Below are 72,089 nucleotides of genomic sequence, written 5' to 3' on the forward strand. Positions count from 1 at the left end.
TAGACATGCATTCCAGGACAGAACAAATGATACTAGAATGTAATGAAGGGTCTGTGGCCATGTTTTACTGTGTCCTCATCTACATGAGCTGCCTGGCCACTGTAAGTTTTGCTGTGGCTTTCCTTGCCAGGAAGTTACCAGACAGTTTCAACGAAGCCAAGTTTATCACTTTCAGCATGTTGGTCTTCTGCAGTGTTTGGCTGTCCTTTATTCCCTCCTACCTGAGCACCAAGGGAAAATATATGGTAGCTGTGGAGATCTTCTCCATCTTAGCCTCCGGTGGTGGGTTGCTGGGTTGCATCTTCTTCCCCAAATCTTACATTATCATTCTCAGGCCTGAGCTGAACAATAGGGAACAGCTAATAAGGAAGAAAAATTAAAGAAATGAGAAACCTGTCATCTGCTGTATTTTGTGTTTTTCTCTGTGTTTACAGTAGAATAGTTGGAAATATAAGTTCACCTGCTTCCTTTTATAATTTCTTCTAGACTCCAAATTCCCATAGTTGAAATTTCCTTTGTAAAATTGACTTATTTACTTTGAGGAAAACAATCATACATTTACACATACATTATTCTGTTGCAACATGTGTTCATAGAATCATAGAGTTGGAAGAGACCACAAGGGCCATCGAGTCCAACCCCCCTTGTTGACAAGAAGACTCAGAGCAATTCTTGTCAAAATATACAAGTAAGCAAATCTGTATCTAGCCTTAATTCTCACAGCTTTCAGCATAATGTGAAACTGTACTATGGCAGCCCTGGAATATTTGAGTATTCATTTATGGTCTATTGTTCTGTACTGCTCACCGTCAGATTTCATTCTCAACCTATCCATACTCAAGATCGCAGAAATGTAAGATGATTCTCTTGAGTCAGGCCAATGGCCCATCTTGTACGGTAGCCTGTACTCACACTGACTAACCAGATTGCTGTGGGAAATAGAAGTACTTTATTGTCACTGTACCACTTGTTTACAGTGAGATTAAACCTTCAAGCCGTATCCAAAAGCAAATGCAGTGTCTCCACCATTCTTTCCTATGGCAGCAAGTTCCATAGATTATCTATATATTGTGAAATAACATACCCCCTATTGAATTGGGTTCCCTCCCCCCAAGATTTTGTCTAAATCAGGTCTCATAGAATCATAGAGTTGGAAGAGACCACAAGGGCCATCGAGTCCTTGGTGAAATTCAGAGAACTAGATAAGAAAGTGTGAATGGTTTCTGCCCTGGTGCTTGGAAAAGATGGCAACAAAGAACCATGCACAGTTCACTGGGCAAAGCATTTGACAAAGCCACAACTGAAACGTTTTATTTTCACCAACACAAGTGATGGATCAGAACACTATATTCTTAATACAAATATGTATTGTATTTGTGGAAAGTATATTTTTCACTGACTGTTGGCATCCTTCAGCAAATGTTTGATAAGCAGATAAAATTGATTAGACCTAACCATGATGAATGGAGATTACAAGTAAACCAGAGCTTAATCAGATTGAAAGTAGAATCAAAGAGGACAAAGAGACTTCAGGTTGCATGTGTATTCCCATAACGGTGTGGAATTATTTATTACGCGTGACGCCGCTAATTGGATTTACGATCCCCAATTAGCTCTTTATGGCAGCTTCGGCAGGTCCGGCACACTTCCTCTGCGCAATCTGCTCCTTCTTCCAGTCACGCCTCAGCAGAGTGACTCACAGCGGTAAAAGCTGTCACGTAGCTTCACTTAGTTTCAGACAAACACACAGAGCACAGTAATGTCCATTTACAGCTCTTTATTTCGACATTTCTCCAGGACTTCTCGCAGCCATGGTAAACTGCGTCTCTCTCTCTCTAAACCCCGAGAGGAACAGTGAGGAAAACTCCTCCCAGCTTCCAAAGCTGACGTCAGAATGCTGAGGCATCATGGGAACAACTTAACCTGTTAAGTTCCGACCCCAACACCCCCTCTGCATCACATTCTGACAATACCTGTGGAACATCCACATAACTCTCAGGTGCACACAGTGCGAAACTTATCCACGCACCTGTGGCCTGATATCTCTCAGGTGGAATGCCCTTCGTTGTGCGACTGGACCTCCTGGGCACAAATTCAGATGCTTCCCTTGACTCACCACTACTAGCAGGTGTGTACTCAGCATCTCTGGATTCCCCCTCTGACTTAAAGCGTTTTCGAATCCTCTCCATTACACTCACAGGAGAACTAGGCTCACTCTTGGCCTCTCTTTTAACACCTTGTGGAGATACCCCACCCTGCTCCAGACCTTGGTCAGTGACCTGATCGTCATCAGCAGACTCAGCCTCTCCTTCCTCCCCCTCAGAATCTTCCTGTTCTGAATCAGAAAGACATTCTGAAAGAACATCACGCTTGACAGAAGTCTTTGACCTTCCATCCTCCTCATAGAACTCAGCGTGTTTGCTGATCAGCAACTTACTCTGATCACCTGATGGGAACGCAAACCTCCATGCACGTGCTGCTGGCTCATACCCACAGAAGATCATTTTCCGGAACTTGGATCCATCTGGCCCTTGCAAAACTTCAGGCACCGGCACAGATGCATGCGAACCAAACCTGCGCAAAAAATGAATCTGGGGTTTCCTGCCATGCAACAAACCAAACGGTGTGTCACCTACCATTGAATTGTAGGTACGATTCCAGGTGAAGCTCACATACCTGATTGCCTCCAGCCAAAACTTTGGTGGCAACTCAGAATCTTTCAGCAACACCTGTGCAGCGTTAACCAGAGCCTGACATCGGAGCTCTGCCTCCCCCCTCTGATTGGGTGAAGTCACTGTGTGACGTATCCCTTTCTTGCGAAAGAACTTCTGCAAAGCAGAACCTGTAAATTGAGCACCTCTGTCACTTGTGACAGCTTGCACTTTGGTGGCAAACCTTTGTTCCACCTCCTCAATCCATCCTTTGATCAGTTGTGCTGCATCTTCCTTGGATTTTAAACCGTGTGTCCAGGTATTCTGCGTAAAATTATCCTGCATCGTCAGCAGAAACCTTGACCCTCCCAGACTTGGTTCCTTTACGGGACCCAACATATCTATGTGAACCAGTTCAAAAGGTTTTGCTGTTACCCTCTCAACCTTTGGGTAACTGCACCCCTTTATCTTTGCATGTCTGCATGCTTCACAATCTATCGCACATTCACATTCCACAATGTGACAACCGTTAGCGACCTCAGGTAGCGTCTGTAGTTCTTCTACAGAACCATGAGCCGTTCTAGCATGCCAAATATGGGCACATAACCCATGAGCGGGAATTTTAGCACACAGGGCTTGTGCTTTCTCAACCTTCCCCTCACCCTCCAGAGACGTTTTAAGAATGAAGAGATCATTCTGCCCCTTTTTAACCTTGGCAAGCATCCTCCCTCCTTTGGAGATTGTGCAGACATCATCCTCAAAAGAAACCTTAAATCCCTTTTTTAACAAATAAGGCACAGACAAAAGACAGTGGTGCATCCCAGGAACGGTACAACACTCCAATGTCTCCTGTAAAATAGAAAAAGACACATTTACAGCATTAGTCACATTTCTTTTCTGTCCATTTGTGAAAAGTACAGTCTTCCCAGCAGGAATTGCCTTGCAATTCCACATCTCAACAGCAGGTGTCTCTGGAATCAAGTTGCGATTAGCTGCAGAGTCAATAACAAAACAAAACTCTGAGCCTGTCCCACCGCCTTGCTCAAACAAAGCAAGACTGGCCGTGAGTTGATACGTCTCTTCCTGGCACCTGGCACGTCCACCAGCCTCAGTCCCACGCCTGGCTGCTCTCCCAGGCTGGTTGCCATGGAAACACGACTGATTCCCATGGGAGTTGACCTTGACAACATCCTGTCTTGCCTCTCTGCTCCGGTGGGGGCAATTTTGACGCAGATGGTCTGTTGAATTACACACGTAGCAACGACGAACTCCAGTGGAAAAATACTGCTCGGGGCTCCTCCCAGCTGGCCTGGCCCTCCTTCTTCCGGAGAAGCGCTCCTTGCCAGATCCGCCCCCTCTGAACTTCTCTCCAGCAGGCACAGTGGAAAATTTTTCAAACTTGCCTTTGGAACTTTCCGCGCCCCCCGACATGCTCACTAGCACTCCTTGAGGCTAAATCATCAGAAACAGGGGCTCCAGCCATCTCTAGGCTCTCAGCTTTCATCTGCCCTTGGCCTTCTGCTGAGTCTTCACACAGACGTTTCAGCACTCTCCAGGCCTCACACGCAGATTCAATGTTTTTCAGGTGATGACGCAAATTAGCATGCACACCTGCCATCAACATGCAGATCTCAGCTCTCACAGCTTTCTCCCTCTGCATTTTCTCCTCCAGAGAAACAGATCCCAGCTTTCCTGCATCTCTGTCCACCAGCCCCGCACTTTCAGCAGCAGCCGGTCCGCTTGTGGACGGCTCTTTCTTGCTTACGTCCCACAAGCCAGTTGCCCAAAACCAGGCTCTCACCCTTCTGACCCAAATTTCCCACGACTGGGTGGTGAGCTCTTCAAGCTGTTCAAACGGAGCTTGAAACACCTCCTGGCCATCTGCCATGGTCTCCCGTTCTCCCCAGGACGCCCCAAGCTGTACTCACAAAATCACCAGCTCCTCTGGCGTGGAGAAACGATTCCTGCTGTTCTCAGCTCCCAGCTCCGCAGCAACACAGGCAATATCTACGTTTTTCAGCTAGCCGCTTGCCTCAGATTCCGGCCTCCGCAGCATTCAGCCCAGCGTTCTTTCAGCTTGCTTGCTTGCTTGCCTCAAAGACAGGCTTCAGCCTCCGTGCGCCAAACTGCCTCAGAACGCAGAACTTCAAAGCTCCCCGACAGCCTCCAGTGACAGCTTTACGATCGGTGATTAAGGTTACCCATAACCTGTGGAATTATTTATTATGCGTGACGCCGCTAATTGGATTTACGATCCCCAATTAGCTCTTTATGGCAGCTTCGGCAGGTCCGGCACACTTCCTCTGCGCGATCTGCTCCTTCTTCCAGTCACGCCTCAGCAGAGTGACTCACAGCGGTAAAAGCTGTCACGTAGCTTCACTTAGTTTCAGACAAACACACAGAGCACAGTAATGTCCATTTACAGCTCTTTATTTCGACATTTCTCCAGGACTTCTCGCAGCCATGGTAAACTGCGTCTCTCTCTCTCTAAACCCCGAGAGGAACAGTGAGGAAAACTCCTCCCAGCTTCCAAAGCTGACGTCAGAATGCTGAGGCATCATGGGAACAACTTAACCTGTTAAGTTCCGACCCCAACAAACGGACCTCAGCTTTCTAGAATCCAGGCTTAACCTCTGAATTATACCTCCTGTTATACAGCTCTTAAGGGCACAAAGCCACAGCTTTCTCTTGATTTCAACCATAAACCAGAGCCTGCGTTGCCAGCTTGTACTCACTTTTCTGGGAGCAAGGTGCATTAAATCTTAAAACACTTATTTCTGAGTGGACATCTGTACTGTTGTAGAGCAAGCTAACTAGGTTTGTTGATGAGTGTCTATAAGATTTTGCCCCCCTTGCAAAAGGTCCAGGTATTCAAGTGATGACAGGAATGGACAGAAGTAGGGCAAATAATGATGATAATGATAGTAATAATTTTATTATTTATAACCCACCCATCTGGCTGGGTTTCCCCAGCCACTTTGGGTGGCTTACAGCAGATATAAAAACACTGTAAAACATATTATTTCTTATCTTGCTATCTGCTTTCCGTCCCCCTAGTGCAGGGATGGGAAGCCTATAGCCCTCCAGATATTGCTAGACTACAGCCCTCATCATTGCTGACCATTTTTCATACTGACTGGGGTTGGTGGGTTTTGGAACCCATCAGCATCTGAAGTGCCACACATCCCCAACCGCTGCCCTAGCCAAAGTGAAGCAGAATACATATTTAAAAAATAAAATGCTGAAGTTTGCAGAAGAAGCCAGAGACATCAGCATCACTGAATGCATTTGGACGCAGAATTAAAATTCACCAAAAAGCTGGAAAGTCAGGCTCAGCAACGTTGGGAATCTTATCCACCCTCAGCTGCATCTGGATGAACTGTGGGGTCCTCTCCAGAGTTACAGAGGCATTTGCCCATGGGGGTGTGGGCAAACGTGTTTGCCCAGGCCATTGCGGAAGGAGGCTGAGAGGAAGGGGACACAACTGTAATCCCCAGAACAGCCAAGATTGGCCATTGCACACATACCACATGGCTGGTGTGAATCCAGGTCCACTCAGCCAAATTCCAAGATGCTGACCACACCATGCTAATTTTGGAGTCTTCTATCAGCAACAGTCTCATTTTCTCAGCCATTTTCCAGGATCACTGTCTTTCAGATTCACCCATGTTGTTTTGCTAGGTCACTTGGCTTTCCTGGACCTCTGCCTATCCTCCTTTGCCATCCCAAGATCTCTCTTGGATTTCCTTGCCCAACATCAGATCATCTCCTTCCGGAGCTGCATGGCACAAATATTCTTTCTCCATGTGTTTGTAGGCAGTGAGATGCTCCTGCTGGTAGCCATGGCAATTGACCGCTATGTGGCCATTTCCCATCTCCTCCGTTATGCTTCATGAGCCGGCCTCATTTCATGGCACTTCTCCTTGCCTCTTAGGCTGGTGGGCTCCTCCTTGGCACTGTGCAATTGGGTTTCATCATTAATGTGCCTTTCTGTGGGCAAAATCAAGTGGACAGCTTTTTCTGGGACCTCTCCATGGTCATCAAGTTGGCTTGCATGGACACAAATCCCTTGGAAGTCATGATGGTCACCAACACTGGAATTTTGTCACTAGTTTCTTTTATTGGCCTGCTCATCTCATATGGATTCATTCTCTACACAATCTGCTCCCAGGGTCCCTCTGACGGGACCATCAAGGCTGCCTTGACATGCACTTCTCACCTCATTGTGGTCACCATGTATTTGGGCCCTGTTTGTTTATTTACCTGCCTCCATCAGCCCAGTTCATGATCGATAAAGTGATTTCTGTCGTCTGTATCTGTGTCACCCCCTTGCAAAACCCAACCATATATGCTTTGAAGAAGAAGGAGAAGGAAGTCATTCTTTATATTGCACACTTTAGACTTTGCTTGGGCCAAGTTCAGGAAAGACAGGCACAGATCGTCCCATTATGGGGTGAGATACGCAGTGTGATCTGGAATTTTCAGGGTTTGAGTGGTGGGTGGAAAGAACTGTGAGGGTCTATTTCATGACCATGTTCCCTTCAGAAACTACTGCTTAACAGCTGGTTTGGGGGAGAATTTGATCCAGCTGGTTTCATGGTGCTCCTATGCAAGCAGCACCCATCGGGATTCAATTCCTGTTCCCAGTTGGGGGCAGAGGAAGGGGACAAATCATCTCCTTTTTTAATACATGAAATAACACAAAAATATAAATTAAACTTTGATTGCTGTGCACATATTGCATTTTTAGTATAGATGTGTGTTATGCTATAATAACATATTCCCTTTATTCAAAAACAATTGCCTCTCCATATCCAGGGAGAGTTTTCTGTCTAAACAGCCACAGGTTCCCTGAACCTGCAGTTGCCAGTTTGTTACAGCAGGGATATTTAATTATTAATCACCCATCCTTCACCCTATTAAAAACACTTTAAAACAACATTAGACAATCTTTCAGGTTTCTAGGTCCCAGGCTGTACAGAGCTTTAGGCACCAGTACCTGGTGAAGTCATATGGGTAATGGGTGCAGAAAATGGCACAAATATGAAGGCTTTACACAGTTCCATCACCCTCAACCTGGGGTGACCAATCAGGCAGGTCTCAAGGTAATTTTGTGTGCAGGTAGAGCTAATGGGGTACCCAGAATACATCACTCATTCGGTACTTAGTGAGGCGCTACTTCACCCAACACTTGAAGACTGGGTTTCCACCCAATGGCTTAACCATCAAAAGTTTTGACGTTTTGCTATTAGGAAGGCAAAACCTCCAGGCCAGCCAATTTGTCTATAGGCAAATTCCTTCCCAGCTCTGAATATGGCACCCGTAAGCAACCATAGTAAGGTCAGCAGGCAGAAGTGAAATAAAGTGGTTAAACGGAATGACGCTTTGGGAGAAAACCTCTGTTAGATCATGACCTGAAAAGGAAAATACATTTTATAAGCACGATAATAAATTGACATGAATTGTGAATGGAAGTAAAAAGGGAGGGTGGGAGGGTGTTGCTCTTCACCCAGCCGTGCTGTGAGAGCCTCCTGCAAACACCCTTTTAAGCCTCATTGCCAGGCCAGACGAGAAAGCAGCCAATAGCCACAGCCAGCAATGCACTGCCCTCCAAGCGGCACCAGTGAGTGCCCCGTTTATGGTGCCTTTTGGGTTGGAAAGACCCTTCCTTTTTGAGATCCACCAGCCAAGGAAAATTTCCTTCCAAAGGCCAGCAAATTTGTGTGCCTAGGCCATTGGGGAAGGAGGCTGAGAGTGAGGGAACACAACTGTCACCCCCTGGAAAAGTGGCGAGGGGTCATTGCCACATGGTTCATGTGGATCAAGGTCCACTCAGTCAAATTTCAACATGCTGACAACACCGTACTAAATTTAGGAGTCTCCATTGTTTACAAGGTCTTCTATTATGAACTTCTAACTTCACCAATACACCACTGGCCCATTATGATCCACTGAAAGGGAATAAAACACATTAGTTCTGAATATGTGACAAACACATTTTCTTCTGCAATTCCACAGGGGTTCGCAAGCATTGAATAAATAACTAAATTCCGGCTTGGTTATTAACAGGGCTATAATTGAATCTGCTGCTCCTCAAAATTCCCTCTGGACCTTCAGGGGCCATTTGCAAAAGTAATGGAAAGGATACTAAAATTAACCAGAATAATTTAAATAGGGTCTGGGATCCACAAGTCTGATCATTCATACTCCCAGATTGCATCGTCTCAAGAAACTTAACTACCGTTCAAATGAGACAATTTTTATTTTGGAGAAGCTAATTATAATATTGCCAGAGAAATCATGGGTTCCATGTAGAACAGACAGTTGCCTTTGTACTGAGAATGGTGGTTTTAGTGTTCTTGCTGCTGGAAGTGATTTCTTACAATGTACGTCTGGCTCACATAGCGAAATGCATCCTCCAAGGTCCACACCATCCACTTCACACGTATCATCAGCCAGGAGAGTTCCTCATTGGTGGCATTGTTTCACATGGTGGATTCTTCTCCTCTCCAGCAACATTCACTGAGGAACCCCCACCAGCGCAGCCTGAACAGCTTGTGTAAGCCACTCATTTATTACATCCATGTAATGATCAAACCTAGAGTTGCAGCCTCAGAATAATGACTGAGACTGCAAACTTTTACACTTTTACCTGGGGAAATCCACTTTAGATATGAATGGGACTTATGCTGGGGCAAAAAAACTGGAAGGAATCTCTTGTAAATTAAGAGAATACAGGAGAAATTGCATCATTTCTGGATAGAGAAAAGAATATAAATGTATTGAAATGTATGCACGTTTGTGTGTCTGGGAGAGGCCTTTTGAACAGCAAATTTTGATAGACTTTATCTGAACTACTAGAGTGTTAGTAAGAATGAATTCTTAAAAACCTGTTCTGAAACTGAAGGTTCTTATGCTTTCATTTTCTGAACTTAGACTAAAATTTGTTTCAGCACTGAAAGGTACTTATTATGAAGTATAGAACGACCATCACTGACTCACGAAAAGGAAGTCACTGCAGAGAGAGACCAGAGAGACCAGGGACTTTGTAAGTGTCAGAAAAAGACCTCCGACATGTAAGGGAAGACATCCCATGAGCTCCACATTAGCAACCCCTACTCTAGATACACCTTAAAATATTGGAAAACTGGGACAAAAGTAACAACATGAATTTCAGTAGAGACGAATGCACAAATCGAAGATGAGGGACACTTGGCTTGCCAGTAGTAAATGTGGAAAGGTTCAAGGGATCTACATCAACAGAAGTATAGTGTCCTGATCAAAGGAAGTAATAGTACTGCTCTATTCTGCCTTGGTCACCTGGAGTCCTGTATCCAGTTCTGACCAGCACAATTTAAGAAGGATACGTATTAGCAAGCTGAAACATGTGCAGAGGAGGGCAACAAAGATGGTCTGGAAACCAAGCCTTATGAGGAATGCTTGAGGGAGTTTGATGGGTTTAGCTATGACGAGACTGACGGGAGGAATGATAGCCATTTTCAAATATCTCAAGGGCTGTCACCAGGAAGATGGAACACACTTGTTTTCTCTTGCTCCAAATCAGGGTATTCAAGTTACAAGAAAGGAAATTTCAACTAAACATCAGGAAGAAATTTCCACTGATAAGATCTAATAAATAGTAGAACGGGCAGAGTGTAAACCCCCCTGAACTCAGTATGATTAACTATTGTGTAAAAGGAAAGATCTGTTGAAGTTTCTGCTGATACAGTTTGCAACTCTCATTCTAGGGTGGTGCCTAAGGGTTACCAGCACATCGTGGCCTTGGCATTTGCAGTCAAGGAGGTCAACGAAGACCCTCACATCCTACCCAATATCACCTTGGGCTTCCACTTATATGACAGCTATATCACTGCAAGGAGCACATATCTTGCCACACTGCTGCTTTTATCCATGGTGAAGAAATTTGTCCCAAACTATCTATGTGATGTTGAAAATAATCTGACTGGGGTCATTGGGGGACTGGATTCTGAAATCTCTTTTTATGTGGCCACTGTTTTGGATATCTATAAGATTCCACAGGTAGGACACCTATGTACAATACCTCTATTAGATTGCATAGAGGAAGAGGGAGGTTCCTCAGCATCAGTTCAGGGTGAAGATGAAATTGCAAGGAGAACCATGTATACCACCTTGAGTTCCGTGGAAAATGAAGATGGTACATAATTGTAATATACGGAAACAAACAGACAGACAGACAAACCTGAATAAAGGGGAAGGTTGCAATACCTGAAAAAATATGTAACTTTCCCTGTCTTACACACACATTTAGATCACTTACAGTATATGCCAAAGGCTGCTGATGGGAGAGTGGGCTTCTCTCTCACCAACAGTTTATCATTATGCATCATTTTCTGCTTAGTTAGGAGGGTATCTGAAATGAGTTGCTGATGGAAAGGGGGAATTGCTTACTGGATAAATGCAATAAGATTTTAGGTGCCAATGGAAAAATTAGTGAGGAGGGCATGTCAAATATGTAGCTGGGGAACTGGGGGAAAGGGTTACAGCTAAAAAAAACCTTACAAGTAGGAGCCAGTACAATAACTATTCCTTTTTAGCACACCCGCCATAATGAAAGACACAGGGAAGTTATGGGAAATTGCAGATAGAATCCAGTTACGCAGGAGAAAAGTAATAGTAGATAGCAGCTGATTCACAAGTGAAATAAATGTTCATAAATAAAGTTTGAGAAGAATCAGGACACTTTTGCTGTGTGATGGGGCATGTGCATCATGAAGAAGAAAGACAAAGCTCCAGAGAAGAAATGTGCATCTAACCCAAGTTGCAATTCTGACAAAGCCAGATAATGTCCAGGAAATCTGCTGTTTGGGGCATGGTATGTTCCCCCATCCAGTTTTATCCATTTTAGAAGACCATGCCAAATTTTGCAATGACATAAAAAAAGTTTGTTTGTTTTTAAGTGAAGTAGACACAATGCCCTGCTCCAGTCATTAATGTGTAAACAAGGTTCATAAAAATAATATAAAACAGACACATTCCCCTCTCCATTCATCAAATCAAAGGTTTAAAAATGAGAAAAGGGAGATGATCCCAGTTTTCAGCCTATTTGCATATGTGTCTTTTGTAAAACTGAGAGAGAGGCAAACAAACCTTGAAACTAACTAACAGGGTTCCCCTAATAATATATATGAATACTGTGAAAGGAATCTACTTTGTCTCTTCTCTTCCTCCACTTACTTTTTAGCTCATTTACGGCTCTGCTCCACTGATGAATGATAAAAGCCCAGGGCTTCCCTTCTACCAGATGGCAGCCTCAGAAGCCCTTCAGTATCAGGGAATTCTCTCTTTGCTTCTGCATTTCAGGTGGACATGGATTGGACTCATTGCAATGGACAATGACAATGGAGAAAGATTTGTGCAAACCATTTCCCCAATGTTTACCAAGAGTGGTGTCTGCTTTGCATTCCTGGAAAAAGTCCCCAGTTTAAGTTTTATTTCTGAAATTGATGGCATGCTACAACAGGGGACAAGTATAAACCATAAAATTTTTAGCAGCACAGCTAATGTAATAGTTACCCATGGAGAATCTTATTCCATGGCAACTTTTAGATGGCTTCCATACCTATCACAACATGATGACATGACATACAATATAAAGGGTAAAGTATGGATAACAACTTCCCAGGTTGAGTTCACTTCATTTGTCATTCAAAGGAACTGGGATGCAGGAATATTCAATGGTGCTATATCCTTTGAGATTCACTTCAGAAACCCACCAGGATTTCATCAGTATGTTGTGCACAGAAACCCTTCCAGCACAGATGGGGACGGTTTTATCAGGGACTTCTGGCAACAGGCCTTTGGATGTGTATTCCCAGATATGACTTCAGACAAGGTGGAGGGGAATATTTGCACCGGAGAAGAGAAGCTGGAGAGCCTTCCTGGATCATTTTTTGAAATGAGCATGACAGGCCACAGTTACAGTATCCACAATGCTGTCTATGCCATGGCCCATGCTTTACATGCTATGTTCACATCCAGACCCAGGCACACAGGAATGGGGTATGGACGGAGAGGGAAGAATCCGAATCCACAGCTTTGGCAGGTAATCGGCTAAGCATCCTCAACTGGAAGAGGCCTGTTATTCCCCCACAAGGTATGGGTTTCCACAGTGTTGTCACCTTGCTCATTCATCTCAGACATGAAAAAGCGCTTCTATGAGAGAACTTTTCAGACCACTGAGATGCCACTGCATTCACAGATAAGAAGCAGTGGTAAAGGTCAAGAGAGATGTTTAGCATTCTCTGTATCCCATATACACCAAATCCTCCCTCAGATCTGTGGGATGTAAACACAGGAGCAGTCAATGACAACATTCCTAGAGTGTACATGTTAGAACATGGGGAGGGATGTCTGTCCAGCAAGCAGGTAAACTTCCTGGGGACGGACTTCCTCCGCATGTGACCAGAGGTGGGTGTGGCCTCACCTGTGCAGGTAATGACAAAAGCACAGGGCAGGCAGCCATCTCTCTTTCTCTGCCATTTTCCTTCGATGAGGAAGCATCTAAAGATGCCCTCTTGGCTCTCAGCCAAGAGAGGAGATAAGGTCTATCTTGCAACAAGATAGATTCTAAATATATGTAACCTTTTTAAGCCTGTCTGCCTTCTGGAATCATGTTGTGAACAGAACGTGAGTAAACTCTTTTATACTTTTATAAAGACTGTGTTGTGTCTTGTATTTTAAGAGGGAACAAAGGGGAAATTACCAGAGTAATTATTATAGAGGTTCTAGCGAACCTGTGCTCACGTTACCGTTGCAAACTTAAAGGGGAATGTTTATAAACTCTGTTGATATTTTGGGAACTTGTTAGCACAAGTTGGATAAGGATATAATTAGTCAATATATCTCCTGCACCCCAGAACATTCCCACAAGATCACGTGATCATACACCATTGTGGTGTCTCCTGTGATGAAGAGGGAAAGAGGGAAAGAGGTGTGGGGTGGGGGAGATAAAGAAAGCTGTAAAAATGGGAGAGGGGGAGAGAGGGATGTGGAAGAGAGAATATTGGTGGTCTCTCCATGCTTGGACCTGAAGCCCCTGACACTTGACTGATTCACCCCCACCAATTGCTGTAGGTTTTTCCTACAGGAAGAAGAAAATAATGCTCTACCCTGCATTATACTGCAGCTTTTTCCAAACAATTGCCTTTTCTGTTTTCAATCTAGCTCCATCACTTTCTGAGAAGCATCTCATTTAACAATACGGCCGGAGATGTGGTCTTCATCAACCGGAATGGAGAGGTGGTATCTAGCTTAGATATTGTCAATTGGATTATATTCTCCAACCAAAGTTTGCACAGAGTGAGCGTTGGGAGGATAGATCCGCAAACTTCTGGAGACCAATCATTCATCCTTGATGAAGATGCCATAACATGGCACAGTTGGTTTAATCAGGTTGGACCACATTATCAGATAATTCCAAAGAAATTCAGTATTGCCTAAGCAATGATCATTCACCTGCATATCTACTCACTGTCCTTTAAACTGCATGTTCCTGTGTAGAACATGACCAATGCATACAGAGAGCCAGTGTGGTTTAGTGGCTAGGAGCGGTAGACTCCTAATCTGGTGAACCGTGTTCGTGTCCCTGCTCCTCCACATGCAGCTGCTGGGTGACCTTGGGCTAGTCACACTTCTCTGAAGTCTCTCAGCCTCACTCACCTCACAGAGTGTTTGTTGTGGGGGAGGAAGGGAAAGGAGAATGTTAGCCACTTTGAGACTCCTTAGGGTAGTGATAAAGTGGGATATCCAATCCAAACACTTCTTCATCCAAGTACCAGATTATGAGCAAAAAGCTTACTGCTAGAAGTCACTAATGGAATAAAGGCAAATATTTTATTTTATTATATTTATAAATATTTTATAAATATTTCTTAACAATTATAAAATACTGGTTTTTAACTGAGGAAAAGAGGATAAGCCCCAAGATTTTGCCTTTCTTGCTAAAAAGTGGGGAACTGCTATGTAATCACAACACCTACACATCCCAGAACAATAGAGGGAGTATGACATCACTTCAAACATTACTACTACAGTGGTACCTCGGGTTAAGTACTTAATTCGTTCCGGAGGTCCGTTCTTAACCTGAAACTGTTCTTAACCTGAAGCACCACTTTAGCTAATGGGGCCTCCCGCTGCTGATGCACCGCCGGAGCACGATTTCTGTTCTCATCCTGAAGCAAAGTACTTAACCTGAAGCACTATTTCTGGGTTAGCGGAGTCTTTAACCAGAAGCGTATGTAACCTGAAATGCTGACTCAGCTTAGTAACATAGAGAGGGGCCCAGGAACATGAAGATTTCCAAATTCATTGTTCTTTTGCTGATCCTTCTGCTCTTTAATTTACGGAATAGACTCGGCCTCTTTCTCTCTGTACTGAGACATGTCTTCCAGGATCCAGCAAGAAAGTGAAGGAGGGACAGCCACCTTGCTGCTACGATTGCATCCCATGTGCAGAGGGGAAGATTGCAAAACAATATGGTAGGAGAAATAAATAGATTAAATATATCCAGACTCAGCACTAATAACTGAAAGGTGTTGTAAGGACGGCTGAGTTTACTTTTCAAAAGAGATAATCTACTGTGTGTGTGATCCTGCCTCTTTCTGATCATTGCCTTTCAGATAGTTTAAATATGCTAATCAAATGAGAATGACCATGCATTCAGAGTAGTTGGATGGTATGTGGTTCAAAGCACTTCTTCTTCTTCTTCTTCTTCTTCTTCTTCTTCTTCTTCTTCTTCTTCTTCTTCTTCTTCTCCTCCTCCTCCTCCTCCTCCTCCTCCTCCTCCTCCTGTGGGAAGGCCCCCAAACCAGCCCCTTGTTAGAGTAAGATTCACACTGACACAGAATCTTAGTTTAAGGTTATTGGGCAAAATTTTGGGCCACAACTTTATTGATTACAGAAATGTTAGTGGTATTGGCTTAGGCATTGGCAAAGGACTATATGAGACTCCTGCCTCCTTTGCAGGAAGTCAGTAAGGGTAAACCACCCAAAGAGGAAGCCAAATCGGGGGAACCTGCCTGCATCTCTCCTTGGTGTCCCCAGAGGCCAGTTGAACCTTCTGTGAAGAATTAAACACTTTGGACTACAGTGGTACCTCTGGTTACAAACTTAATTCATTCCGGAGATACGATCTAAATCTGAAACTGTTCTTAACCTGAAGCAGCACTTTAGCTAATGGATCCTCCAACTGCCACTGCGCCGCCGCGTGATTTCTGTTCTCCTCCTGAAGCAAAGTTCTTAACGCGAGGTATTATTTCTGGGTTAGCGGAGTCTGTAACCTGAAGTGTATGTAACCTGAAGCGTATGTAACCCGAGGTACCACTGTACTTTTCCCCGCACGGTCTCATGTGGTTTAGTGGCATATCCATGACATAGAGAAAGCTTAGATTACACCAATACTACATTGCATAGCATAAAACAGTACTAAACATGTCCTTTGATTTAAACAGGGCTCTTTTCTTCTCAGACAGAAAGTAAACCTTTCACCAAATAGAAATGTAAGACCTAATATATTTCTTTCCCCCCCAGATATGAATGACTGTCATAAATGTCCAGACAAATACTATCCAAGCAGAAACCGTGATGCATGTCTACCCAAAGATATAAGCTTCTTGTCTTATGAAGAACCTTTGGGCATCAGTTTAGCCTCATTTTCTCTTTTCCTTTCCTTCATCACAGCTCTGGTACTAGGTACATTTATGAAACACCACGACACACCCATTGTCATTGCAAACAACCAAAACCTCACCTATACTCTCCTCATCTCTCTCCTGCTCTGCTTCCTTTGTGCATTGCTCTTCATTGGCCGACCTGACAAGGTGACGTGCCTCCTCCGACAAACAGCTTTTGGCATCATCTTCTCAACCGCTGTTTCTTGTGTCCTGGCAAAAACCTTCACGGTGGTTTTGGCCTTCATGGCTACAAAACCAGAATCCAGGATGAGGAAATGGGTAGGGAAAGGACTAGGCCACTCCATTCTCCTTTCCTGCTCCATTGTTCAAGCAGGCATATGCACTGTGTGGCTGGCAACCACTCCCCCATACCCAGATGTAGACATGCACTCAATGACAGAAGAAATTATACTAGAATGTAATGAAGGGTCTGTAACAATGTTTTACTGTGTCCTCATCTACATGAGCTGCCTGGCCACTGTAAGTTTTGCTGTGGCTTTCCTCGCCAGGAAGTTACCGGACAATTTCAACGAAGCCAAGTTTATCACTTTCAGCATGTTGGTCTTCTGCAGTGTTTGGCTGTCCTTTATTCCCTCCTACCTGAGCACCAAGGGAAAAGATATGGTAGCTGTGGAGATCTTCTCTATCTTAGCCTCCAGTGGTGGGTTGCTGGTTTGCATCTTCTTCCCCAAATGTTACATAATCATTCTGAGGCCTGAGCTGAACAATAGGGAACAGCTAATAAGGAAGAAAAATTAAAGAAATGAGAAACCTGTCATCTGCTGTATTTTGTGTTTTTCTCTGTGTTTACAGTAGAATATTTGCAAATATAAGTTCAGCTGCTCCCTTTTACAATTTTTTTCTAGACTCCAAATTCCCATAGTTGAAATTTCCTTTGTAAAATTCACTCATTTGCTTTGAGGAATACATTTCCACATACATTATTCTCTTGTAGCATGTGTTGACAAGAAGACTCAGAGCAATTCTTGTCAAAATATACAAGTAAGCAAATCTGTATCTAGCCTTAATTCTCGTATATGTGCTGCCGAAGTGAGCACAGTATCTAGCCTTAATTCTCACAGCTTTCAGCATAATGTGAAACTGTACTATTGCAGGCCATGGAATATTTGAGTATTGATTTATGGTCTCTTGTTCTGTACTGCTCACAGTCAGATTTCATCATCAACCTATCCATACTCAAGATTGTAGAAATGTAAGATGATCCTCTTGAATCAGGCCAATGGCCCATCTTGTACGGCAGCCTGTACTCACACTGACCAACCAGATTGCTGTGGGAAATAGAAATACTTTATTGTCACTGTACCACTTGTTTACAGTGAGATTAAACCTTCAAGCCATATCCAAAAGCAAATGCACTGTCTTCAACATTGTTTCCTTTGGCAGTGAGTTCTATATATTATCTATGTACTGTGAAATAATTCCCCCCCCCCATTGAATTGGGTTCCCTCCCCCCAAGATTTTGTCTGAATCAGGTCTCCTTGGTGAAATTCAGAGAACTAGATAAGAAAGTATGAATGATTTCTGCCCTGGTGCTTGGAAAAGATGGCAACAAAGAACCATGCACAGTTCACTGGGAAAAGCATTCAACAAAGCCACAACTGAAAAGTTTTATTTTCACCAACACAAGTGATGGATCAGAACACTATATACTTAATACAAATACGTATTATATTTCTGGGAAGTACATTGTTGGACTTTCCACTGACTGTTGGCATCCTTCAGCCAACGTTTGATTAGCAGATAAAATTGATTAGAACTAACCATGATGAATGGAGAATACAAGTCAACCAGAGTTTAATCAGATTGAAAGTGGAATCAAAGAGGAAAGAGAATCTTCAGATTGCATCTGTATTCCCATGATTGACCTCAGCTTTCTGGAATCCAGGCTTAACCTCTGAATTATACCTCCTGTTATACAGCTCTTAAGGGCACAAAGCCACTGCTTTCTCTTAGTTTCTAACATAAACCAGAGCGTACGTTGCCAGCTTGTACTCACTTATCTGGGAGTAAGGCCCATTAAATCTTAAAACACTTATTTCTGCATAGACATCTGCACTGTTATACAGCAAGCTAACTAGGTTTGTTAATGAGTGTCTGTAAGATTCTGCCCCCCGTGCAGAAAGCAGAAACTTCTGCTTAGCAGCTGGTTTGGGGAAAAATTTGATCCAGCTAGTTTCAGGGTGCTCCTATGCAAACAGCACCCATCAGGATTCAATTCCTGTTCTCATCTGGGGGCGGAGGAAGGGGACAAATCATCTCCTTTCTTAATATATGAAATAACACACAAAATATAAATTAAACTTTGACTGCTGTGCACGGATTGCATTTTTAGTATAGATGTGTGTGTTATGAATTGCGATTGTAATTGCGAATTGTAATTGGAAATAATAAGGGAGGGTGGGAGGGCATCGCTCTTCACCCAGCCGTGCTGCGAGAGCCTCCTGCAACCGCCCTTTTAAGCCTCACTGCCAGGCCAGATGAGACAGCAGCCAATGCCTACAGCCAGCAAGTCAGTGCCCTCCGGTAGACACCAGTGAGCGGCCCATTTATAGTGCCTTTGGGGTTGGAAAGACCCGTCCCTTTTGAGATCCACCGGCCAAGGAGAATTTCCCTTCAAAGGCCAGTTTGCCTAGGCTATTGGGGAAGGATGCTGAGAGTGAGGGAAAACAACTCTCACCCCCAGGAAAAGTGGTGAGCCCATTGTTCTCATGCCACGTGGTTGATGTGAATCCAGGTCTACTCAGTTAAATTTCAAGATGCTGACAACACCGTACTACATTTTGGAGTCTCCATTGTTTACAAGGTCTTCTATTATGAACTCCTAACTTCACCAATACACCACTGGCCCCTTATTATCCACTGAAAGGGAATTTAACACAATATTTCCATATATGTGATAAACACATTTTCTTCTGCAATACCACAGGGGTTTGCAAGCATTGAATAAATAACTACATTCCAGCTTGGTTATTAACAGGGCTATAATTAAAGCTGTGGCTTCTCAAAAAACCCTGTGGACTTTCAGTGGCCACTGGCAAAAGTAACGCAAGGGATACTAAAATTACCAGAATAATTTAAATAGGGTCTGGGAGCCTCAAGTCTGATCTTGGATACTCCCAGATTGTATCGCTTCAGGTAAATAAAGTACCATTCAAATGAGAAAGCTTTTATCTTTGAGAAGTTAATTATACTATTGCCAGAGAAATAGTGGTTTCTGTGTAGATCAAACAGTTGCCTTTGAATTGAGAATGGTGGTTTTAGTGGTCTTGCTGCTGGAACTGTTTCCTTACAAAGTATGTCAGGCTCACTTAGAGAAATGCAGACTCCAAGGTCCACACAGTCCACTTCACACGTATCATCAGCCAGGAGAGTTCCTCATTGGTGGCATTGTTTCCCATGGTGGCTTCATCGCCTCTCCATTAACATTCGCTGAAGAACCCCCACCAGTGCTGCCTGAAGAGCTTGTGTAAGTACTAAGCCACTCATTTATTACAGCAGAGGAATGATCAAACATAGAGTTGCAAACTTCTTCTAATTTACCTGGGGAAAACCACTTTAGATTTGAATGGGACATATGGTGGGGCAAAAAACTTCAGGAATCTCTTGTGAATTAAGACAATATGGGGTAAATTCCAATTTCTGGATAGGGAAATGAATAGAAATGTATTGAAAATGATGTATATTTGTGTGTCTGGGAGAGCCCCTTTGAATAGCCAATATTGATAAACTTTATCTGAACTAGAGTATTACTAAGAATGATTTTTTAAAAACCTGTTCTGATACTCAAGGTTCTTATGGTTTCATTTTTTTGATCTTACGCTACTGTTTGTTTCATCACTGAAAGGTACTTATTAAGAAGTATAGAATACAGTGAATTCCAAGGACCATCACTGCCTCATGAAAACGAGGACATTACAGGGAGAGACCAGAAAGACTAGAGATGTTGTAAGAGTCAGAAAAAGACTTCAGGTGTGTAAGGGATATTGGCAAGTTGGAACATGTACAGGGGAGGGCAGCAAAGATGATCTGGAAACCAAGCCTTATGAGGAGCGGTTGAGGGAGTTTGGTATGTTAGTTATGATGAGACTGAGGGGAAATATGATAGCCATTTTCAAATATCTCAAGGGCTGTCACCAGGCAGATGGAACACACTTGTTTTCTCTTGCTCCAAATCAGGGTATTCAAGTTACAAGATAGGAGATTTGAACTAAACATCAAAAATAACTTTCTATTCATAAGAGCTGTTCAACAGTAGAGCAGACTGAGAGTTAACCCCACTGAACTCAGTATGATTAACTACTGCGTTGATATTGAAAAGGAAATAACTCTTGATGTTCCTATTAAAACAGTTTGCAACTCTCATTCAAGGGTGGTGCCTAAGAGTTACCAGCACATCGTGGCCTTGGCATTTGCAGTCAAGGAGATCAACGAAGACCCTCACATCCTACCCAACATCACCTTGGGCTTTCGCTTATATGACAGCTATTCCAATGCAAGGAGCACATACCTTGCCACGCTGCTACTTTTATCCATGGTGAAGAAATTTGTCCCTAATTATATATGTGATGTTGAAAGTTATCTGGCAGGGGTCATTGGGGGACTGGATTCTGAAATCTCCTTTTATGCCGCTACTGTTTTGGATATCTTTAAGATTCCGCAGGTAGGACACCTATGTACAATACCTCTATTAGCTTGCATAAAGAGGCAGGTTCTTTGGCATCAGTTCAGGGTGTATCAGCAGTTCAGGGTGAAGCTGAAATTGGAAGGAGAACCACTAAAACCACCTTGAGATCCTTGGAAAATAAAGGCGGTACATAATTATAATAAATAGGAAGGAAGGAAGGAAGGAAGGAAGGAAGGAAGGAAGGAAGGAAGGAAGGAAGGAACCTGAATAAGGGGAAAGGTTGCAATACCAAAAGGTGAAATTGGAAGAAGAACCATGTACACCACCTTGAGATACTTGGAACATAAAGGCGGTCCATAATTATAATAGATGAAAGAAAGAAACAAGGAAACCTGAATAAGGGGAAAGGTTGTAATACCAGAAAAAATATATGTCACTCCCCCTGTCTGACACACACATCTACACCACTGATATCCCAAAGCCTCTGATGGGAGAGTGGGCTTCTACCTCAACAGCGGTTTTTAGTTATGTAGCAATTTCTGCTTAGTGAGGAGGGTATCCAAATTGAATTGCTGTTGGAAACGGGAAATTGCTTGCAATTTTTAGATAGCTAGATGATGTCTAGGTTATCTGCTGTTTGGGGCATGGTATGTAAGAGTAGTTAGCAGCTGATTCACTAGTGAAATAAATGTTCATAAATAAAGTGTGAGAAGAATCAGCACAGTTTTGCTGTGTGATAGGGCATGTGCATCATGAAGAAGAAAGACGAAGGTCCAGAGAAGAAATGTGCATCTAACCCAAGTTGCAATTCTGACAAAGCCAGATAATGTCTAGGAAATCTGCTGTTTGGGGCATGGTATGTTCCGCCATTTAGTTTTATCTATTGTACAAGACCCTGCCAAATTTTACAATGACATAAAAAATATCTTTGTTTTGTTTTTTAATAATAATAAAAATAATTTATTTATACCCCACTCCTCTGACTGGGTTTTCTCCAACCACTCTAGGCAGCTTCCAACAAAATATTAAAATGCAATCATCCGTCAAACATTAAAAGCTTCCCTAAACAGTAAAATAGACACAATGACAATGCCCTGCTTTAGTCATCAAAGTGTTAACAAGATTTATAAATAAAATAAAACAAAGCAAACACAGTGCCCCTCTCCAGTCATCAAATCAAAGGTTTGAAAACCAGAAATGGGAGATAATCCCAGTTTTCAGCCCATCTGCATGTTTGTCTTTTGTATATGTGAGAGAGAGCCACACAAACCCCAAAACATTGGCAAAGGCCATATTTGACTAACAGGGTTCTCCACATAATGATTATGAATACTGTGAAAGAACTCTACTTTGTCTCTTCTCTTCCTCCATTTACTTTTTAGCTCATTTATGGCTCTGCTCCAATGATGAATGATAAAAGCCCAAGGCTTCCCTTCTACCAGATGGCAGCCTCAGAAGCCCTTCAGTATGAGGGAATTCTCTCTTTGCTTCTGCATTTCAGGTGGACGTGGATTGGAGTCATTGCAACGGACAATGAGAATGGAGAAAGATTTGTGCAAACTGTTTCCCCCATGTTTACCAAGAGTGGTGTCTGCTTTGCATTCATAGAAAGAATCCCCGATTTCAGTTTTATTTCTGAAATGTATGGCTTGCTAAAACGGGCGGCCAATATACAAGACAAAATATTTAGCAGCAAAGCTAACGTAGTGGTGACCTCTGGAGAGTCTTATTCCATGGCAAATTTTAGATGGCTTCCATACCTATCAAAACATGATGACTTGATTAATAATGTAAAAAGTAAAGTATGGATAGTAACGGCCCAGGTTGAGTTCTCTTCATTTGTCTTTCAAAGGAATTGGGATTCAGGAGTATTCAATGGTGCTATAGCCTTTGAAATTCACTTTAGAAACCCACCAGGATTTCATCAGTATGTTGTGCACAGAAACCCTTCCAGCACAGATGGGGACGGTTTTATCAGGGACTTCTGGCAACAGGCCTTTGGATGTGTATTCCCAGATATGACTTCAGACAAAGTGGAGGGGAATATTTGCACCGGAGAAGAGAAGCTGGAGAACCTTGCTGGATCATTTTTTGAAATGAGCATGACAGGGCACAGTTACAGCATCCACTGTGCTGTTTATGCCATGGCCCATGCTTTACATGCCATGTCCAGATCCAGACTCAGACACAGAGGAATGGTGTATGGAGGGAGAGGGAAGAAACTGAATCCACAGTTTTGGCAGGTAAAGGTTGTATATCCTCAACAGTGAGAGCTCTGTTGCTTCCTCATAATCAGAATTGTGCCCAACAATGGGGGAGGAGGAGTGCATGACATCACAGTTGACCTATCACCCCCCCACGTCTTACCTTGATGATGCACTAGGGCAAAGATGCTTCATTCTGGATAGTTGGGGAGGTCTTGGTGTGATCAAAGCATGTGTCTGGGTAGAGCTAGGCTTGGTACGATTCTTGCCACTGGTTCCTCCTGCCCCAGAGCTCTTGGGCTTCTGGCCCTTCCTGGTTAATTTTTGGTCTGGAGGAGCTTGTGGATCTATCCTCCCAACTCTCACTCTGTGCAAACTTTGGTTGGGGAATATGATCCAGTTGACAATATCCAAGCTAGATGCTGCCTCTCCATTCTGGTTGATGAAGACCACATCTCCTGCAGTATTGTTAAATGAGATACTTCTCAGAAAGTGATGGAGCTGGATTGAAAACAGAAAAGACAGGTATTTAGAAAAGACTACAGTCTAATACAGGGCCGAGCAACCTTTTTTCCTGTGTGCAGAGCATTCAGCGAATGGTGGGTGGTGATTTAGGCAACTGTGAGTGGAGTCAGGTCCAAGCATGGAGAGAGACAACCCATTTTCTTTCACAAGTATGCCAGTCTCCTTTTCTTACCCAAATTATTGATAGTCTCTCTCTCCCTGTCTACCTCCGCTTCCACTGTTTAATGTTATGGAATGGGGAATTGGACCAAAATATTAAATTCCATGTTCAATTTCTTGAGGTTAACTGATGATATCATAACTTCACAATATACCGTGATTTTTCAAAAAGGGTGACAGAAGTTTTCAGTCCTGCCAACTTTTGCTATTTTAAACAATGTATTGGAAAACTTTGATGCTATCTAAGCCTTGTAATGCTGGATTCAGCTGATACTACTGCCGTTAATGCATGACTGACTAGGCTAAAGGCCCACAAACATTACCCCCCCAGTCACCTCAGAACAAGTTGTAGGAAAATATGAGAAGTGTGAAGGAATCATGCTTATTCTCTGATACGAGGAATAAACATCTTCACTTTTTGTGGCTTCCTGTTGGGCATATCTTAAGGACAAACCTTTCATCCCAAGTTCATTTTTTTTGTACTGAGAATATGTGACTTGTATGATCAAGTTGGCTGTGGCTTTGTGCTTCTTCACCTGGTCTTTAGGATTGCTTTATTTTGTATTACCTTTAAGACTTAGAAGAAATATCCACAGGAATTGCTCTGTTGCTAAGAAATGTCTTTGCAGTGTATAAAACAGAGGTCATTCCTAGACTGTTTGAAACTATAACAGAGGGCAACAACTTTCCTCCTCCTGCTTTCCTCAGACCCATTTTAATTAAGGAACCTAAATAATATTACAAGTTTCACTAGGAAAGGGCAAATTTTACCAAGGAAATTCAGGGTATACAGTGGTACCTCAGGTTAAGTACTTAATTCATTCTGGAGCAAACAAACTACACTATGAAGCCAAAATTTCTTCTTGGCTTACTAACTGTGGTTTGTTTGAGCACACCAAACCAAAATCACTGGCTTGGATTCATCACAAAGTCAGGGACCATGGTTTGTTTACTCATCCTGACAGAGGAGTGAGGCTGGAGCAATCTCCACATTCATTATAAACTTTATAATGACGTGCAAACTAGGCATTCAGGTTACAGACTCTGCTAACCCAGAAATAGTACCTCAGGTTAAGAACTTTGCTTCAGGATGAGAACAGAAATCTTGTGGTGGCAGCGCTGCAGCAGCAGTGGGAGGCCCCATTAGGTAAAGTGGTACCTCAGGTTAAGAACAGTTTCAGGTTAAGAACGGACCTCCAGAACAAATTAAGTTCTTAACCCAGGTACCACTGTACTGGCTTTTGCAAAGTAGCTGTAGAAATGTACGAAACGTTTTCTGGCACATTATGAGTTGAAACAAGTGTTATCAAACAAAATATTTGTAAATATGATGCAAATGATTTCTGAGAGATGTGATTTATTTGTCAATATTCCTAAAGGTAAAGGTAAAGGGACCCCTGACCATTAGGTCCAGTTATGACCGACTCTGGGGTTGCGGTGCTCATCTCGCTTTATTGGCTGAGGGAGCCGGCGTACAGCTTCCGGGTCATGTGGCCAGCATGACTAAGCCGCTTCTGGCGAACCAGAGCAGTGCACGGAAGCACTGTTTACCGTATTTTTCGCTCCATTGGACGCACCGGACCATAGGAGGGGGAGAACAGGAAAAAAATTTTTCTTGTTCTCCCCCTCTAAAACAAGGTGCGTTCAAGGTACATTCACCAGAGCTTGTGGGGCTGGCGGTGGGGGGAAGCGCTGCTTTCCCCCACCGCCAGCCTCAAAGATCCCTGAAGCCTTTGGAGCGCAGCGCCCCGCTGCCCTGCAGAGGTTTGCGCTCAGCCATCCCCAAGCTAGAACAGCGAGACGGAGCCTTTTTGTGCTGACAAGGAGACTGAGGAGACAAAGGGAGGTCAGAACCCTTTCCTTCTTTTTTTGCTTTTTACAAACACTGACAGGTTATGGGCCCAGTGTTTCTGAGCATGTGCAGAGTGCAAAACGACTAACAGCATTTCAGCAAGGAGCTGGTGAGTCCTGGTGGTGTACGGAGACAGTGGCTGTGCGTTGGAGCAGTTGGTGACAAGCTGTAACTGTCTGCAGTGACGCTGGAGCGGCTAGGATCTGAGGATCAGGAAAGCACTCAGCGTCGGCTACTGGAACAGTTTGAACTGCTAGAGGACCACAGTAGGCGACTCACAGAGCGGCTACACCAGTTGCAGAGCCAGGCGGGACCTGAGGGTCAACAGAGGCAGCAGCTAGAAGCTGGTGAGTGCCAGCCAGGACCATCTAGTTGGACTCTAAAGAGAGAGTCAGGAGAGATTGCTGGAGGCCCTACAGAAGGGGCTCAGCAAGCACCAGCAGAGATGGCAGATTTCCAGTCTTCCCAAGTTGTAAATATTGGGGGAGGCATCCCTTTTGAACTTCTCTCAGAGAGCAACTGGCTGAGTTGGTCAATTAAAATGCAGCAGTTGTTAAGGAGAGATGGACTATGGGACTGTGTTGAAACTGAGGTTTTAAGACGGGACCCTGCTGAGAAAAAACGGCTAGATGAAAGGGCCCGTGCCCAAATTATGCTGTGTTTGAGCAACTCTCAGTTATTGCATATAGCAAATGCCAGCACAGCGTTTGAGTGCTGGAATTTATTAAGGGCAATGCATGTCAGAGAAACTGCTGGAACTATAATTTCTCTGACCAGAAGGCTTTTCAGGACTGTTATGAAGGAAGGTGAGAGTTTGGCAACTCATCTTCAAACACTGAAATCTCTGTTTCTTCAACTACAACAGAGAGGTAAGCGTTATGATGAGATTGACCAAACCTACATTATCCTTTCAAGTTTGCCTGAAAGCTGGTTGCCTGTGATTAACAGCATGGAGAGTATGCGTCCCCGAGATCTGACCCTTGAGTATGTGGTTGGAAGATTGACCGAAGAAGCAGAAAGAAGGTCAGATAGACAGGCTGAACTCCAAGAGCGGAGGAGTTACAGCAAAGGGGGCCAGCAGCAGAATCTGCCAATGGAGCAACGCCAAGGTTTGGACTTGGCCATGGCGGTGAGGAGGTGCTATAGATGTAACCAACCCGGGCATCTCCAACGTCAATGCAGGGCAAGACTTCCAGGAGATGACGTGGAGCAGAGACAGCAATCGACACAGAAACGTAAGCAGAAGGGGTTCTCTTCGGGGAAGAAGAACACGCGTTCTGCTCAGTTTGTGTCTGCATTTTCTCGAGAGGAGAGAAAGATACCTCGAGGAACATGGTTGCTGGACTCTGTCAGCAGCAGGATTATCTGCAATAGTCGGGAGGACTTTAAGACCCTGGAGAAGCCAGCTGATGGAAAAGACTCAATTTATCTTGCTGATGGTCATAGAAGCAAGATTGATGGCCAGGGAACATGTTTCCTGCAGTGCTTGAACACTACTCTACCAGAGACTCTGTTTGTCAGCAGTTTGGACTATTGTTTACTGTCTGTAAGCTGTTTGATTAAAGCAGGGTATAGTGTTAAGTTCACGCAGGATGGCTGTCTGATAAAGAATGGAACTCAGGTATGTGGCCATGCAAAGTTGGGAAATGGGTTATATGTAATGCAGGACAAGCCTGTTAAAGCAGCCCAGGTGGTTCAGGATAATTTGCCAGTTCATAAGGGGTGTGTACATGAACTGCACAGAAAACTGGGTCACGCCAATTTCCGTGTGCTTTCAGAGATGCAAAAGGTGTGCAAGAACCTAAAAGTAAATAGCTGTAACTGTTTTCTAGATTGCAATGTATGTAAAATGGCCAAATCTAAGAGGAAGCCTGTGGCTTCTAAAAGCGACAGAGTATCTAAAGAGGTTTTAGAACTTGTCCATTGTGACGTGATAGGCCCTTTTCCACAGAAGACTGAAGGGGGCGCCAGATATGCTTTTCTGGTAATAGATGACAAATCACGTTTTAGTTGGCTGTTTTTGTTAAAGCAGAAATCTGAGTGTTTCCCCACATTCAGAGAATGGGTTGCCCAAGCTGAAAAGCTCTTCGCTCGGCCTGTTGTGCAGTTGCAAACAGATAGGGGCGGAGAATTTCTGAACAAACAATTTGGGGCATGGTTGCGACGTAAGGGGATCACTCACCGTTTGACTAACCCTTATAGCCCTGCTGAAAATGGTCTGTGTGAAAGACGTGGGGCTGTGATACAGTCAGTAAAGGACTGCCTGCTAGTGGATGCAGGATTGGGCCACAACCATAGGCTGTGGGGCGACGCTTTTCTGACCGCGAACTTTTTGATTAATAGAACCTGGTCTAGCTCTATAAAAGATATTCCATATCGTGTGTTGTTTGGGAAAGAACCAGAGTGGACAATGCTCCATAATTGGGGTTCTTGGGCACATGTAAACATTCCCAAAGCTCAGCGCCAGAAAGGGGGCGCTAGAGCGCAGAAACTGCGGTTTGTGGGATATCAGTCCTATGGCAAAGGGTGGCGTTTCAATTTACGCCCAGGACGCGTGGTTCTGTCACGAAGTGCAGACTTCGCTGACCAGGACAGATGGACTGCAATCCATGCCAACCCTGATTGCCTACTGCCCCTGCAAGTAAGAGAAGAGGCTTCTTCTCAGCCATTGGCAACACAGGAGCAGAATGAGGAGGAGGCACAGATTTCCCCAAAAGATGTGGCAATAGATAATACTTCTCTAGAGGAAGAGGAAGAAGAGCCAGAGATAAGGGGGGAAGAAGAAGTAGTTGTGCCTAGACGCTCCCAGCGTTCAAACAAGGGTGTACCTCCTCAGCGTTTGACCCTAGGAGGAGTGAGAGTATGCAATGTGAGTTGTGTGGAACCACAAAGTTATAATGAAGTCTTAGACTTACCCCCTGGGGAACGTGCTTTGTGGGAACAAGCTATGAAAGAAGAAATGGACTCTTTTAAACGTAACAAAGTGTTTGAGGTCATAATGCCGCCACCTGGTGGCAGAGTGGTGTCATGCAAGTGGGTTTACAAAAGGAAAACCCTTGCATCTGGGGAACCACGTTTTCGAGCCAGATTAGTAGCCAGAGGGTTCACTCAGATTAAAGGGGAGAGTTATGATGAAGTGTTTTCTCCCACTGTAAAGAGTGAAACTTTTCGTTTAATGCTTTCCATTGCTGCAGTAAGACAACTAGCAGTGCACCATTTTGATGTTGATGCTGCATATCTGCATGCAAATTTAGACCATGAAGTGTTAATGAGACAACCCCCTGGGTTTGAAGAGGAGAATGGTGCAGTCTGGCGTTTGAGAAAGGCTGTTTACGGTCTCAAACAAAGTGGAAGGTATTGGAACCAGTGCATAGGCGCCGACTCCATGGGGCTTGAGGGGGCTCGAGCCCCCTCAAAAAAAATTTTTGGGGGGCTCAGCCCCCCCAATAATCTTGGGCGGGCGCCCTTCCAGCAGAGCGCCGCCGCCGTCCCCCGCCTCCTCCCCACCTGCTCCTTCGCCAGCCAGCCAGCCGCGCGCCCTAATCGCCAAGGCACTGCCGGAAATCCCGCGAGAACAGGGGAATCCCAACTGGCCACACCTCCCAGCCAGCCAATCGGCTGGCGGGGGGGCGTGGCTTGCCCTATTTAGGGCCGGAGCCACTTTATTTGCATATTCATGAGCTTATTTATTATTCATGAGCTTTCCCGGGCCCCCCCAATATTTTTTCTAAGTCCGCGTCCCTGAACCAGTGTTTAAATGAAGCCCTTGTAAAACTTGGTTTTAAAAGGAGTGTGGCTGATCCATGTCTGTACACCAAGGGGACAGGCAACAAATATCTAATGCTCTTAGTCTTTGTTGATGACTTGCTTGTGGCAGGGAGTTCCACAGATGAGATCCAGAAGCTCACAAGTCAACTGGAAAAGAGGTTTAAGCTTAAAGCCTTAGGGCCTGTAAGCAATTACTTGGGAGTAGAAGTAAGGCAGGAAGCTGATGGAAGCTTCCTATTGAGCCAGAAAGAGAAAATTCTTCATTTAATAGAGCAGTTTGGCATGGAAAACTGCAAGCCAGTTCAGACTCCCATGACACCAGATTTCCCAAAGACACTGTGTGATGATGAATTTGATCAGCCTGAGTTGTATCACTCAAAAATAGGATCACTGTTGTATTTAAGCCAGTGGTCAAGGACAGACATTGCATGTGCTACAAATGTTCTGAGCCAACGTGTATCTAAACCCAGTACTGCCGATTGGTGTGCTTTGAAAAGGCTTATCAGATATCTAAAGGGGACATTAAATGTATGTTTAAAGATATCTAGTACACAAGATGAAAAACTAGAAGTATTTGTTGATGCGGACTGGGGAAGCTGTGTAGCTACTAGAAAATCTACAAGTGGAATGGTTATGATGTTTGCCAATTCCATAATTGGGTGGAGGTCAAAGAAACAAGGATTTGTTGCGACCTCATCCTGTGAGGCAGAATATGGGAGCCTGTCGCTAGCATGCAATGAAATCATATGGTTTATACAGATACTAAAAGATCTAGATTGTAAAGTTGATTTGCCTATCCAAGTGTATGAAGATAGCCAATCGTGCATTGCATTAGCAGGCTCGGAAAGAATGAAATCCGCATCAAAACATATTGCTATCCGTCATGCGAATGTGAGAGATTGTGTACAGAATGGGGTAATCAAACTGGAGTACTGTCAATCACAAGATAATATTGCTGATTTGTTTACCAAGCCTTTGCCAGCAACATGCCATAATAAATTGATGACAAAACTGGGTTTATGTATATAGTATATAATGTATGTATGTATTGTTTCTGTTGAGGTTTTTCGCATTTAAGAAACAGAAGGGGTGTCAGGGCTAAAATGGCCGCTGTTTCTTTAATGCGAATAAAGCTGGGTCAGCATGACTCAGCGGCCTGCAGCAAGTTGTATATATAAGTGAGAAATGTTAGTTCGGGCTGTGGCTAGTGTTTGGGTTGGTTGGTGCTGGTGTGTATAGTTATTCAGTCGTGTTTTGCACAAGGACTTTTAAGAATAAAACTCTGCAAGGATAGTCTCGTGGACTCTTTTTGTGCTGACAAGGAGACTGAGGAGACAAAGGGAGGTCAGAACCCTTTCCTTCTTTTTTTGCTTTTTACAAACACTGACAGTGGACAACATACTAAGAAGTAACGATTATAACAAGATTAACAGGGACACTAGAGTAACTTCAAAGTGTGCCTCCACAACCCAGAACAATAGAGGAGATATTACATCACGTCAAACATTACTACTACTAAAAAGAAAAGTAGCAATTGCTCTTGGGAGAGGCATTCTGTCTCAGTTTAGAAACATAGAGAGGAGCCTTAGAACCTGAAACATTCTGAACTCATTATTCTCTCGATGATTCTTCTGCTCTTCCATTTATGCATTAGACTCAGCCTCTTTCTGTCTGTACTGAGAGATGTCTTCCAGGATCCAGCAAGAAAGTGAAGGAGGGACAGCCCCCTTGCTGCTATGATTACATCCCATGTCCAGAGGGGAAGATTGCAAACCAGGATGGTAAGGGAAAAAATTTGATTAAATGGGTCCATTTGATTGAAAGGTGTCAGGATGGCTGAGGTTAAGTTTCAAAAGAAGATAGAAGTTATTGTATGTGTGTCCCTGCCTCATTGTCCTTCAGATATTGGTGGTAGTAGCAGTAGTAACAATAATTTATATTCAGTCTATGTGACTGGGTTGCCCCAACAATGCTGGACAGCTTCCAACAAATTAAAATATCAACCACACTAAAACTTCAAACATTAAGGGCTTCCCTATATAGGGCTGCCGTCAGGTGTCTTCTAAAAGTCAGATTGTTGTTTATTTCCTTGACATCTGATGGTCAGACATGCTTAGGGTGGGCGCCACTACAAAAGAGGCCCTGTGCCCGGTTCCCTGTAACCTCACATCTTGCAATGGGAGAACTGACAAAAGGCAATCAGAGCTTAATCTCAGCATACAGGCTGAACGATGCGGGTATACAGGGTCAAAATTTAGAGAGAGAGTTGGAATATGCTAATCAAATGAGAATAAAATTGCATTGAGAGTAGCTAGGTGGTATGTAGTTCTAATCGTATCCAGACTGGTCCTTGTCACTCCTTCCGACTTACATAAGCTGCACTCAAGCTAGTGTGACAATACATTCAAATATCATGAGGAGGAATGGCCTTGTCTGTGTTGATTATAGGACGACATTACTCTGAACCACATAACAGAGTACTGGACATATGTTTTATTTTCAGCTGAGCTCTTTTCTTCTCAGACAGAAAGTAAGCATTTCAGCAAGCTGGCGTTAAAGGAGCTAAGGAATATATTCTTATTTTTTCCAGATATGAACGAGTGTTATAAATGCCCAGACGATCACTATCCAAGCAAGAACCGGAATGCATGTCTACCCAAGGATATAAGCTTCTTGTCTTATGAAGAACCTTTGGGCATCAGTTTGGCCTCTTTCTCTTTTTTCCTTTCCTTGATCACAGCTCTGGTACTAGGTATATTTATGAAACACCACAACACACCCATTGTCATTGCAAACAACCAAAACCTCACCTACACTCTCCTCATCTCTCTCCTGCTCTGCTTCCTTTGTGCTTTGCTCTTCATTGGCCAACCTGAGAAGGTACATGTCTCCTCCGGCAACCAGCTTTTGGTATCATCTTCTCAACCGCTGTTTCTTGTGTCCTGGCAAAAACCTTCAGGTTAGTTTTGGCCTTCATGGCTACAAAACCAGAATCCAGGATGAGGAAATGGGTGGGGAAAGGACTAGGCCACTCTATTCTCCTTTTCTGCTCCATTGTTCAAGCAGGGATATGCACTCTGTGGCTGGCAACTTAACCCCCATACCCAGATGTGGACATGTACTCAATGACAGAAGAAATTATACTAGAATGTAATGAAGGATCTGTAACAATGTTTTACTGTGTCCTCATCTACATGAGTTGCCTGGCAACTGTAAGCTTTGCTGTGGCTTTCCTCTCCAGGAATTTACCGGACAGTTTCAACGAAGCCAAGTTTATCACTTTCAGCATGTTGGTCTTCTGCAGTGTTTGGCTGTCCTTTATTCCCTCCTACCTGAGCACCAAGGGAAAATACATGGTAGCTGTGGAGATCTTCTCCATCTTAGCCTCTGGTGGTGGGTTGCTGGGTTGCATCTTTTCCCCCAAATGTTATATAATTATTTTGAGGCCAGAGCTGAACAATAGGGAACAGCTAATAAGGAAGAAAAATTAAAGAAATAATAAACCTGCCCTTTGCTGTCTTTCATGATTTTTTCTGTGTACAGTAGAATATTTGGAAATATATGTTCAGCTGCTGCCTTTTATAATTTTTTCTAGAGTCCAAATTCCCATAGTTGAAAATTCATTTGTAAAATTGACTTATTTGCTTTGAGGAAAACAACCATATGTTTACACATACATTACTCTCTTGTAGCATGTGCTGACAAGAAGACTCAAAGCAATTCTTGTCAAAATATATGCAAGGAAATCTTTATCTGTCCTTAATTCTGAATGATCAAACTTGTCTTACAGCTTTCAGCATAATGGAATATACGAGTACTCATTTATGAATTATTGTTCTGTTCTTCTAACAGTCATATTTCACCATCAACCTTTCCATACCCAAGAACGTATAAATGTAAGATGATCCTCTTGAAGCAGGCCAATGGCCCATCTGGTCCAGCAGCCTGTACTCTCACTGACCAACCAGATACCTGTGGGAAACCTTCAAGATGTACCCAACTGCAAATGCATTGTCCCCACCATTGTTTCCTGTGTCAGTGAGTTCCATAGTTTATCAATGTACTGTAACATACTCGCCATTGAATTGGGTTTCCCTCCCCACAAGATTTTTTCTGAATCATGTCTCCTTGAAGAAATTCAGAGTCCTAGATAAGAAAATGTAAATGAATTCTGCCCTCTCATTCTTGGAAAAGATGGCAGCAAAGGACCATGCAGACCTCACTGCGCAACGCATTTGACAGATAAGTAAAGGTAAAGGGACCCCTGACCATTAGGTCCAGTCATGAACGACTCTGGGGTCGCGGCGCTCATTTCGCTTTATTGGCCGAAGAAGCTGGCGTACAGCTTCAGGGTCATGTGGCCAGCATGACTAAGCCACTTCTGGAGAACCAGAGCAGCGCATGGAAACGCCGTTTAGCTTCCCGCCAGAGCGGTACCTATTTATCTACTTGCACTTTGACATGCTTTCAAACTACTAGGTTGACAGGAGCAGGGACCGAGCAACGGGAGCTCACTCTGTTGTGGGGATTCGAACTGCCGACCTTCTGATCGGCCAATACTAGGCTCTGTGGTTTAACCCCCAGTGCCACCCGCATCCAGTTATTTGACAGATAGGGAGCTACAATTGAAAAGTTTTATTTCACCAATACTTGTGATGCATCAGAACACTCTATACTTAATACATATACGTATCATATATGTGACAAGTATATTGTTGGATATTCCACTGACTGTTGGCACCCTTCATCAAATGTTTGATGAGCAGATAAAATTGATTAGATCTAACCATGAATGGAGAATGCAAATAAACCAGAGTAAGCCCCATTAAACCTTAAAACATTTATTTCTCTGTGGACATCTGTGGACTATGCTTGTTAAGTATTGTCTGTAAGATTACGCCCTCCTTGCAGAAGGTCCAGGGTATTCAAGTGGAGACAGAAATGGAAGGAAGTAGGACTAATAATAATAATAATAATAATAATAATAATAATAATAATTTTATTGTTTATAACCCACCCAGCTGGCTTTCCCCAGCCACTTTGAGTGGCTTACAGCAGATATAAAAACACAGGCAAACATATTATTTCTTTTGTTGTTATCTGCTTTTAATCCTCTAAAGTTTTGCTGGGATGTCTGTAGCCCTCCACATATTGCTAGACTACAGCCCTCGTCATTGCTGACCATTTTCCATACTGTCTGGGGTTGGTTGGTTTTGGAAGTGCCACACATCCCCAACCCTTGCCCTAGTGGAAGTGAAGCAGAATACATATTTAAAAAATAAAATGCAGACGTTTGCAGAAGAAGCCAGAGATATCGGCATCACTGAATGAAGGTGGACACTGAATTAAATTCACCCAAAAGGCTAGAAAGTCAGGCTCAGCAACTTTGGGAATCATGACCACCCACAGCTGCACCTGGATGAACTGTGGGGTCTGGGAGATTTCAGGAATACTTTTTCTCCCTAAGTTTCTAGCTCATGGAGGCCGACAGAATCAAGAGAGATTTTACACAAGGCTCTATAAAAGGAGTCATACAGGAGGGCCTGGAGCACCAACTCAACCTCTCCAGAATCACAGGGGCATTTGCCCTTGAGGGTTTGGGCAAACATGCATTCCCAAGGCACAGGGGAAGGAGGCTGAGAGGGACACCACTGTCATCCCCCAGAATAGCCATGAACGGCCATTCCAGACATGCCAGATGCTGGTGTGACTCCAGGTCCACTCAGCCAAATTCCAAGATGTTGACTACACCATGCTACATGTTGGAGTCTTCATTGGCTACAAGATCTTCTGTTATGAGCTTCTAACTTCTAATTTCACCCATACACCACTGGTCTATTATCATCTAATGAAAGGGAAATTAAAATAACAGTTCTGAATATTTTCTTCAGCAATTTTCTTCTGCAATTCCACAGGGAGTCCTGAGCATTGGATGAACAACTACACTCCTGCTTGGTTATTAACAGGGCTATAATTAATATGCCTCTCCTCAAAAATCCCTGTATATTTTCTCTGGCCCCTGGCAACATAACACAAAGTATACTACAACTTAACCAGAATTCTTTAAATACTGTCTGGGATCAGCAAGTCTAATTTTGGATACTTCCATATTGTGTCCCCTCAGGAAATTAATCTACCATTTAAATGAGACAATTTTTATCTTGGAAAAACCTATTCTAGTATTGCCAGAAAAAAACATAGTTTCTGCATAGAACAAAGAGTTGCCTTTGTATTAAGGATGGTGTTTTTAGTGTTCTTGCTGCTGGAACTGATTTCTTACAATGTATGTGAGGCTCACATAGCAAAATGCAGGCTCCAAAGTCCACACCGTCCACTTCACACGTATCATCAGCCAGGAGAGTTCCTCATTGGTGGCATAGTTTTCCATGGTGGCTTCATCGCCTCTCCAGCAACATTCACTGAGGAACCCCCACCAGCGCTGCCTGAAGAGCTTCTGTAAGAACTAAGCCACTCATTTTATTACATCAGAGGAATGATGAAACCTAGAGTTGCAGCCTCAGAATAATGAGGGAGGCAACAAACATTTACCCTTTTACCGGGGGAATCCACTATAGATATGAATGGGACTTGTGCTGGTGCAAAAAAAAAGGAACAAATGTCTGGTGAATTAAGAGAATATAGGAGAAATTCCCATTTCTGGATTGAGAAATGAATATAAATGTTTTGAAATGTATGTATGCATGTTTGTGTGTTTGGGAGAGGCCTTATAAGCAGCCCATTTTGCTAGACTTTATCTGAACTACTAGACTATTAGTAAGAATGTCTTTTTAAAAACCTGTTCTGAGGCTGAATGTCCTTATGCTTTCATTTTCTGAACTTAGACTAAGCTTTGTTTCAGCACTGAAAGGTACTTATTATGAAGTATAGAACGACCAGCAATGACTCACAAAAAGGAAGTCACTGCAGAGAGAGACCAGAGAGACCAGAGACTTTGTAAGTGTCAGAAAAAGACCTCAGATATGTAAGGGAAGACGTCCCATGAGCCCCACATTAGCAACCCCTACTCTAGATACTACTGAGTTTAAAATATTTAAAAACTTGGACAAAAGTAAGAGTGGTACCTACAAATACACAAATCTAAGATGAGGAAAACTTGGCTTGCCAGTAGTACATGTGGAAAGGGTCAAGGGATCTGCATCAAGAGAAGTATAGTGTCCTGATGAAAGGAAATAATAGTCCTGCTCTATTCTGCCTTGGTCACCTGAAGTCTGTGTCCAGTTCTGATCACCACAATTTAAGGAGGATATTGACAAGCTGGAACATGTGCAGAGGAGGGCTACAAAGATGGTCTGGAAACCAAACCTTATGAGGAACGGATGAGGGGGTTTGGAATGTTTATCTATGATGAGACTGAGGAGAGGAATGATAGCCATTGTAAAACATCTCAAGAGCTGTCACCAGGAAGATGGAACACGCTTGTTTTCTCTTGCTCCAAACCAGGGTATTCAATTTACAAGAAAGGAGATTTCAAATAAACATCAGAGAGAACCTTCTATTGATAAGAGCTATTCAATAGTGGATCAGACTGAGAGTTAACCCCACTGAAATCGATATGATTAACTACTCTGTTGATATGTAAAAGAATACTTATTTTGAAGTTCCTGCTGATACATTTGAAACTCTTATTCTAGGGTGGTGCCTAAGGGTTACCAGCACATTGTGGCCTTGGCATTTTCAGTCAAGCAGATCAACGAAGACCCTCACATCCTACCCAATATCACCTTGGGCTTCCACTTATATGACAGCTATATCAGTGCAAGGAGCACATATCTTGCCACCCTGCTGCTTTTATCCATGGTGGAGAATATTGTCCCTAACTATATATGTGATGTTGAAAATAGTCTGACTGGGGTCATTGGGGGACTGGATTCTGAAATCTCCTTTTATGTGGCAACTATTTTGGATATCTATAAGATTCCGCAGGTAGGACACTCATGATCAATACCTCTATTAGCTTGCATAGAGGAAGAGGCACGTTCCTCAGCATCAGTTCTGGGTGAAGATTAAATTGCAAGGAGAACCATGTACACCACCTTGAGATTCTTGGAAAATAAAGATGGTACATAATTGTAATATAAGCAAACAACAGACAGACAGACAGACAGACAGACAAACCTGAATAAAGGGGAAGGTTTCAATACCTGTGGGGACGCGGGTGGCGCTGTGGGCTAAAGCACAGAGCCTAGTGCTTGCTGATCAGAAGGTCGTCGGTTGGAATCCCCATGATGGGGTGAGCTCCCTTTGCTCTGTCCCAGCTTCTGCCAACCTAGCAGTCGAAAAGCACGTCAGAGTGCAAGTAGATAAATAGGTACCGCTCCTGCGGGAAGGTAAATGACATTTCCGTGCGCTGCTCGGGTTTGCCAGAAGTGGCTTAGTCATGCTGGCCACATGACCTGGAAGCTGTATGCCGGCTCCCTCAGCTAATAAAGTGAGATGAGCGCTGCAACCCCAGAGACAGTCACGACTGGACCTAATGGTCAGGGGTCCCTTTACCTTTACTGCAATACCTGAAAAAAAAATGTAACTCTAATGTCTTACACACAAATTTAGATCACTTACAGTATATAACAAATGCCACTGATGGGAGAGTGGGCTTCTCTCTCACCAGCAGTTTTTGGTTATGCATCATTTTCTGCTTAGTTAGGAGGGTATCTGAATTGAGCTGCTGAGTAAAGGGGGGAATTGCTTACTGGATAAAAGAAATAAGATTTTAGGCGCCAGTGGAAAAAATAGTGAGGAGGGCATGTCAAATAGGCTGGGGAAGTGGGGAAAATGCTTACAGCTACAATAAAACTTACAGGTAGGAGCCAGTACAATAACTATTCCTCTTTAGCACACCCAACATAATTAAAGATACAGAGAAGTTATGGCAAACTGCAGATACAATCCAGTTCCACAGGCGAACAGTAAAAGTAGTTAGCAGCTGATTCACAAGTGAAATAAATGTTCATAAGTAAAGTCTGAGAAGAATCAGCACAGTTTTGCTGTGTGATGGGGCATGTGCGTCATGAAGAAGAAAGACGAAGCTCCAGAGAAGAAATGTGCATCTAACCCAAGTTGCAATTCTGACAAACCCAGATAATGTCCAGGAAATCTGCTGTTTGGGGCATGGTATGTTCCCCCATCCAGTTTTATCCATTGTACAAGACCCTGCCAAATTTTGCAATGACATAAAAAACTTTTGTTTGTTTTTAAGTGAAGTAGACACAATGCCCTGCTCCAGACATCAAGTGTTAACAAGATTCATAATAATAGTAAAAAACAGACACAGCGCCCCTCTCCATTCAGCAAAGCACAGGTTTCCAAACCACAAATGGGAGATGATCCCAGTTTTCAGCCCATCTGCATGTATGTCTTTTGTATAACTGAGAGAGATGCACCAAACCCTGAAATGTTGACAAAGGGCATATATGACTAACAGGGTTCACCACATAATGTATATGAATACTGTGAAAGGAATCTACTTTGTCTCTTCTCTTCCTGCACTTACTTTTTAGCTCATTTATGGCTCTGCTCCAGTGATGAATGATAAAAGCCCAGGGCTTCCCTTCTACCAGATGGCAGCCTCAGAAGCCCTTCAGTATGAGGGAATTCTCTCTTTGCTTCTGCATTTCAGGTGGACATGGATTGGAGTCCTTGCAATGGACAATGACAATGGAGAAAGATTTCTGCAAACCATCTCTCCAATATTTACCAAGAGTGGTGTCTGCTTTGCATTCCTAGAAAGAATCCCCAGTATAAGTTTTATTTCTGAAATAAATGGCATGCAACAACAGGGGGCAATTATAATTCATAAACTTTTTAGCAGCACAGCTAATATAATAATTGCCTATGGAGAATCTTATTACATGACAATTTTGAGATGGCTTCCATACCTATCAGTACATGATGACATGACATACAATATAAAAAGTAAAGTATGGATAATAACGGCCCAGGTTGAGTTTGCTTCAATAGTCATTCAAAGGAACTGGGATGCAGGAATATTCAATGGTGCTATATCCTTTGAAATTCACTTCAGAAACCCACCAGGATTTCATCAATATGTTGTGCACAGAAACCCTTCTAACACAGATGGGGACGGTTTTATCAGGGACTTCTGGCAACAGGCCTTTGAATGTGTGTTCCCGGATATGACTGCAGACAAGGTGGAGGGGAATATTTGCACCGGAGAAGAGAAGCTGGAGAGCCTTCCTGGATCATTTTTTGAAATGAGCATGACAGGCCACAGTTACAGTATCCACTGTGCTGTCTACGCCATGGCCCATGCTTTACATACCATGTCCACATCCAGACTCAGGCACAGAGAAATGGCATACAGAGGGAGAGGGAAGAATCAGAATCCACAGTTTTGGCAGGTAATAGGCTAAACATCCTCAACCGGAAGAGGCCTGTTATTCCCCCACAAGATATGGGTTTCCAAAATGTTGTCAACTTGCTCATTCGTCTCAGACAAGGAAAATCAGTTCCATGGTAGAAGTTTGCAGACAACTAATATGTTACTGCATTCACAGATAAGAAGCAGTGGTAATCATCGAGAGAGATGTTCAGCATTCTCTTTATCCCATATACACAAAATCCTCCCTCAGAGCATGTGGTTGCACACCACTGTGGCGTCTCCTGAGATGAAGAGGGACAGAGGGAAAGTGGTGTGAGGAGGGGGAGATAAAGAAAGGTTGTTAAAACGAAGTGAGGGATGTGGGAGAGAGAAAATTGGTGGTCTTTCCATCCCTGGACCTGACTCCACACACAGTTGACTGTATCACCGCCCACCACTTGCTGTAGGTCCTGCCCACAGCATAAAGATACCTTAGCCATGCATTAGAAGTGCAGCCTTTTACAAACGTGCTTTTTCTGTTTTCAATCTAGCTCCATCACTTTCTGAGAAGTATCTCATTTAACAATACAGCTGGAGATGTGGTCTTCATCAACCAGAATGGTGAGGTGGTATCTAGCTTGAATATTGTCAATTGGATTATATTCTCCAACCAAAGTTTGCAAAGAGTGAGTGTTGGGACGATAGATCCACAGGCTTCTCGAGACCCATCATTCATCCTTGATGAAGATGTCATAACATGGAACAGTTGGTTTAATCAGGTAGGACTGTATAATTAGATAATTGCAAGGAGATTCATTCTTGCATACACAATTGTCAGGGAACTGCCATCGGAAGGACGGGAGGTGGAAGGGCTCACACAGGTTGGGAGAGACTCAGCAGCGGAAGAGGGAACCAGCAGGGGGAGACGAGGTGATCCGAGGGAAAGTGAGCAGGAGGGATGGCTCAGGGACACTTCCAGCGAGGACAGTGGGGAGGTTTCAGGACCTCCTGTAGGGACACCCACCCCTCGCCGGAAACTGTCATGCAGAGAGTCCAGAAGACGTGTTTCCGTTAAGGAGCTTTTATGTTGGAAGAGATTTCGAAAGCAACCACTTTCGGAATCTGCCAGCGACTGACGGAGCCATGCTTAAGGGGCTCCGTTACAGACAGAGGTTTGCGGACTTTAGCAAACTCTGAGGGACTTGGATTTTACGCACAAGCAGCTCATCATCCCATCACAGCATTCCGAAAGTCCCTGTAAGCAGCTTGTGCAGGAAAAGGCATCATGAGCAACCCAGCCGGAACCGGAGAAGCAGGAGCTGGAGCGGGTCCAAGCCTGGAAGAAAGGTACCGGGTGTTGGAGGTCCAGCTAGCGCTGCAGACGGCGAGGCTCGAGGAGAGGAGGGCTCAAGATGCGGAGAAGGGGAAAACCACCCGGCTCGCCAGAAAGGTGCCCGGATTGGTGCAGAAGTTTGGGGGGGAGCCCAAGGACTATCATGCCTTTAGGACAGAGATGCAATATGCACTTAATCTGCAGTTTGATGACTTTCCCGACGAGGAATCGCGGGTGGCTTTTGTGATTGGGCACCTCGAAAAGGGGGTGAAAGACTGGGTGAGGCCCCTGATGGCAACGAACAATGCCATCCTTAAGGACACGATCAAGTTTTTTCGTGCCATGGACATGATGTTTTCCAGCGATATTGAGCAGGGAATAGTATGCAGACAGTTAATGGCGTGTAAACAGGGGAGCCGATCTGTTCGTGAGTACTGGACTGAGTTTACCATGTTAATCCACAAATTGGGGTGGAACCTATCGGCGGAACCCATTCAAATGCTCTTTGAAGAAGGGCTTTCTTCGGCGGTGAAGGATGAACTTTCCCGGGCGCCCAGGGCGGAGTCTATGGACCAGCTGACCAAATCAGCGCTGACCATAGGAGCGCGCCAAGAGGCGAGAGCCTTGGAAAGGCGGGAAGGGAAAGGGGAACGTTGGAGGGAGGTTCGCATTCCAGAGATTCCAGAGCCACCGTTCCTGCCAGGAGAGCCGATGGAAATTGGAACAGCGCGCGCGCAGTTTCAAAGCCCAGCGAAGAGCGGAAGAAGGAGGGAAAGGGCGCCAAGAAATGTTATCTTTGCCAACAGCCAGGCCACTTTGCCAGAGTTTGCCCCCAAAGAAAGGAATGGCAAGGAATGGTGGGAGCTGTTGGGGAAGAAGAGGAAAAGGTCCCTGAGCAAGTAAAAGCCAACGCCTGGCTGCCACTGTCGGGGCACAGCAGACAGGCCAAAGAGCAGTGAAAGTGCCCACGCCTGAACCTCCCAGACCCGCCCTAGTGATAGAGGTGTTGCTAGAGCTGCCAAACGGACACCCACTAAAGATAAAGGCGCTATTGGACTCAGGCAGCTCCTGTAATTTCATGAGCAAAGAGTTTGCTGCTGAACACCAGATACAGACTATCCCTTTAAGTAACCCCTTGCAGGTGACCACGATCGATGGAAGGGAGCTGCTGGGGGGAGAAGTCAGCCAGCAGACCGTCCCAGTGATAATGAGGGTAGCAAGACACACTGAACTGATAGCGTTTAATGTGGCTACCTTGGGAGGAGTTCCCATTATTTTGGGGATGAGCTGGCTAGCATTACACGATCCGCTAGTGGGCTGGCATCAGAGAGTGGTCTCCTTTGGGTCGGCACATTGTCTTGAACACTGCAAGGAGGGGAAGGCGCAAGGAGGAGCCAAAGCCACTCTAGCAGGGACGCAAGTAACGGAGAAGGGGAAGGTGCCCCGACAATACTCCGATCTGAGCAACGTCTTCAGCGAGAGGGAAGCAGACAAACTACCCCCGCATAGACCCTTTGACTGTCAAATCAATTTACTCCCTGGGGCGCAGCTCCCTGTAGGCAAGCTGTACGCCATGTCAGACAGAGAGATGCAGGAGTTAAGGGAGTTCATTGACAAGAACCTGAAGAGAGGGTTCATCAGAGAGTCCAGAGCGGTGGGTGGCAGCCCAGTGTTTTTTGTGGACAAAAAAAACACGGACAAACCGAGGCTGGTCGTAGACTTCCGGGCCTTAAATGCAGTGTCAGAACCAATGACTTTCCCTATGCCCAGAATTGATGACATTCTGACAAGGGTCAGGAAGGGAAAGATTTTCACCAAACTAGACCTGAGGGGAGCGTACAACCTGATACGAATAAGGAAGGGGGATGAATGGAAAACCACCATGTTCACCCCTTTAGGGGCATTTGAATATCTCGTTATGCCCTTCGGTCTACAGGCAGGCTCAGCGTGCTTTCAATCGTTTATGGAACCACGTCCTGGGGCCTTTGCTTTACAAGAATTGTGTGGCCTTCTTAGATGACATGTTAGTATATTCAGAGAATGAGGAGCAGCATGTGAAGAACGTCAGGGAAGTGTTGGGCAGGCTGCAAGCTAATCAGCTGTGGGTGAAGCTAGAGAAGTGTCAGTTTCACACCAAGGAGGTGGAATTCCTGGGGTACCGCTTGTCGGACAATGGACAGGCTATGGATCCTGGCAAGGTCCAAGCGGTACTGGAATGGAAAACACCGAAAACGAAGAAGGATGTGCAAAGATTTCTAGGATTTGGAAACTTCTATCGGAAGTTCATCAGAAATTTTGCCCACTTGACGGCTCCCATTACGGACTGTCTCAGCAGTAAGAAAAAAATCGTTTGGACGGCGGAGGCGGAGCGAGCTTTTGAGGAACTGAAAAAGGCGTTCGCCTCGGAAGAACAGCTCCTGCATGTGGATTTACAAAAACCGATGCGAGTGGAAACGGACGCATCAGACAGGGTGGTGGGGGCGGTGCTTCTGCAGCCGGGGAAGGAGAAGTCGGAATGTAGACCATGCGCCTTCTTCTCGCGAAAGCTGAACAAATCTGAGAGGAACTACACGGTGTACGACCGAGAACTACTCGCCATTCACGAAGTGTTTAGAAGATGGAGGCACCTATTAATTGGCTCACAACATAAGGTGCAAGTGTGCACTGACCACAAGAACCTAGAGTATTGGAGAACGGCATGAGTGCTCAACCAACGGCAAGTGAGATGGGCCCAGGAGTTCTCCAAATTCCATTTTGAAATTTGTTACGTGCCAGGTCCAGAGAACGTTAGGGCGGACGCTCTCACGCAAACCTGAATATTTGGAGGGGGAGGGAGCACCCGAAGAGAGACATGTCATCCCAGAGGACCGCTGGGTGTGTGGGGCGGCATTGGTGGGGCAAAGAGAACTGGTAGAGGAAACTGAGAATGATGAATACGCCCAGAATAAGCTCAGAGGTCTCAGGAGGGAGGGAGAGGAACCAGGGGGGTTTGAGGAAAGAAACGGAGCATTGTATTACAAAGGGGCACTGTATATACCCGAAGGAGAATTGAGGGGGAGGGTACTCAAGCAGTTGCACGACAGCCCCACGGCAGGGCATTTTGGACAACACAAAACCATGTGGTTGGTCACCAGGGAATTTTGGTGGCCTAAGGTGAGGGAAGATGTACGGGAGTATGTAAGAGGATGTGAACAATGCCAGCGAGCCAAAGGGGAGAGGCAGGCGCCGGCGGGGCTATTAGAACCGTTACCAACACCTGAATGACCATGGGAGGCAGTGTCGATAGATTTTATGACTGATCAGCCGAGGTCCAAGGGAAAAACGGCCATCATGGTAGTGGTAGACCTACTAACGAAGATGTGCCACTTTGTAGCCTGCTCGCATGCAGTCACGGCGGAAGAGACAGCGAAATTGTTTGTAGAACATATTTTTAGGTTGCATGGAGTACCATTGAGGATGGTCTCAGACAGAGGGAAACAATTTACTTCCAGGTTCTGGAGAAAGCTCATGAGCTTACTGAGGGTAGAGGTCAATTTTTCTACTGCCCGGCACCCTGAAACCAACGGGCAGGCGGAAAGAGCAAATGGTATCCTCCAGCAATACCTGAGGTGTTATGTCAATGATAGAGAGAATGATTGAGTAGAGAAGTTAGCGCTGGCGGAATTTGCCTACAACAATGCAGAGAATGTGTCCACAGGGATGAGTCCCTTCTTGGCTAATTATGGGTGTCATCCCAGGGCGTTTCCCGGGGGAGGAGGGGAGAGATGGAGCGTCCCGGCAGCCAAGCATTTTGTAGAAGAAATGGAAGCAATCCATCGTCAGCTTCAACTCAATGTAGAAAGGGCAAAGGAAGAATACAAGAGGCAGGCGGACAAGAACCGAATGGAAGGTGAAGCCATAAGGGTGGGAGATCAGGTGTGGCTGTCAACACAAGGTTTGCCGTTCAAAGGGGGTTGTAAGAAATTAAGACCCAGGAGATTGGGTCCCTTTGAGGTCATTCAACAGGTCAACCCAGTGGCTTTCAGACTCCGGTTACCCAACCACATGAAACTGCACCCAGTATTTCACAGGTCGTTACTGTCACCGTATGGGGGGGAAGAGAAGGGAGGTCCACACGGGGACCGGTCATAGTAGCCATGTGGCCAAAATCCTCGACTCCAGGTGGAAGGGGGATCAGGTGGAGTATTTGGTAGCGTGGGAAGGGGAACCGGAGTCAGAAAACACTTGGGTAATGGCCGAGGATATCAATGACGAGGTCTTGGTAGAAACTTTCCATCAAAGGTTCCCAGGGAAACCGCAGCCGGTGGCTCGGTTCCGGAGGGAATACTTTGGCACCACCGACGAGGAGGAGGAGTTGGAAGGATTTCCAGACTCAGAGGGGGAAGGGGAAATCGACTCTGAGGAGGAGGAGTACTTAGAGACCAGAAACCGCAACAGGTGGAGAGAAATGTTCGAGACGTCGGAAGATGAAGGAAGCTCTTTCCGGGGTTTTGCCTTCTCACCGCCCATAGAGGAGGAGGCGGGAGGGGGTGAAGGGGGCCCTGGAGGGGAGGTAGATGTCAGGGAACTGCCATCGGAAGGACGGGAGGTGGAAGGGCTCACACAGGTTGGGAGAGACTCAGCAGTGGAAGAGGGAACCAGCAGGGGGAGACGAGGTGATCCGAGGGAAAGTGAGCAGGAGGGATGGCTCAGGGACACTTCCAGCGAGGGTAGTGGGGAGGTTTCAGGACCTCCTGTAGGGACACCCACCCCTCGCCGGAAACTGTCATGCAGAGAGTCCAGAAGACGTGTTTCCGTTAAGGAGCTTTTATGTTGGAAGAGATTTCGAAAGCAACCACTTTCGGAATCTGCCAGCGACTGACGGAGCCATGCTTAAGGGGCTCCGTTACAGACAGAGGTTTGCGGACTTGAGCAAACTCTGAGGGACTTGGATTTTACGCACAAGCAGCTCATCATCCCATCACAACAATGAATATTCACCTGCATGTCTACTCATTGTCATTTAAACTACATGTTACTGTGTAGAATATGACCAAAGCATCCAAGTACCACATTAAGAGCCAAAAGCTTACTGCTAGAAGTCACTCAAGGAATAAAGGCAAATATTTTATTTTATTATATTTATGAATATATTATAAATATTTCTTAACATTATAAAATACTGATTTTTAACTGAAGAAAAGAGGATAGATAAGCCCCAAGATTTTGCCTTTCTTGCTAAAAAGTGGGGAACTGCTATGTAATCACAAAACCTACACATCCCAGAACAATAGAGGGAGTATGACATCACTTCAAGCATTACTACTACTCCCTTTCCATGGAGGCGCAAGTTACAGCAACAGCCAAGGTGACATTTTTCCACCTTCGCCGCATCAAGCAGTTGGTCCCTTACCTTTCCCGCCCGGACCTTGCCACAGTGATCCATGCGACAGTCATCTCCAGGCTTGACTACTGTAATTCGCTCTACACGGGGCTGCCCTTGAAGCTGTCCCAGAAACTCCAGCGGGTACAGAATGCTGCAGCGGGGCTCCTCACGGGGTCTCTGCCATGGGAGCATATTCATCCAGTGCTTTTCAAGCTGCACTGGCTCCCGGTGGAGTACAGGGTCAGATTTAAGGTGCTGCTTTTGACCTTTAAAGCCCTTCACTGCCTAGGACCCTCGTACCTACGGGACCGCCTCGCCTGGTATGCCCCACGGAGAGCCTCAAGGTCCATAAATAACAACACCCTAGTGGTCCCAGGCCCTAAGGAAGTTAGATTGGCTTTAACCAGAGCCAGGGCCTTTTCAGCACTGGCCCCAACTTGGTGGAACGCTCTGTCTCATGAGACCAGGGCCCTGCAGGATCTGATTTCTTTCCGCAGGGCCTGTAAGACAGAGTTGTTCCGCCTGGCCTTTGGCTTGGAGCCAATTTGATTCCCTCCCCCCCTTTTCTTTTTTCTTTTCCTTCTCCTGCAATGAGGCTACATTTAAATATTTCAATGTTCCATTATTTTAATGTTGTATTTTATTTTTGTTTTTAAGTTGTAATCATTCATCTTGTTTTCATTATTGCTTGTAAGCCGCTCTGAGCCCGGCCTTGGCTGGGGACGGCGGGATATAAATAAAAAAATATTATTATTATTATTATTATTATTATTATTATTATTATTATTATTATTATTATTATTATTATTACTACTACTACTACTACTACTATTAAAAAATATAGCCATTCTACATATTGCTGAAAGGCTGACTCAGCTTTGCATCATAGAGAGGGGCCCAGGAACATGAAGATTTCCAAACTCATTGTTCTCTTGCTGATACTTCTGCTCTTTCATTTACATAATAGACTCGGCCTCTTTCTCTCTGTACTGAGACATGTCTTCCAGGATCCAGCAAGAAAGTGAAGGAGGGACAGCCACCTTGCTGCTACGATTGCATCCCATGTGCAGAGGGGAAGATTGCAAACCAGGATGGTAGGAAAAATAAATAGATTAAATAGATCCAGACTCAAAAGTAATAATTGAAAGGTGTTGTAAGAACAGTTCAGTTTACGTTTCAAAATAGATGATCTACTGTGTGTGTGATCCTGCCTCTTTCTGATCATTGCCTTTCATATAGTTTAAATATGCTAATCAAATGAGAATGACCATGCATTCAGAGTAGTTGGATGGTATGTGGTTCAAAGCTCCTCTTCTTCTTCTTCTTCTTCTTCTTCTTCTTCTTCTTCTTCTTCTTCTTCTTCTTCTTCTTTTCTTCTTCTTCTTCTTTGATCACTCATAGCTGAATAAGATTGTCTTCCATAAACACAGTTTTAACAATGAGTCTGTAAGTGACTGTGGAGGTCAGTTCTGGATCCACACGTGCTTCCACAGTGGGGACATTGGTTTCCGGAACAGAGTTGATCATTATGTGGATTGGCCAAGCATGCCTTTCTCTTTGCACATTTCTATCTTGCGTCCTAAGCATATCTAGAGGGGGCCTTGGCACTCCTTCTGACTTGCACAGGCTGCACCCAGGCTAGTGTGCATAAACATTCAGATGGCAATGGCACTGGCTGTAGCCATTGTTAATTTGTTCTGGTGTCCGATTTTAACCTAAAACTGTTCTTCACCTGAGGTACCACTATAACTAATTGGGCCTTCTGCTGCTGCCATGCTGCTGCTGCACAATTTCTGTTCTCATTCTGAAGCAAAGTTATTATCCTGAGGTACTATTTCTGGGTTAGCGGAGTCTGTAACCTGAAGCATCTGTAACCTGAAGCATCTGTAACCCAAGGTACCACTGTACAGAGAATCATACCATATAACGTTTTGACATACTGAGTATGCTCGGACTGTGGTCAGACTATTATCGGTAACCTGAGTGAAATACAATACTGAGGTGAAATCTAATCCTGAAATAAATTTTTAGCAGACCATGAGGAAACTCCTTCGTTTAAACTGTGATTTGGACCAATCATAAGGAGACAACAAAGTGCATTAGGAGGAAATGGGGTGAGGGAAATAAAGTGTTTCTATTGGTTAGGAAATTAAACTTAATGGAATGCGTGGAATTTATGCCAAACGTAAAAAACTGTTTGGAACTCTTTGTATGATGTTTAGTTGTTTTAGGGAGTTATCCCCAGCTGAACCTTTTGTGCAGAATTAAATACTTTGGACTACTTTTCCCCTCACGGTCTCATGTGTTTTATTGGCATATCCATGAGGCAGAGAAAGCTTAGATTGCAACAATACCATATTACAGAGCACCAGACATTACAAAACATGTGCTTTGAATTAAATAGAGCTCTTTTCTTCTCAGACAGAAAATAAACTTTTCAGCAAGCTGAAAAGTATCACCTAATATATTTATTTCCCCCCAGATATGAATGACTGCAATAAATGCTCAGACAAACACTATCCAAGCAAGAACCGGGATGCATGTCTACCCAAGGATATCAGCTTCTTGTCTTATGAAGAACCTTTGGGCATCAGTTTAGCCTGCTTCTCTCTTTTCCTTTCCCTGATCACAGTTCTGGTACTAGGTATATTTATGAAGCACCATGACACACCCATTGTCATTGCAAACAACCGAAACCTCACCTACACTCTCCTCATCTCTCTCCTGCTCTGCTTCCTTTGTGCTTTGCTCTTCATTGGCCGACCTGAGAAGGTGACGTGCCTCCTCCGGCAACCAGCTTTTGGTATCATCTTCTCAACCGCTGTTTCTTGTGTCCTGGCAAAAACCTTCATGGTGGTTTTGGCCTTCATGGCTACAAAACCAGAATCCAGGATGAGGAAATGGGTGGGGAAAGGACTGGGCCACTCCATTCTCCTTTTCTGCTCCATAGTTCAAGCAGGGATATGTACTGTGTGGCTGGCAACCTCTCCCCCATACCCAGATGTGGACATGCACTCTGTGATGGAAGAAATTATACTAGAATGTAATGAAGGGTCTGTAACAATGTTTTACTGTGTCCTCATCTACATGGGCTGCCTGGCTACTGTAAGTTTTGCTGTGGCTTTCCTTGCCAGGAAGTTGCCGGACAGTTTCAATGAAGCCAAGTTTATCACTTTCAGCATGTTGGTCTTCTGCAGTGTTTGGCTGTCCTTTATTCCCTCCTACCTGAGCACCAAGGGAAAATACATGGTAGCTGTGGAGATCTTCTCCATCTTAGCCTCTGGTGGTGGGTTGCTGGGTTGCATCTTTTCCCCCAAATGTTATATAATTATTTTGAGGCCAGAGCTGAACAATAGGGAACAGCTAATAAGGAAGAAAAATTAAAGAAATAATGAACCTGCCCTTTGCTGTATTTTGTGTTTTTCTTTGTGTTTACACTAGAATATTTGGATATATAAGGTCAGCTGCTGCCTTTTATAATTTTTTCTAGAGTCCGAATTCCCATCGTTGAAATTTTCTTTGTAAAATTGACTTATTTGCTTTGAGGAAAACAATCATACATTTACACATACATTATTCTCTTGCAGAATGTGTTGGCAAGAAGGCTCAGAGCAATTCTTGCCAAAATATACATGTAAGCAAAATCTCTATCTAGCCTTAATTCTCACAGATTTCAGCATAATGTGAAACTGTACTATTGCAGGCCATGGAATATTTGAGTATTCATTTATGGTCTATTGTTCTGTACTGCTCACAGTCAGATTTCATCATCAACCTGAAGTAGGAATACTTTATTGTCACTGTACCACTTGTTTACAGTGAGATTAAACCTCCAAGCTGTATCCAAAAGCAAATGCACTGTCTCCACCATTGTTTCCCATGGCATTGATTTCCATATATCATCTATGTACTGTGAAATAATTTATCCCCCATTGAAATGGGTTCCCTCCCCGCAAGATTTTGTCTGAATCAGGTCTCCTTGGTGAAACTCAGAAAACTAGATAAGAAAGTGTGAATGATTTCTGCCCTGGTGCTTGGAAAAGATGGCAAGGAAGAACCATGCACAGTTCACTGGGCAAAGCATTTGACAAAGCCACAACTGAAAAGTTTTATTTTCAAGAAAACAAGTGATGTATGAGAACACTATATTCTTAATACTGTTGAATTGTCTTTTTAAGTGTGAAGGTTCATTATTGTTCCACAAGATGTGTAGGGCCAGAGCAAATAACAAGACCCAGTTTTACAGCTGTGAAACAGTATAGCAATTGCTGCTAAGTTATGTTAATTATCTGTATCAGCAATTGGGTATAATATATAAAGAGCAGACCTAGCTCTCTCAGTACCCTGGGGGATGGGTTGCTGGTTGGGTCATGCTTGTTGATATATTTAGTGTAAAATGAGTTTTTATTTTTGTTATTAAAACCTTGTAAAAGTTATTTTTTAGTTCCTTGTAATGTGTGGTCTCCCCAGCAAGCTTTCTGCAGCGCAACTAAACTGCAAAAAACCCCAAACAAACACAAATATGTATAATATTTGTGGCAAGTATATTGTTGTACTTTCCACTGACTGTTGGCATCCTTCAGCCAATGTTTGATGAGCAGATAAAATTAGACCTAGGTTGCATCTGTTTTCCCATAACAGACCTCAGCTTTCTGGAATCCAGGCTTAACCTCTGAATTATACCTCCTGTTATACAATTCTTAAAGGCACAAAGCCACTGCTTTCTCTTAGTTTCAACCATAAACCAGAGCCTATGTTGCCAGCTTGTACTCCCTTCTCTGGGAGTAAGGCCTATTAAATCTTAAAACACTTATTTCTGCGTAGACATCTGTACTGTTAAACAGCAAGCTAACTATGTTTGTTAATGATTGTCTGTAAGATTATGTGCCCCCCTTGCAGAAAGTCCAGGTATTCAAGCGGAGACAGGAATGGAAGGAAGTAGAACTAATAATAATGATAAAGATAATAATAACTTTGTTATTTATAACCCACCCTTCTGGCTGTGTTTCCCAGCCAATTTAACACAGTAAAACATATTATTTATTTTCTTGTTATCTGCTTTCAATCCCCCTAGAGGAGGGATGGGAAGCCTATAGCCCTCCAGATATTGCTAGGCTACAGCCATCATCATTGCTGACCATTTTCCATACTGACTGGGGTTGGTGGGTTTTGGAATCCATCAACATCTGGAGTGCCACACATCCCCAACCCCTGCCCTAGCCAAAGTGAAGCAGAATACATATTTAAAAAATAAAATGCATAAGTTTGCAGATGAAGCCAGAGACATGAGCATCACTGAATGTATTTGGACACTGAATTAAAATTCACCAAAAAGCTGGAAAGTCAGGCTAAGCAACTTTGGGAATCCTGTCCACCATCACCTGGGTCTGGATGAACTGTGGAGTCTGAGAGACTTTAAGAATCCTCTTTCTCCCTATGGTGGCAGCTGACATAGGCTAACAGTATTAGGAGAGATTTTGCATAAGGCTCTATAAAAGGAGTAATACAGGAGGGCATGGAGCATCAATTCAACCTCTCCGGAGTCATAGAGGCATTTGCCCATGGGGTGTGGGCAAACGTTTGCCCAGGCCATTGCGGAAGGAGGCTAAGAGGAAGGGGACACAACTGTAATCCCCAGAACAGCAAAGAGTGGTCAATGCACACATACCACATGGCTGATGTGAATCCAGGTGCACTCAGCCAAATTCCAAGATGCTGACCACACCATGTTAATTTTGGAGTCTTCTATTAGCAACACTCTCATTTTCTCAGCCATTTTCCAGGATCACTGTCTTTCAGATTCACCCATGTTCTTTCTGCTAGGTCACTTGGCTTTCCTGGACCTCTGCCTATCCTCCTTTGCCATCCCAAGATCTCTCTTGGATTTCCTTGCCCAACATCAGATCATCTCCTTCCAGAGCTGCATGGCACAAATATTCTTTCTCCATGTGTTTGTAGGCTGCAAGATGCTCCTGCTGGTAGCCATGGCAATTGAACGGTATGTGGCAATTTCCCATCCCCTCCATTATGCCTCATGAGCTGGCCTCATTGCACGGCACTTCTCCTTGCCTCCTAGGCTGGTGGGCTCCTCCATGGCACTGTGCAATTGCATTTCATCATTAATGTGCCTTTCTGTGGGCAAAATCAAGTGGACAGCTTCTTCTGTGTCCTCCCATTGGTCATCAAGTTGGCTTGCATTGACACAAATCCCTTGGAGGTCATGATGGTCACCAACAGTGGAATTTTGTCACTAGTTTCTTTTATTGGCCTGCTCATCTCATATGGATTCATTCTCTACACAATCCACTCCAGGGGTCCCTCTGAAGGGACCACCAAGGCTGCCTCCACATGCACCTCTCACCTCATTGTGGTCACCATGTACTTTGGGCCCTGTTTGTTTATTTACCTGCATCCATCAGCCCAGTCCATGATCGCTAAAGTGCTTTCTGTCTTCTATACCTGTGTCCCCCCCTAGCTACACCCAACCATCTATGCTTTGAAGAACAAGGAGATAAAGGCTACCATTAGAAGCCTTTCAGCAAGGCTTTCTGGGCAGGTTACCACTCAGTGACATCCCAAACATTAGACAGCATGAGGCAGCCACCTCTAGCAGATGATTTTGTCTGTCACAGAATAATAGTAAATGGTCAGTTATTTAATTTGCATTTATACATGGTGGAAAAAGTTAATAAGGAGAATTTTCCCCCATCTCCTGATTGTATAACCCAGGCTGATCCAATGGAGCTGAAATATTGCACATTCTTGAACAATAGACTTTGCTGTCACAAGGGATTTCAGCGGTTTGGATGAAGATCCAAACTGGATCATGCAAAGCTTGGGCCAAGTCAAGGGAAGACAAACACAGATTGTCCCATTTTGAGATGGGCCACATGGAGTGATCCAGAGTTTTGAATGGTTGAGTGGTGGGTGGGAAGGCTGCCAGGGTCTATTTCACTACCATGTCCCCTGCAGAAACCTCTGTTCAGCAGTTGGTTAGGGCAGGGTTTGATCCTGCTGGTTCCAGGATGCTCCTATGCAAGCAGCACCCATCGGAATTCAATTCCTGTTCTCAGTTGTGGGTGGAGGAAGAGGACACATTATCTCCTTTTTTATTATATGAAATATCACAAAAATATTACAAATCAAACTTTGATTTCTGTGCACAGATTGCATTTTTAGAATATGTGTGTGTTAAGCTATAATATCATTCTCCCTTTATTCAAAAACAATTGCCTCTCCATATTCCGGGAGAGTGTTCTGTCTAAAGAGCCACAGGTTCCCTGAACCTGCAATTGCCAGTTGGTTACAGCAGGGATATTTAAGTATTAATCATTCATCCTTCACCCTATTAAATACAGTTTAAAACAACATTAGACAATCTTTCAGGTTTCTGGGTCCCAGTTTGTACACAGCTTTAGGCACCAGTGGCTGGTGAAGTCATTTGGGTAATGGGGGCAGAAAATGGCACAAATATGAGGGCTTTGCACAGTTCCATCACCTTCAACCTGGGGTGAACAACCAGCCGGGACTCAGGGCAATTTTGGGTGCAGGTAGAGCTAATGGGGTACCCAGAATAAATCGCTGGTTTGGTACTGGGTAATTCGTTACTCTGTGGGTAAAAGCCTCAGCACCTAGGGCTTGCCGATCGAAAGGTCGGCGGTTCGAATCCCCGCGGCGGGGTGCGCTCCCGCTGCTCGGTCCCAGCGCCTGCCAACCTAGCAGTTCGAAAGCACCCCTGGGTGCAAGTCGATAAATAGGTACCGCTTACCAGCGGGAAGGTAAACGGCGTTCCGTGTGCTGCGCTGGCTCGCCAGATGCAGCTTTGTCACGCTGGCCACGTGACCCGGAAGTGTCTCCGGACAGCGCTGGCCCACGGCCTATAGAGTGAGATGGGCGCACAAACCCCAGAGTCTGTCAAGACTGGCCCGTAACGGGCAGGGGTACCTTTACCTTTACCTTTAATTCGTTACTTCACCCAGTGCTTGAAGACTGAGATTCTACCCAATGGTTTAATCACCAAAAGTTTTGATGTTTTGCTATTAGTGAGTCTAAAACTCCAGGCCAGCCAACTTGTCTACAAGCAAATTCCTTCCCAGATCTGAATATGGCAACTGTTATCAACCATAGCAAGGTCAGCAGGTACAAGAAAAATGAAGTGGTTAGATGGAATGACGCTTAGGGAGAAAAGCTATGTTAGATCATGACCTGAAAAGGAAAATACATTTTAAAAGCATGATAATTAGTTGATCCAAATTGAGAGTGGAAATAATAAGGGAGGGTGCGAGGGTGTCACTCTTCACCCAGAAGCGCTGCCACAGCCTCCTGCAACCACCCTTTTAAGCCTCACTGCCAGGCCAGACAAGGCAGCAACCAATAGCCACAGCCAGCAAGGCATTATGCTCCAGGAGGCACCAGTGAGCGGCCCATTTATGGTGCCTTTTGGGTTGGAAAGACCCCTCCCCTTTGAGATCCAACAGCCAAGAATAATTCCTCTCCAAAGGCCAGCATATGTGTGTGCCTAGGCCATCGGGGAAGGAGGCTGAGAGTGAGGTTACGAAACTCTCACCCCATGGGAAAGTGGTGAGCAGCCATTGTTCTCATGCCACATGGGTGAATGTGGATCCAGGTCCACTCAACCAAATTCCAAGATGCTGAAAACACCATAATACATTTTGAAGTCTCCATTTTTTACAAGGTCTTCTATTATGAACTTCAAACTTCAAAATTCACCAATACACCACTGGTCCCTTATTATCTACTGAAAGGGAATTAAACACAACAGTTCTGAATCTGTCACAAACACATTTTTTCCTACAATACCACAGGGGTTCACAAGCATTGAATAAATAACTAAATTCCAGCTTGGTTATTAACAGGGCTATAATTAAATCTGCTGCTCCTCAAAAAACCCTGTGGACTTTCAGTGGCCACTTGCAGAAGTAACATAAAAGATACCAAAATTAACCAGAATAATTTAAATAGGGTGTGGGATCCACAAGTCTGATCTTACATACTCCCAGATTGCATCGTCTCAGGAAACGTTACTACCATTCAAATGATACAATTTCATCCTGGAGAAGTTAATTATAATATTGCTAGAGAAATCATGGGTTCCGTGCAGAACAAAGAGTTGGTTTTTTAGTGAGAATGGTGGTTTTAGTGTTCTTGCTGCTGGAACTGATTTCTTATAATGTATGTGAGACTCACATAGCAAAATGCATGCTCCAAAGTCCACACAATCCACTTCACACGTATCATCAGCCAGGAGATTTCATCATTGGTGGCATTGTTTTCCATGGTGCCTTCATCTCCTCTCCAGCCACATTCACTGAGGAACCCCCACCAGCACTGCCTGAAGAGCTTGTGTAAGAACTAAGCCACTCTTCCATTAAGCAGAGAAACGATCAAACCTAGAGTCACAGCCTGAGAGTAATGGCTAAGGCTGCAAACCTCTACCCATTTACCTAAGAATAACAACTTTGCAAATCAGTGGGACATAGGCTGATGTAAAAATCCATAAGAATGTCTTGGGAATTAAGAGAATACTGAAGAAGCTCCCATTTCTCAATAGGAAAAATAAATATAAATGTTTTGAAATGTATGAATGTTTATGTGTCTGGGAGAACCGTTTGATCAGCTAATTTTTATAGACCTTATCTGAACTAGAGAGTTAGTAAGAACGCATTTTTGAAAAACCTGTTCTGAAGCTGAATATCCTTATGCTTTCATTTTCTGAACTTAGACTAAGGTTTGTTTCAGCACTGAAAGGTGCTGATTATGAAGTATAGAATTTAGTGAATTCCAACGACCATCACTGACTCATGAAAAAGAAGTCACTGCAGGGAGAGACCAGAGACTTTGTAAGTGTCAGAAAAAGACCTCAGACATGTAAGGGAAGTCGTCCCATGGTCCCCACATTAGCAACCCCTACTCTAGATACTATTAACCTTAAAAGATTGGTACAAAAGTAACAACATGAATTTCAACAGGGACAAATGCAATCTAAGATGATGAACACTTGGCTTGCCAGTAGTACATGACAAAAAACTCAATGGATCTGCATCAACAGAAGTATAGTGTCCTGATGAAACGAAGTAATAGTACACTCTGTTCTGCCTTGGTCACCTGGAGTCCTGTGTCCAGTTCTGATCACCTCAATTTAAGAAGGATATTGGCAAACTGGAACATGTGCAGAGGAGGGCAACAAATATGGTCTGGAAACCAAGTCAAGTCTTATGAGGAACAGATAAGCGAGTTTGGTATGTTTAGCTATGATGAGAATGAGGGAGGAATGATAGACATTTTCAAATATCTCAAGGGCTGTCACCAGGAACACACTTGTGTTCTCTTGCTCCGGGGGTTAGGACTCCAATTAGCTGCTTCAAGTTACAAGAGAAGAGATTTCAACTAAACATCAGGAAGAATTTTTCATTGATAAGAGCTGTTGAATAGTAGAATGGACTGTGAGTTAATCCGAATGAACACAATATAATTAATTGCTGTGCTGTTATGTAAAATGATAGCTCTGCTGATGTTCCTGCTGATACAGTTTGCAACTCTCATTCTAGGGTGGTGCCTAAGATTTACCAGCACATCGTGGCCTTGGCATTTGCAGTCAAGGAGATCAACAAAGACCCTCACATCTTACCCAATATCACCTTGGGCTTCCACTTATATGACAGCTATAACAATGCAAGGAGCACATATCTTACCACACTGCTGCTTCTATCCATGGTGAAGAAATTTGTCCCTAACTATATATGTGATGTAGAAAATAGTCTGACTGGGGTCATTGGAGGACTGGATTCTGAAATTTCCTTTTGTGTGGCCACTGTTTTGGATATCTTTAAGATTCCACAGGTAGGACACCTATGTACAATACCTCTATTAGCTTGCATAGAGGAAGAGGCAGGTTCCTCGGCATCAGTTCCAGGTGAAGATGAAATTGGATGGACAACCATGTATACCACCTTGAGATCTTTGGAAAATAAAGGCGGTACATATAAACAAACAAACATCAATAAGGGGAAATGTGCAATACCAGAAAAGATATGTCACTCCCCGCCCGCCCACCCGTCTTACACACACATCTAAAACACTGTTATCCCAAAGGCCAGTGATGGGAAAGTGGGCTTCTCCCTCACCAGCTGCTTTTTGGAGACAAAGCTCCATAGAAGAAATATGAATCTGATCCAACTTGCAGTTTTGACAAAGTCAGATAATGTCTAGGTAATCTGCTGCTTGGGGCATGGTATGTTCCCTATTCAGTTTTATCCATTATATAAGACCTTGCCAAATTTTGCAATGACTCAAAAAATGTTAGGTTTTTTAAAAGTAAAATAGACACAATGCCCTGCTCCAGTCATCGAAGTGTTAACAAAATTTCCAAAACTAAAACTAAAACAGACACAGTCCCCTGTATAAGGTCATCAAGTGAAAGGTTTAAAAATGAGAAAAGGGAGATGATCCCAGGTTTCAGGCCATCTACATGTGTCTTTTGTAAAACTGAGAGAGAGGCAAACAAACCCTGAAACGTTGGCAAAGGGCATATTTGACTAACAGGGTTCAGCACATAATGTATATGAATACTGTGAAATGAATCTACTTTGTCTCTTCTATTCTTCCATTTACTTTTTAGCTCATTTATGGCTCTGCTCCAGTGATGAATGATAAAAGCCCAGGGCTTCCCTTCTACCAGATGGCACCCTCAGAAGCCCTTCAGTATGAGGGAATTCTCTCTTTGCTTCTGCATTTCAGGTGGACGTGGATTGGAGTCATTGCAATGGACAATGAAAATGGAGAAAGATTTGTGCAAACCATTTCCCCAATGTTTACCAAGAGTGGTGTGTGTTTTGCATTCCTAGAAAGAATCCCTGATTTTAGTTTTATTTCTGAAATTAATGGCATGCTAGAACAGGGGGCAATTATAAACCATAAAATTCTTAGCAGCAAAGCTAATGTTATGGTGGCAAATGGAGAATCTTATTCCATGGCAACTTTTAGATGGCTTCCATACCTATCAGTACATGATGACATGACATACAATATAAAAAGTAAAGTATGGATAACAACTGCCCAGATTGAGTTTGCTTCATTTGTCTTTCAAAGGAACTGGGATTCAAGAGTATTCAGTGGTGCTATAGCCTTTGAAATTCTCTTTAGAAACCCACCAGGATTTAATCAGTATGTTCTGCACAGAAACCCTTCCAGCACAGATGGGGACGGTTTTATCAGGGACTTCTGGCAACAGGCCTTTGAATGTGTATTCCAAGATATTACTGCAGACAAGGTGGAGGGGAATATTTGCACCGGAGAAGAGAAGCTGGAGAACCTTCCTGGATCATTTTTTGAAATGAGCATGACAGGCCACAGTTACGGTATCCACAGTGCTGTCTACGCCATGGCCCATGCTTTACATGCCATGTTTGCATCCAGACTCAGACACAGAGGAATGGCGTACAGAGGGAGAGGGAAGAATCAGAATCTACAGTTTTGGCAGGTAATAGGCTGAACATCCTCAACTGGAAGAGACCTGTTATTCTCTGATAAAGTATGGGTTTCCAAATGTTGCTCATTGCTCTCAGAGAAAAAAAGGTTTTGTATGACTGAGATGCCACTGTATTCACAGATAACACTGTTGTGTCTCCTGAGATGAAGAGGGAAAGAGGGAAATTGGTGTGGGGCAGGGGGGTATAGAAAGGTTGTAAATAAGGGGAGAGGGAGAGAGAGGGATGTGGAAGAGAGAAAACTGGTGGTCTCTCCATCCTTGGACCAGACTCTACTCACAGTTGACTGTATCACCACCCACCTCTTGCTCTAATAATGAAGCACGTGAAAGTTAGTGGTTTCTGGCCAAGTGCAAAATAAGGATCAGGCAGACTCAGCAATGGAGAATAAGAAGGTGAAGTTTATTGCCAGGCAATAAGGACCCAGTTTGGAATCGCTTCCAAAAGGAACTGGGACCCCGATTGACAGAAATCCAGAGGTCTTTATACCTAAGCAAATCACAGCAAATCATAGATCATGAGACAACCATGAGGGACTCACAATATTGTCAGCGAGAATCAGCCAATCAGAAGCTGTTGTCACGCTACCAGCTCCTGGTCAAGCACTGGTCAAGCACCGGGTTTTAGTTCTGCTTTCCGATACTTGCAATGACGCTTAGTCTAACCTTTCCCCCAGTTATGACAGGACAGGGAGTTTGGAGATTTTGTGGTTTCGCTCTTCCTGTTCTGTGGATTAATTTAGCCTCTATCTGAGGGGAATTTGTACCAGAATCTCTGATTCACGTCTCCCCCTTATCCAGGGTACACGGATATTTGTAGGGGAAAGGTCGGTTCCTAACTTTGCTGTTCCAAGCAGTTTGCAGTTAGCTAAGGCACAGCTTCCCTTTCATTCAAAATGGATTATAAAATACTGTCATCCTTGATTATGTGTAAGCATATATGAATATATATTGAATATATTGATTACTGATAACTGATAATATGGATAGCGTAGGGGTAGCCCTTCTTCCTTGCCTCAATAATAATAATAATAATAATAATAATAATAATAATAATAATAATAATAATTTATTATTTATACCCCGCCCATCTGGCTGGGCCTCCCCAGCCACTCTGGGCGGCTTCCATAAAAACCAAAAATACAGTAAAATATCACACGTTAAAAACTTCCCTGAACAGGGCTGCCTTAAGATGTCTTCTGAATGTCAGGTAGTTGTTTATCAATTTGACATCTGCTGGAAGGGTGTTCCACAGGGCGGGCGCCACTACCGAGAAGGCCCTCTGCCTGGTTCCCTGTAGCTTTGCTTCTCGCAGTGAGGGAACCGCCAGAAGGCGCTCGGCGCTGGACCTCAGCATCCGGGCAGAATGATGGGTCTGCAAGTTACTGTGTAGAACATGACGAATGCATCCAAGTACCAGATTAAGAGCCAAAAGCTTGCTGCTAGAAGCCACAAAATGAGTAAAGGAAAATATTTTATTAAGGATGATACAAAACAGAACACAGAGAGCCTTCATGTGAATATGGGTGCTTTGATCTAGGTCAAATACCAGTTTTTCTATGAAAAGGCCTGGAGATAGGAGTGCAGGATTTTTTCCCAGCCAATCAGGGCCTCTGAATTTATTTTGCCTGCACAAGAGGGTGTACGTGGTGAAAGACCAGGAAAATATGAAGTGGATGATCTGTTTGACCTTGAAGCAATCTTACGTCAGAGAGTGCACATAAGTGGTTAGTTGGAGTAACTAATGGGTTTTCCTTTCCTCTGGAAGAGTGCAATGTGAATTTTAAGTAAAAACAGAAATCTATATCAATATAAACATAAGAATTAGGATATCTTTACATTTACAAAATACTGATTTCAAACTGAGTTAAAGAGGATGCATTAATAGATAAGCCCCAAGATTTCACCTTTCTTGCTAAAAGGTGGAGGAATGAGCTGGTTGGGAAAGGGAGGTATAATAATACTAGAGCAAGAAAATGGGAACCGACAGCAGCAGGTCCAGGAGACAGCTAGTCTTCTAAGTTCATAAGTGGAAGAGGAGGAAGCAGGAGAAGTGGTGAAGATTGAGAGAGAGAAGGAGAGAGCTGAGAGGAAAGATGTAAAGAGCAAGTGACTGGGCATTAGGAATGGATACATTAGTCTTTAAAAAAGAGTTATCTTCTGCTTTTTCATTTATGGTATAGACTCAGCCTCTTTCTGTCTGTACTGAGAGATGTCTTCCAGGATCCAGCAAGAAAGTAAAGGAGGGACAGCCACCTTGCTGCTACGATTGCATCCCATGTGCAGAGGGGAAGATTGCAAACCAGGATGGTAAGAGAAATAAAGAGATGAAATAGATCCAGACTCAGCAGTAATAATTGAAAGGTGTTGTAAGGACAGCTGATTTTACGTTTCAAAATAGATAATCTACTGTATGCATTATCCTGCCTCTTTGTGATCATTGCCTTTCAGTGGTACCTCAGGTTACATACGCTTCAGGTTACACACTCCGCTAACCCAGAAATAGTGCTTCAGGTTAAGAACTTTGCTTCAGGATAAGAACAGAAATTGGGCTCTGGCAGCGCGGCAGCAGCAGGAGGCCCCATTAGCTAAAGTGGTGCTTCAGATTAAGAACAGTTTCAGGTTAAGAGACTTCCGGGGGCGGCGCGAAACTGTAATGGCGGTCCTCTTCGAGCTCTGAAGAGGGGCTCCGCGGAAAAGGGTCGTTCGCTGCGGCATAGCGACGACCCATCAAGATAAACCACGGGTAGAGTGAGCCCGTGGCCGTGGGACTCGGCGGGCACCAGAAGCTGCTCCGAAAACACAGAAGGGACCCCGTAAGGAGACCCGGAGTGAAGGAGGGGTAGCGGTGCTGTGAGTTCATCGCTCTTTCCGCGGAAGTGAAGCCGCGCGGCCGTTGCAGATGAGCGCTGATCCTTCTTCCTAAAACCAACATCAAACTGCAAGTAACATACCCGTGAGTAAAGGGTTTAAAATTGGCAAAGAATTTGTTAAATTTGGCTGAAAACGGGAGACGAGAAAAGGGAAGTCCGTCTTCCGACATTGCTGACAAGATCAAAGCAAAGCTTTAAAAAGCGGAAAGCGCTTGAAACGGGACTGTGGGAAGCTTTAACTTTTTCGTGCTATTAAACCTGCTCTTTTTCCTGCTGAATTGAAGGTGGAAAGGGACATTGATTAAAAGAAGGAGTGACGGGGGCTTCTCTCCTACCTCCTTTTTTCTTTGGGTCGTATTTTTAAAGAGCCAGATCGTCGGGCTGCCGGAGAGGGAGACTGTGTCAAACTGCGGAAACAGTTGCAAAAACTTTGTAAGCGTAACTGATACATTTGAGCAGAAAAGACTGGACGTGATACTGTTGCAAGCACCTCTTGTGAAACTTTGCTGAACTTTAAAAGGTGCTTTGGGGAATTTTGAGTCTTTGAAGGGACTGTTGGATTATCGAATTTACTGAGTTGAAATAATTTGGAACTTTAATGGCGGATTACTTCCTTCTTTGTCTTTGAAACCTGGTGGCACTCCCCCTACAGGGCTTTCGGATTATAAAACCCTGGGAATTGACTTTTGTTTTGAATTCCACTTCACTGGTTGTTTATAACTGAATTTGTCTCTCCCATGGAACAATAGACAATCTGACCTTGAACACTGACAGATGTGTAATGAGTGGTGCAGGGAGAACAAGAGCATCTAAAGCTAAGGAATCTAAAGAGGCCAAGGAAAAAGAAAAGGAAAGAAAACCAGCACAATTTGTACAAACAACACTGACCCAAGGACGCCGATTGTCGGTCCCAGCTGTACTGGTGACCCAAAGGGAACAAGGGGAAATAACTGAGAAGGCCACTGAGGAAGATATGGCAGCAGGTGGGTCAGATACACTATTAAAACAAATATTGGAGCAATTATCAAGTTTAAACCAGAAGGTGGACGACCAGTCTCTGAAGATAGATAAAGCGACTTCCTCGATTCAAAAATTGACTGATCAAGTTTCCCAGCACACGCAAGCCATAGAGAATTTGCAAGGAGCAACAGCGGAAAATCGGGAATTAGCTGGAGAAGCAATCCAGAAAGTGGGAGCTTTACAAAAAGAAGTTGAAGAAATAAAGGGAGAAGTTAAGCCCCTGCACAAACAGGTGGGTGAACAACAAGTTTATCTGTCAATGGTGGAACTGAAAAATCGCGAGAGTAACATCAAATTGAGAGGTATCCCGGAACTCGAACAAGGAGACTTGATTGGATACTTGACACAGGAATTCTCGAAGTTCTGGGGTTTAAAGGAAGATACAGACTTCAGGATCGTCTCGGCATACAGATTGGGAAGATTGGTAAGGAAAGACAGATCCAGAGACTGTTTGATAATTTTAAGATCAAAGGAAGAGAGAGACAAGATCCTAGGTCTTCACTTCAAAAAAGCAATTGAAATACAAGACAAAAGGGTGGAAATTTATAGAGATATTCCGAGACAGTTGCTGGACCTCAGAGCCACCTACACAGAACTAGCAAAACTGCTGAGACACAACGCAATTCCCTATAGGTGGGAGTTTCCACAAGGATTATCCTTCACCTACAAAGAAAGGAAGGTTAAAATTAGAACACCTGAAGATAACCAAAAGTTCCTTCACGACCACGGAGAAGATCTCCAAAAAGGAGTGGATTGGCTTCCAGTCTTACTAGCACCAATACTGCCTGGAAGTGAGCCAACGCCTGCACCCTCGGGACCTGAGCAAAAGGAAGACACCTCATCCTAAGAACATCTTAATTAGAACAGGATGTCTCTGCAGCTACTTAGTTGGAATATAAATGGCGGGAATTCTCCGGAAAAAAGAAGGAGGATATTTCATATCCTAAAAAAAGAACAATTGGATGTAATATGCCTGCAAGAAACACACGTGACTAGGCTCCATAGGAAAGTATTAATCAATAAAAGACTTGGCCAAGAATTTATCTCATCAGACAAAGTTAAAAAAAGAGGCGTTGTAATTTATGCAAAGGAGAACCTGTCACCAAAATTTCTATTCAAAGATGATCATGGAAGAATTCTCGCAATTGAAATTCAAACACAAGGGGAAAAGATTTTGGTATTAGGAGTTTATGCGCCAAATGATGGAAAATCAGAATTCTATAAGAAGCTGCATGAGACAATGATGGACTATTTGGACTATTCTAACATTATTGTGATGGGAGATATGAATGGGGTGGTGTCTACAAATATGGACAAATCCCAAAATCAAAACTTAACAACAGACGGCAGACTCCCTAAAACCTTTTTCGAAATGACAGACAATATGGACTTGATTGACATTTGGAGGACAAGGAACCCCTTGGGTAAAGAAGGAACCTTCTTCTCTGAGGCCCACTTGTCATGGACACGAATTGACCAAATTTGGATATCTAGAGGGCTGGCCCCGAAAACAAGAAAAGTGGAAATCTGCCCAAAAACCTGCTCCGACCATAATGCCTTAAAAATGGAATTGAGACTTTTCCCAACTGGATCCTTCAGATGGAGAATGAATGACACCTTGCTAAGAGATCAAGAGATTGTCAAGAAGGCCCAAAAAACGCTAAAGGACTACTTTGAAATAAATTTGAACACTACGGTGGAGAAAAGAACAATCTGGGATGCAAGTAAAGCTGTAATGAGAGGGTTTCTGATACAACAGAATACAATAAAGAGAAAATTTTGGAATGGAAAAAAGGAAAAAATTTTAGAGAAAATAAGTGAAGGAGAGAAAAAGTTGAGAACCAAACCGAAGTCAAAAGAGGTGCTAAGAGAGATCAAATTCCATCAAGCACAATATTCGAAACTGATCAATCAAGAGATTGAGTGGAAAATTAAACAAATGAAGCAGAGATCGTTTGAATCAGCAAATAAATGTGGAAAGTTGCTAGCTTGGCAGTTGAAAAAAAGACAAAAGTTAAATACGGTTACAAACTTGGAGATTCAAGGAAAAATAGTTCAGAAACCAGAAGAAATAAGAAAGTGCTTCCACAGATACTTCAAAGAGCTTTACGCACAGGGGCCTCAGAAAGAACCGGAAATAGATCAATTTTTGAGGATAAATGGACTACCTAAAATAAGCCAAGATAAAAGATCAACTCTTAACAGCAAAATAACTCAACAGGAAATTGAAGGAGCCATCCAGAACATGCAGCCGGGCAAATCTCCAGGCCCGGATGGACTTACCTCCAAATATTATAAGACTTTGAAGGACTTCTTGATACAACCGTTGTTGGAGGTTTGTAACCAGATCATGGAGGGGAGAAAGGCACCGGAAACGTGGAAAGAAGCATTCATCACATTGATTCCCAAGTTAGAAAGGGAAAAGACTCAGCTTAAGAACTACCGTCCCATCTCACTCCTGAATGTGGATTACAAAATATTTGCAAACATTTTAGCAAATAGACTTAAAAATGTACTAAATGAAGTAATTCACAAGGACCAAGCAGGCTTTCTCCCTGGTAGACATATGTCTGACAACACCAGGAACATTATTGATATATTGGAGTTGTTGCGAATTAGAAACACAAGGGCTGCTTTAATCTTTATTGATGCGGAGAAAGCATTTGACAACATTTCTTGGATGTTTATGAAGAAGAACTTGAAAGGGATGGGAGTGGGACGGGGGTTTGAAAATGGATTAGAAGCAATCTACTCAGAACAAAAAGCTAAACTGATAGTGAACAATGTGGTATCGGAGGAACTCCAAATTGAAAAAGGGACACGACAGGGGTGCCCTTTATCCCCTCTGTTATTTATTTCTGTTCTGGAGGTATTGCTGAATATGATCAGGGAGGACCAGTTGGTGCAGGGTATAGTGGTCGGAGCGAAACAATACAAACTGAAAGCTTTTGCAGATGACCTAGTCATTACAGTACAGGAGCCAGAATCCAGCACAAAAAGAGTTCTTGAACTTATTTTGGAGTTTGGTCGGGTGGCGGGATTCAAGCTAAACAAACAAAAAACTAAGGTTTTGGCCAAAAATTTGACGCCTACAGAGATAGAGGGGTACCAGAAAGAGACAGAGCTAAGTGTGGTTAAAAAAGTGAAATACCTGGGGGTATCTTTGTCCACCAAAAACTTAAATCTATTCAAAGATAATTATGAAAAATGTTGGTCGGAAATTAAAAAAGACTTGGATATTTGGTCAAGATTGAAACTTACCTTGTCAGGCCGAATCGCAGCTATAAAGATGTGTGTTTTGCCAAAAATGCTATTTTTATTTCAAACCCTCCAGGTCGTGGACAGAATGGAATGTTTTGGAAAATGGCAGAAGGATATCTCTAAGTTTGTCTGGCAGGGCAAAAAGCCCCGAATTAAATTCAAAATACTAACTGACTCAAAAGAAAGAGGGGGGTTTGCCCTGCCGGATTTAAGGTTGTACTATGAGGCTGCAGCCTTCTGCTGGCTGAAGGATTGGTTTCTGTTGGAAAACACCGATGTCCTAGATCTGGAAGGGTTTGACAATGTTTATGGTTGGCATGCATACTTGTGGTATGACAAGGCGAAGGTTCATAAACTGTTTAAAAACCATATTGTCAGAAAATCAATTTTTGCCGTCTGGATGAAGTATAAGGACTTATTAGAAAGCAAGACCCCGAGGTGGTTATCACCAGTGGAAGCCAAGATTTCTAAAAAAAGGCCCAATATGGAGGCCTACTGGCCAAAATATTGGGAATTGATTGAAAGAGTTGGAGATAGTTGGAAGCTCCAAAGCCAGGACAAACTAAAAAATAAGGTGCGAGATTGGTTACATTATGCTCAAATTCAAGAGGTATTTAAAATGGATAAAAAAGTGGGTTTCCAGGTGGAGAAATCGAAACTGGAGACGGAGTTACTAGAACCAAAGACTAAGGTACTTTCGAGGATGTATGACTTGCTGCTTAAATGGAACACACAGGATGAGACAGTTAAATCTGCTATGATAAAATGGGCACAGGATGTAGGACACAACATTATGTCTGAGGACTGGGAAAGGTTATGGAACACCGGTATGAAATTCACCGCATGTAGTGCCTTGAAAGAGAACATTATGAAAATGGTATACCGGTGGTACATGACCCCAGTCAAGTTGGCTAAAATATATCATCTTTCTGATAATAAGTGTTGGAAATGCAAGGAGGCAGAAGGGACATTCTTTCACCTCTGGTGGACCTGCCCGAAAGTAAAGGCCTTTTGGGAAATGATACATAATGAGCTGAAAAAGGTATTCAGATATACCTTTTCTAAGAAACCAGAGGCCTTTCTTCTGGGCATGGTGGACCGGAAGGTGCCAAAGAAGGACAGAACCTTGTTTATGTATGCAACCACAGCAGCTAGGATTCTTATTGCAAAGTTCTGGAAGACACCAGATTTACCCACACTGGAGGACTGGCAGACGCAGCTGATGGACTATATGGAGTTGGCAGAAATGACTGGCAGAATTCGAGATCTGAGCGAAGAAACAATGGAGGAGGATTGGAAAAAATTTAAGGACTATTTGCAAAAATATTATAAGTTGTTTGAATGTTAAGATTGTGCACGATTAAGAAACGTTATGCTTCTGCAATTTATTTAAGTAAATGATAAAGTAAGTATTGATGGAAAAAAAAACGAGACAAATTAGAAACAAAATATTATGTTTATTAAGAGTGTTAAAACTAAATTACAAATTTTCGAACTTGGTAACATAATAAATTTAAAGGTATAATAAGATGGGAAACAAGATAACAAATTGCTGAACTGGCTAGAATAATGAATGCAATGCTGAGAGGATGTGAGGAGGTCCAAAAGTGAACTGTCGAAGGACGTTATGAAAGTTTCTTAACTTTTTCTTCTTTTTTTATTTTTCTTCATATACAAAAAATGTTTCTTGCATGTTGCTATGTAAACAAATCTGTTAACCTATGGAAAGAAACGCAATAAAAAAAATTTTTATAAGAACAGTTTCAGGTTAAGAACGGACCTCAGGAACGAATTAAGTACTTAACCTGAGGTACCACTGTAGTTTAAATATGCCAATCAAATGACAATGACTATGCATTGAGAGTAATTGGATGGTATGTGGTTCAAATCATATCTAGAGGGGGCCTTGTTACTCCTTCTGACTTACACAGGCTGCATCAAGGATAGTGTGAATAAACATTTATATGTTAGTGGCTCTGCCTTTGGCACCACACAGCTCTGAACCAATTAAAATCAGTAATAGCACTTTGTGGAGCACCAGACAGTACTAGATATGTGTTTTGATTTAAAGAGAGCCCTTTTCTTCTCAGACAGAAAGTAAACATTTCAGAAAGTTGACATGATATGAGCTAATTTCTCCCCCCCCCCCCAGATATGAATGACTGTTATAAATGCCCAGACAAAGACTATCCAAGCAGAAACCGGGATGCATGTCTACCCAAGGATATAAGCTTCTTGTCTTACGAAGAACCTTTGGGCATCAGTTTGGCATGTTTCTCTCTTTTCCTTTCCCTGATCACAGTTCTGGTACTAGGTATATTTATGAAACACCACAACACACCCATTGTCATTGCAAACAACCGAAACCTCACCTACACTCTCCTCATCTCTCTCCTGCTCTGCTTCCTTTGTGCTTTGCTCTTCATTGGCCGACCTGAGAAGGTGACGTGCCTCCTCCTGCAAACAGGTTTGGGTATCATCTTCTCAACTGCTGTTTCTTGTGTCCTGGCAAAAACCTTCATGGTGGTTTTGGCCTTCATGGCTACAAAACCAGAATCCAGGATGAGGAAATGGGTGGGGAAAGGACTAGGCCACTCCATTCTCCTTTCCTGCTCCATAGTTCAAGCAGGGATATGTACTGTGTGGCTGGCAACCTCTCCCCCATACCCTGATGTAGACATGCATTCAATGACAGAACAAATGATACTAGAATGTAATGAAGGGTCTGTGGCCATGTTTTACTGTGTCCTCATCTACATGAGCTGCCTGGCCACTGTAAGTTTTGCTGTGGCTTTCCTTGCCAGGAAGTTACCAGACAGTTTCAACGAAGCCAAGTTTATCACTTTCAGCATGTTGGTCTTCTGCACTGTTTGGCTGTCCTTTATTCCCTCCTACCTGAGCACCAAGGGAAAAGATATGATAGCTGTGGAGATCTTCTCCATCTTAGCCTCCGGTGGTGGGTTGCTGGGTTGCATCTTCTTCCCCAAATGTTACATAATCATTCTGAGGCCCGAGCTGAACAATAGGGAACAGCTAATAAGGAGGAAAAATTAAAGAAATGAGAAACCTGTCACCTGCTGTATTTTGTGTTTTTCTCTGTGTTTACAGTAGAATAGTTGGAAATATAAGTTCACCTGCTCCCTTTTATAATTTTTTTCTAATTTTTCCAAATTCCCGTAGTTGAAATTTCCTTTGTAAAATTGACTCATTTGCTTTGAGGAAAACAATCATACATTTACAAATACATTATTCTGTTGCAACATGTGTTGACAAGAAGACTCAGAGCAATTCTTGTCAAAATATACATGTAAGGAAATCTGTATCTAGCCTTAATTCTCACAGCTTTCAGCATAATGTGAAACTGTACTATGGCAGCCCTGGAATATTTGAGTATTCATTTATGGTCTATTGTTCTCTACTGCTCACCGTTAGAGTTCATCATCAACTATCCATACTCAAGATCGTAGAAATGTAAGATGATCCTCTTGAGTCAGGTCAATGGCCCATCTTGTACGGCAGCCTGTACTCACACTGACCAATCAGATTCCTGTGGGAAATAGAAATACTTTATTGTCACTGTACCACTTGTTTACAGTGAGATTAAACCTTCAAGCCATATCCAAAAGCAAATGCACTGTCTCCAAAATTGTTTCCTATGGCAGTGAGTTCTATAGATTATCAATGTACTGTTAAATAATATACCCCCATTGAATTGGGTTCCCTCCCCCCAAGATTTTGTCTGAATCATGTCTCCTTGGTGAAATTCATAGAACTAGAAAAGAAAGTATGAATGATTTCTGCCCTGGTGCTTGGAAAAGATGGCAACAAAGAACCATGCACAGTTCACTGGGCAAAGCATACGACAAAGCCACAACACAAGTGATGGATCAGAACGCTATATTCTTAATACAAATATGTATTATATTTGTGGCAAGTATATTGTTGGACTTTCCACTGACTGTTGGCATCCTTCAGCAAATGTTTGATGAGTAGATAAAATTGATTAGACCTAACCATGATGAATTGAGAATACAAGTAAACCAGAGCTTAATCAGATTGAAAGTGGAATCAAAGAGGACAGAGAGACTTAAGGTTGTATGTGTATTCCCATAACGGACTTCAGCTTTCTAGAATCCAGGCTTAACCTCTAAATTATACTTCCTGTTATACAGCTCTTAAGGGCACAAAGCCACTGCTTTCTCTTAATTTCTACCATAAACCAGAGCCTACATTGCCAGCTTGTACTCACTTATCTGGGAGTAAGGCCCATTAAATCTTAAAACACTTATTTTTGAGTAGACATCTGTACTGTTATACAGAAAGCTAACTATGCTTGTTAATGAGTGTCTGTAAGATTATGCCCCCCCCCCTGCAGAATGTCCAGGTATTCAGGTGGAGAAAGGAATGGAAGGAAGTAGGACTAATAATGATACTGATAGTAATAATTTTATTATTTACAGCCCACCCATCTGGCTGCGTTTCCCCAGCCACTATGGACGGCTTGCAGCAGATATAGAAACACAGTAAAACATATTATTTCTTTTCTTGTTATATGCTTTCAATCCCCCTAGAGCAGATATTGCTAGACTCCAGATATTGCTAGACTCCAACCCTCATCATTGCTGACCATTTTCCATACTGACTGAGGTTGGTGGGCTTTGGAATCCATCAACATCTGGAGTGCCACACATCCCCAACCCCTGCCCTAGCCGAAGTGAAGCAGAATACATATTTAAAAAATAAAATGCATAAGTTTGCAGATGAAGCCAGAGACATCAGCATCACTGAATGTATTTGGACACAATTAAACTTCACCAAAAAGCAGGAAAGTCAGACTCAGCAACTTTGTGAATCTTGACCCCCTCACCTGGGTGTGGATGAACTGTGGGGTCTGAGAGATTTCAAGAATCCTCTTTCTCCCTACGGTACCAGCTGACATAGGCTGACAGAATTAGGAGAGGGTTTACATAAGCCACTATAAAAGGAGTCATACAGGAGGGCATGGGGCACCAACTCAACCTCTCCAGAGTCATCAAGTTGGCTTGCATTGACACAAATCCCCTGGAGGTCATGATGGTCACCAACAGTGGAATTTTGTCACTAGTTTCTTTTATTGGCCTGCTCATCTCATATGGATTCATTCTCTAAACAATCTGCTCCCAGGGTCCCTCTGAAGGGACCACCAAGGCTGCCTCCACATGCACCTCTCACCTCATTGTGGTCACCATGTCTTTAGGCTCTGTTTGTTTAATTACCTGCCTCCATCAGCCCAGTTCATGATCGATAAAGTGTTTTCTGTCTTCCATATCTGTGTCACCCCCTTGCAAAACCCAGCCATTTATGCTTTGAAGAAGAAGGAGGTAAAGACTGCAATCAGAAGCCTTTCAAGAAGGCTTTCTGTGCAGGTTTCCTCTCAGGGCCATCCCCACCATTAGTCAGCATGACGTAGCCACCTCTAGCAGCTGATTTTGCCTGTCTCAGAATGGTCAGTTATTTAATTCACTGTTTCAATGCATTTACATATGGTGGGAAAAGTATATAGGAGAAGTGAATAAGGAGAAATGAATAAGGAGAGGTTTTTCCCTCTCCTGATTGTATAAGGTAATTTTGGGTGCAGGTAGAGCTAATGGGGTACCCAGAATACATCGCTCATTCGGTACTTGGTGGGGCGCTACTTCAACCAATGCTTGAAGACTGGGGTTACACCCAATGGCTTAACCACCAAAAGTTTTGAAGTTTTGCTACAATGAAGGCAAAACCTATGGCCAATTTGTCTACAGGCAAATTCCTCCCCATCTCCAAATATGGCAATTGTTAGAAACCACAACAAGGTCAGCAGGAAGAAGAAAAATGAAGTGGTTAAATGGAATGACACTT

The 72,089-nt window shown here is 43.5% G+C and overlaps 5 protein-coding genes across 5 annotated transcripts in view; all 5 read left to right on the forward strand.

The window, feature by feature from the left end:
* The window catches only part of LOC308571953 (vomeronasal type-2 receptor 26-like), a gene marked incomplete at its 3' end in the record, with an annotated part of 11,606 nt that extends 11,226 nt beyond the window's left edge, over positions 1-380 (forward strand). The window contains exon 4 of the mRNA XM_081167611.1: positions 1-380. This exon is cut by the window's left edge and continues 522 nt beyond it. Coding sequence (XP_081023737.1) covers positions 1-380 — 380 coding nt within the window.
* Positions 381-11,880: 11,500 nt separating this feature from the next.
* Positions 11,881-17,151, forward strand: LOC308571935 (vomeronasal type-2 receptor 26-like). The gene is made up of 4 exons (XM_081167587.1): positions 11,881-12,735; positions 13,857-14,084; positions 15,043-15,169; positions 16,221-17,151. Exons 1-4 carry the CDS (start codon positions 11,899-11,901, stop codon positions 17,120-17,122), a joined length of 2,094 nt encoding a protein of 697 aa, XP_081023713.1. The 5' UTR covers positions 11,881-11,898; the 3' UTR covers positions 17,123-17,151.
* Positions 17,152-31,252: 14,101 nt separating this feature from the next.
* Positions 31,253-49,937, forward strand: LOC308571932 (vomeronasal type-2 receptor 26-like; the record flags this gene model as incomplete). The annotated part of the gene is made up of 5 exons (XM_081167584.1): positions 31,253-31,297; positions 39,035-39,895; positions 40,407-40,634; positions 47,521-47,647; positions 49,036-49,937. The coding sequence occupies 5 exons, from the start codon at positions 31,253-31,255 to the stop codon at positions 49,935-49,937; spliced, it is 2,163 nt and encodes a 720-aa protein (XP_081023710.1).
* An 8,258-nt stretch (positions 49,938-58,195) lies between these two features.
* On the forward strand, positions 58,196-59,098 carry LOC308571949 (vomeronasal type-2 receptor 26-like). Its single transcript, XM_081167607.1, has one exon. The coding sequence runs from the start codon at positions 58,216-58,218 to the stop codon at positions 59,062-59,064; it is 849 nt and encodes a 282-aa protein (XP_081023733.1). The 5' UTR covers positions 58,196-58,215; the 3' UTR covers positions 59,065-59,098.
* Positions 59,099-61,350: 2,252 nt separating this feature from the next.
* The window catches only part of LOC308571931 (vomeronasal type-2 receptor 26-like), a 20,165-nt gene continuing 9,426 nt past the window's right edge, over positions 61,351-72,089 (forward strand). The window contains exon 1 of the mRNA XM_081167583.1: positions 61,351-61,368. Within this exon, the coding sequence (XP_081023709.1) occupies positions 61,366-61,368 (3 nt within the window). The 5' untranslated portion in view covers positions 61,351-61,365. The remainder of the gene's footprint in view (positions 61,369-72,089) is intronic.

The sequence above is a fragment of the Podarcis bocagei genome, assembly GCF_964188305.1.
Source record: "Podarcis bocagei genome assembly, chromosome: 13".
NCBI classification, from domain to species: Eukaryota; Metazoa; Chordata; class Lepidosauria; order Squamata; family Lacertidae; genus Podarcis; species Podarcis bocagei.

Bases quoted from the DNA above. Each gene is read 5' to 3' on its own strand.
- LOC308571935 (XM_081167587.1), top strand. From the start codon at position 11,899: ATGAATGATAAAAGCCCAGGGCTTCCCTTCTACCAGATGGCAGCCTCA. The intron at 12,736-13,856 runs GTAATCGGCTAA...TTTTCAATCTAG, and splicing joins CGAATCCACAGCTTTGGCAG to CTCCATCACTTTCTGAGAAG. The intron at 14,085-15,042 runs GTTGGACCACAT...TTTACGGAATAG, and splicing joins GGCACAGTTGGTTTAATCAG to ACTCGGCCTCTTTCTCTCTG.
- LOC308571949 (XM_081167607.1), top strand. From the start codon at position 58,216: ATGAATGATAAAAGCCCAGGGCTTCCCTTCTACCAGATGGCACCCTCA.